The sequence below is a fragment of the Mizuhopecten yessoensis genome, unplaced genomic scaffold, assembly GCF_002113885.1.
Source record: "Mizuhopecten yessoensis strain PY_sf001 unplaced genomic scaffold, ASM211388v2 scaffold827, whole genome shotgun sequence".
Classification (NCBI taxonomy): domain Eukaryota; kingdom Metazoa; phylum Mollusca; class Bivalvia; order Pectinida; family Pectinidae; genus Mizuhopecten; species Mizuhopecten yessoensis.
In genome coordinates, this window is record NW_018403741.1 from 189,146 (window position 1) to 258,847 (window position 69,702).

Below are 69,702 nucleotides of genomic sequence, written 5' to 3' on the forward strand. Positions count from 1 at the left end.
GTGTAATGTTTTCTATTTAAATTCAAATCATGTTCGTATAACCCATTATACTTACGTCGGAGCGTACAATGGAAATATGTCTTTCTATTTGAATTTTAAATCATACGAATAATTACAATTCTATTCAGAATTGAATAATTACACGCGCTTTTCATATTGTAATTACGTTGTCAATATCTTTTATGACATCAAATCGAATGTTTACATTTGAATGACAAATACTCGATAATGAAGTGACGTTTATGTAGTAAGAGTGATTATATAATAACGACGTGCTCCAAGTCTATTTTGTTTAAATGTTTAGGTGATTATTGAAAAAAATATTTCTATAGCAACATATATATATATGACTTAGACCGACCATACAAACAGGCGATATTTTCGTAGAAACTTTCACATGTTACTTTCAACATACATGAAGATTATATTGCTCTGTTTCCTTCACTCCAGCTTATTTGCATATTCACATTTCATCAATATTAATATATAATAGCGTGCATAAATGTTAATATATGTATATGTATATTTATATCTCGAAATGAATTAGTATATTCACGAATACGAACAGTGCTTTTCACAACAATTTCATTAGTTTATACCATATTTTCTTTATTACGAAAGACAATTAATTATTTTATAATATCATTTGTGTTATGAAAATTAATATATGATTTATCAAGTATTTATACTGAACGATATGTAATCAGTTTTATGGTAATATAGATCATAATGTATAAGTTTGAGTCATGTAACAAAACCAGAACATAATACAAAACTTTGAAATGGATATTTTAATGGTAGCAATACGACCTGTTCCAATCTAACCTTTTCGGAAAACTTTGGTTAATCCTTTCAAGTTAAATTATAAAATTACTTTCATTATTCCTGGGTGAGCGGGTTTTAACGTTAAACAGTTTAGGAACGAATGAGTGATTGTTAATATCAAATACCGAGTCGTTTATCTGCTACATGATACAGCTACCTAAGCTGACCTCATTTGTCAACCTTTAACACAGTTTTTGGTGAAATTAAGGTTGAGATAAGGCAACGTTTTATTTTAATTATTGACAGAATAAACTTTAATATTAACAATGAAAATTAAAACTTTCCCTTGTTATTTAATACAGGTTATATACAGCTAATGCTTTCAATAGCGTTAGTGTTGTTTGGGTGTCCATTCATACTCGGTTTTCTTCTTTGTAGGGTTGCATGTTTCTTTTTAAGACTGGTCACATGACCTCCATACTTATCACACATTGCTAGACAGAAAACAGTTAATATGATATAGCCAGCCAGCATATGCAACATTCATTTAGTAAAACCTGATGATATAAATCAAAACTTGTTAAGAATAATTTATTCTCCTTTTCATCCGGGAAGATTAAGTAACTAAACGTATTAAATTCTAGAAAAAAACTTATATAAGAAATTAAAGTAAAAAAAAAATGAATTTTGAGATATAACAAACATGTTCTAGAACCGTAAAATCACCAATAAAAAACCCATTTAATAATAAACTTTGACCAAAATATTTGAAACTGTAGGATATTTTAAATGACCTTTGATTTTCAGAACACTGAACACACACACACACACACACACACACACACACACACACACACACACATACAAGCACGCGAAGTAAATACACTCTCTAATAAATAAATGAATATGTGTTTTCCATCAAACTGAATTGAATGACACGAAAACATATTTATTTTCAAATCGTATTATTTTTTTGATGGTATGTTGTAAAAAAGAGTCTACTAAAAAGCCACGATGGAACAAAACTGATATAAAACTTTTTTGGCTTATAGCATAAAATAATATAATTTTAAACGGATTGAGTTTATATTAAAGCTCGATATAGCTGATATAGTTAACTTTTTTATAAAGTATTGTCCTTCAGGCTAGAGTCTAACAGGCAGCATCAACGATGTAGAGTGTATGGTACACGGTTACCAACTGGATGTCAAGCATGAATAACCGAGTAGGATGCTGCATACACCTGTTATGTGCTATGTATGGCGCACCTTTAATTTGTTATTTTTTATAACACTTGGTCCACTCGACACTCTCCCATAGGAATGTCAATACGTCACATTAGTAGAAAAACACAGTCGTAATTTTAAGTATAGCAACATAAATAAAAAATATCTCTTTTGCCCTGTATTAATTTACGGTTGATGTCTGGCTAGATATATAACCCCAAGCTTGAAACAGTTTCCACACGTTACACACTCTCTCCCCTAGCTACGATAAGCTTAACTTTATGTTCTTTTGGTATGGTGACAAGCGTCACACATGGTTACGCACTAAAACAGAGAAATCTGTTGTAAATGACATACCTACCTCCCCTTTTATTACTCTTCTGTTACCTTACAACTTAACGTATTGGTATATACTGATAAATATCATAATAAATATGAAATTAGAAATAACTAGAATTGCTATAGAATTATAAATCAATACCACTGATGCTAGCAATCCTGTCACAGGTTGTAGCGAACATCGCTTGACTATTAACCGCTCCACAAACAGTTGTTCGTCAGTTGGATAATATGTCAGTATTAGATTTCAGTTCAACCTTGATATCGCAAAATGATCTGCAATCAACAGCTTCCCGTTTGATGTTTAATTAAACAAAGCGTGGTAACATACAACAGCTGTACATATCGCTATATGTTATCTCTTTTTCTTTTCACAAATTTTGATATCTAATGGTGATTAAAAAAATCTACCAACACACACACCAAATCTGTCAGAGATATCGCATAATGCACTAGCTTCAATCCTTTAATCGTTCCCGAAAGTATATATTTCTAATTACTTTTTAATGTGTTATTTATTTAATCTGGACCTCGTTATATTTACCTTCATGTAACCAAACGTCTGTTAATTTGGAGCGAAACATAATTCATCAACCCAAATCTGTACATCCTTCATTTCTGGGTGTATTTTTGTTTCAAGCTCATTTCAAAAATATTAACTTGAATTCATGAATATTGATAATTCCTAAAAAGACTAAAATTCGGTCATGTTTTTACGTATTCATTCTAACCGATTTTATTTCATTGACCCATTCTATATGGTGGCAGATCTGTATATTTGCCATGTGAAATATCTATGGGGTACAATATCATATTTGTCATGCGTTATGTATTCGATAGCGCAAAGGAAATAGGCACACTCATTAAAACTACTGACTACTACAGAATAGTATCGTACCTATTTTTGTCTTCAATGTGATGTGTCTTGTACAGAATACTTGTCGAGTGTTACTAGTCCAAGAGAGACAGAAGGCGAGGTATTCCTATGAATATACTTCAGCTACCTATTTATGACCACAGTCTATATATAGCGAAATCAGAATTGTGAATTATTTCAACTCACACAGCTTGTGTTATAGTACTCTCGAACATGTGTGAACACAGGAAATCTTTCCGTGGTGGTGTTTTTCCTTTTTGCTAATGTTGCATTTTTTATATAAGTCATACGTAGCATTGTAATACCCATTCCACATTTAAATCAATTTATAACCTCCTGTGTAAAGCAATAAAACAATACAAAACCAACGCAAATAGCCTATTAGGAGTAAATCGTCCGTGAACATTCATTTAGATCTCTAGAGGGTCTGATATTTGTTTTCTAAAGACAACATTGATAACACTACAGAGTTTCATTAGATCCCTGGAAACACATGCTAGACAAGAAATATTTCATTTTCGTGAGACATGGTACACAAAAATGTTTTCAGCGAAATTAGCAAAACCCAGGCTCGTAGTAGAAATGTGTTTACTGTATATAACCTTTAATCTTATTGCTAACGTATATATCGACGTTCAGGTTTGTATCAATACACTAAAATGTAAGCAAATACTAATAATGTATTAATCTATATAAGTATATCCATGTACAAGTATGAGGATTTCGATGAAGAAGAAGAAAAGCTGACAACAAAATACATAAAAAGGTTATAACAAACGTTTTATAGCCAATACTTGACATCGATCTGTACCATTATGTCAAAATAGAAATTGATTTTGTTAATTAATATTTTGAAATACAGAGAATTAGAAAACACAAATCGTGATACCAAATCAGAAAAAGAATTGCTTCATTTAATAAATTATATATTAGAACGCATACAATTTCATACTCTATGTATAAAATAATGTATTATTTTATAATATATTATAAAAACACGTGAAATCAGTTGCAATAACTCATATAATTATAACTCAGATAATTATATGTTTAAATTGTCTCAAACTTGTAGTATCTTCTTTTACATGATAACTGTATATATGCCACACACATAGATACACCATAGCTAACGTGACGAGATTTATCATCTACTAAAGCCCGTCATCTATAATTATCTTCATGCCGTCGACTGAAACCAACCACCCCAGCGTTTAGTCTGTTAGTCACAAACCTATGATTCTCTGCTGCAGCTACACATAGCTGAAGTTTCTGCTCTTACCGTTATATATAATTACCTATAATGTACGTGCAAACCCTCTGATTACGAGATGAACCTATATCGATCGGACGCGTCGGTGATGAGGCTGCAGGGCGCGATTCTGATTTCACAGTATCGTGGCACCTGATCGTCAAACCATGTCACATATGGTCTTCAGATGTTTTCGGACAGAACCTCACGGCGTGTAATTGATCATACTAAGTGTTAAAAAATGGCATTCCAAATACCATCTGTAAGAATATCAATGTACGTACGTTTTCAGTAGTACAATAAATTATGTATCTAAATTTGTGATATTTTTTCCAAATCTTGTTAACATCGATACATGTTCTGATTACATCTCATGGCAGCGTAACGTTTGCGACATGACTATTCAACACTATTCCTCATACATGTCTATTTCGTAAAATTGGAGTTTACTGTTGTTTATAATTGTAAGTAGATACATGTTGTGGTTAAGTAAAATATAATCCAAAAAATGCATCTTCAAAAATTTTGTATTACAAAAGATAACCACTTATATATGAAGGTTTTATAAATTCAGTTCAATTTGCGAGAGACACACTCCAAACTCTAGTCCTATTGTCTTTCCAGCAAATGAAACATTTACTCGGTGGCAGTATAATTACTAATTACTCTTTGGGGGACCTCTGATATTGGTGTGAAGAATAAATAAGTAAGTATGATGATAAAGTCGGAATGATTGTCCTTTTTAATGTTACTGAAATTGACATATCGACTGATTGTCCTAATTTAAAGAACCTATTCCATAAGGTGAGTTTCAGCTAAATATAAAAAAAATAACGTATGGGAAAATCGATCTGATCTGGCAGACTGGTAATGGCATTAGAATAAATAATGTGTTTTAAATAGCGTAATAGCCTGACAACTCTACATATTATTTAGTGTGGGTATTTCCACGGTTTGTCTTATAATCACCACTTACTGGAGACAGCGGATGGAATGCTCTTTCAGGAAGCGAAGGGCGAGTGGAAGGCAAGTTTGATTTCTGAGGCAATGGTGATGTGTTCGATTCCCAATGGAACATTTCTGACATGACAACACAATTCTTACTTGGACAATCCATGGGGGTAGGCTCATTATAGAATTGCAAATATATTGATATGTTTGAAAATGACAGTCTCATGTTCACAGTAACAATATAAATTCAATTGTATCTGGATCCCAAATAACACACAGATTCGTTTTTAATGTGATTTCTAAAGAACAAGTTCCAAAGTCCAAAACCAAAGGGCTAATATTTGTTCTTATCAAATTATTTTATTATGATTGTAAAACACAAATCACTATTTAGAGAATAACTTGTTAGCAATTATATTTTTAGAATCGGGCAGAAGGATTGTTATAGCGATGACACAGGCATTTTATTATAGTTTGTTTACCGAGTGATATTAAGAGTTTTGTAACATATAATGGTGTTTTCATATTATTGTTCCTACTGAAGGATATCGAAGGGCAGGGTCTGTCATTTTAAACTAAATGAAGCGTATTAAAGACAGATTTGTTGATCATTTGCAAAGTGATTTTCATTTCAATATCACAATATAAACGATGAGTACACAATATTTTTTAGCGATGCTGACACTTTTTATATTTAGTTCGAATCTTTAGACAACAATACTCATTCAAATGTAAACTCGATGTGTATTAAGCTTCTGAATATTCATAGCATAGATCATGTTTTAAAAAAAATCCATTAATATTAAGTATTAGAAGAAAAATATCCGTCTAAATCAAAGGACATGTTTATTTTGTTTTCAGTATCAATTGATTTGAAAATATCCCTTATTTAACTTTAAGGTTAGCTTTCAAGCATAACGAAGTTAAACCCAGAGTGCTGCCATTAGAATGCTAAGGTGCAAAGTAATATGAGTACGTGATATGTTATACGTAATATGTTACACGTTATCAATCAAAATTAAATGCAGATCTGTATCATGAGTAATTTCCATTGGTCGATATATGGGTACTTAAATGGGTATTTCTTATATTTTGATGCAAATGTCATACCACAAGACCTATATAAATCTGAAAATGTTAGATTTCTTGTTTCTGCGTATGATGGTGAACGCCTTAAAGCCTTTGACATACAGAAATCGTATTCGAGGTTTTTGTAAATAAACGGAGAACAAAAATGTCTGCAAGTAAATCGAAAAAAAGAAACTCCGTGCAGAAGGACATGGTCTTTGCAAATTAACATTAAGATGTTTGGATTAGGAATTACATCAAAGGATGAATTATATACTGTTGTAGTATATTTCCCAGCACTGTTGTAATAATGATATGTGTGTAACTCAAACCGTCAATGAAATCATATCCCAACAAAGAACGCTGTGTAATATTCGAACAAAGACAGGAAGACTAATTTGAAATAACTGTCAAAGCCAGACTAAACAATACAAAGAATTCATTATGAGATATCAGATCGTACATCAAATGAACCACACGTTATGTAACCAGCGTTATCAGACCAAATGTGACAAGAACCGTTGATGTATACAAATGTATCAATGTCACCACGATTCAGATAGAAGACCCAGGTGTTTGATTGGGCTTTCAGCAGGAAGATGTACAAATTAACATCGTGTTCTTCACTTAAAGCTTTTTATATATCCCGAACAACTAATGTATTTTGATAAATTGCATTACAAGACTATTTCAATATTTAATATTATTATACAACTACAAAGAATTTTACTTATCTCGGTTTTGAAGTTATGACAACGAAGACAAGTTATTCTTTTATTTTTAACACATATATGTTCAGTACGGCAAATTTGGTCACGAGTTTGTTGTGCAATGAATCAAAAATATTTTAATGTCTGAAATACATAATTAATTGGAAACGTATGAGCTTATTAATCTGTAAGTGTAACAGGTGGTGAGATAGATAGCATTTTGACTGTTTTATCATTCATTTACATAATGTTTTCAGCATCTGAGATAGGGATAGAACGTTCTCCTACACTTAATGTTTATGAAAAATAAATAAATGCTAACTGTTGTTCTTCTAGTGCTGTTTTTAATTCAGTATCATGTTGTACTCGGTTTTAGATGATGAGAGAACTATATCGTTTTTAAATGTTTACTATTTTAACAAATAACAGTATTATTAACATAATATATGGTTGAGTAGAATAAATATAAAGTATTTCTCTCCAAATATCTTTTTAATCTAAAAAAAAAAAATATATACTTCCCACAACATGAATGGAGTAAGACAAAGTTTGAACTCTTCAAGTCGAAATAAACAAGGACATTGCAAAATAAAACGTATCATTAAAACATTAAGAATTTGTTAATGCTTTCAAAAAGATACAGACGGTGGCACTGTTAAAAGTAGCTGGCCAAACATTCTGATTAAACCTGATTTGATGTTCTTTTGCTGTGAATCGGTTATAATTTGAGAGAACATATTCTCCCAAAAATGCCATATGATGCTAAATCGCTTGGAAAGTCACATGTCACATAAGGTTCCGTAGTTATTCTATTCAAGATAATATAATTAAAAAACAAATAGAAATTACGATGATAACATTGATATATCAACCACATTTGATACGAAAGTATGATAATTTAAAGAAATAAGAATTAAGCAATCATTTATAAAAAGTATAAAGTGTGCCGATGCAGAAGGACAATTATATTGCGCCATATTGCCGTTGCCTTCATTTAGGATCCGTCAGTAGTACTCAAGGTCAAAAGAATCCATTTCTAAAGAAGGATCAAAACGAGTTCAAAAATGGCAAGAAAATTGTGTTAACAAAACAATTTAAAACGTTATATAAACTTACAATTTTTGCTATAATTTTTTAGTGCCAGCATAAGTTCCAGCACCAAGGTTACGGCTAACCTCGGGGACTGATAATCCACCTGCAACATCAATAGCCATATTACACAGAGTTCAGATACAAATAAAGGAAGCAACTATTGAAAAATGTCGTGTAAAAATTCCTTCAGTAGAAATTTATTAGGAACCAATAGAAGAATAAAGTAAGACAGTATGAATGATGCTTGGTGAAACATTGATCAAGAAAACAAGTTGACTAGATGAATAACACATGAAACCGTCACCGAACAATGTCTAAATTGGGACTCAAAGACGACACGAAAAGGCAACTACAGAAACCGAACCAAAAGGGAAAACAACATAGTATTATAAAGAAGGACATGTTTCTTCTGCACAATCGAGTCTTTTAAGTATTGTCGTTCAACTGTTAAACTAATCCTTTTAACTGTAGGACACTATCCAGGAACAGACCTGATTTCATATGTGATACTTGTAAGCAATGTCTCCCGGCGAGAATGATAAAAATGCACGCCTTTTACGATAACCACGAGCTAACCACCTGTGTATACGCTTGAACAGAAAAAAGCATCGCCCCATTTAGCATGCAGTATGTCTACGATCTATGCAATAGAAGAGTCGAAAAAGTTATACACCTATCCCCTATCTAAACAAAAAGCAAAAGTTCATGAACAGTATGTAAGATTAAAAAATATCTTAAGAAAAATCTCAATACCAGGAAAATATATAACAGTTCTTCAAATGCTAACCAGGGGTTCAGAACATTAGCTTGAAGAAAAACATTCTAATAAACCTTGAGGTATAGCTTCTCGATTTTATTATCAACACAACGCTTATTTAAATCGCCGGATATCCGTTGTCTTCAACACATATTCAAATTAAAACGCTTTTGTTATTTGACAATTATTTCAGGGTGGAAGCTAAATGTTTTGGCAAAGCTGAAAACCCATGGTTTGAAACTTTCTTTCTTTTTTCTTTTTTCTTTTTTGAAAAGCATATCAGTAGTTAAACAATGCATATTGCGTTTAAATGAACACATGTACTGATTAAAACTATAATATTATGGTACCTTGTCACATTATACCTGTGATTATCTCCCTTACACAAACTTTAATAATTGTTACCTAGCATTATGGATGCTTGCATTATTGTGTTATTTTTTTTAACTGTATCGTCCATGTAATCAATAAATCTAACATTTTATATATTTTATTATAAATATAAAAAATAGTTTCTTTTTTAATTTTTAACTTTTTATTTTCCAAGCATCTAAGTAATAATTTCATTTGGAAGGGAAATGCATTTTGTACAAAGTTAGTATCTATCCTAAGTGTAATTTTCAAAACAGTGTAAGACATATTATAAAAATGACCATAATTAAAAATCGGTTGATATTCTATGTTACATATGTAGATGCATGTACATAATTGTTCCTTATATATGGATCGCCAACATATGATAGGACATGTGATAAAGACGGTTTTTTCATCTTTAAATTATGTCTCACTGGGAAGTGGCACGAAAGTTGAACCATTCAAACACAAAAAAAAGAATAGTGTGATGCTAAACATTATCATTTTAAGATAAGGAGAGAAATCAAATAAGCACACGTCGAAAGGAAAGAGCAATATGAAATGTGGTGAAACTAAGATATCTGGAAAAAAAGCACGTCTGGAACTTAAACATGACAACAAGCATGAGTCCTGTTAAATCAAGAGAAGCTTGAGGTATGTAATTATCTAAGACATACAGTACAAGAGTGTTATGTCAGGTCGGTCCATGGTTGCAGGTATGTATCTTTTATATATGTGTATATATATATGCAATTTATTAATATCCTAGCAAGATAAACATGATCTCCGAGTTATTTATCCCAACTCATTTTAACAAGAGATATAGATCTATGTTGTTTACTTTACATTTCACGCATTCAAATGAACGTTATATCTGCAGTCAATTATTGAAATAATTATTCGAAATCTAAGTGATTTCTAGGGTAAACGTGTACAAGCGGCCATCATTCACACACACAGAAATCTACACCTTTTCAAAGTTAGAAGCAGGTTCCTGGTGTCAATACGGAAACATGCACAATCTCGCTTGATAGTGTATGCTGCATATCCAAATTATAATTACAAGTTACGCCTATATAATGCTCTATGTATCAACTAGGAACATTCAGGAATCTCTCCTTTTACACGTAGTGAGCGATGTCCATTAACAACTTAGGTAAACAGGTGAATCAATTTTGATTGACGTATTGTTTAAATTCAAAGCCAATTGGAAAATTAATTGTATCATATGCTCTTCGTGACAACTAAAATTTTGAAACCAATGACGCATGTCATCCATAAATATATGCTAATATCAGTGATTCGTGCCATAAAGTGCCAATTATCCAGATAAGATTGATACAATATAAGTTTAGTATTAAATTTAAAAGGATAGACGTAGTTTGAGGTGATCATTTATATGCATGATGAAACATCTACAAAACCATGTATGTGCTCCTTTAGCATATAGTATGTCAATCGAAAAACAAAAACAAAATCATATATTTAGTTGTTTTGAGGAAATTTCAGAGAAATACCTTGACCATCATCGATTACTTTTGAACTGTAACTTACATATTGCTTTCTTAATAATCGGAATATCAATTAAGTAAATTAACGCAAAACATGAAGAAAAAAAGAAAAGAAAAAGTTCAATTTTGATAACATATCTTTGCTTTTAAATGAAGTGTTGATTGTTTATTGTGTATCGAAATGTCTTTTTCTTTGTTAGATAAATCTAACATAAGAGAATTGAAACGCCAGTTCAGCACAAGATGTGTCAGCCGAGTATCAGTATAAGGGTAATGGTATAATAAAGTGGTGATCCTGCATCCTTGAGTGATTACCTCATGTCAAACATTGATTTATAAAAATAATCTTTTGCTTTAATATTACATCAGTTCAAATGCTCTTTCTGATTAGTTTGTCAAAAACAATAGACATGCCGGTGAAACAAAAGATATCAATAGTAGATAATTTTAAGTTCAAGGTGCAATTTTTTAATAAACAGCCGACTAAACATCACTTAGTGACAGGCTTAGCCCTTGTTTGTTTTGATGTCTCAGGACACTTCTGTAGGCTAATTTGTTCAGCGGGCAAATAGAACAAAAACAATCCAATATCACATCGAAATGTCAAGGACACTTTTTGAAATGTCGGAATTTCTTAACATGATCCTGGATCAAACGCCTGCCTCGACCTCTTGTTAGCTATGCTTTTCCCCTTTTCTATTGATCTGCGTTTAGTTAAAGATTAATTGTCAATAAAAAAACGAGAGTGACATTTGAAGTTCTTACTGTAGTGTTGCATCATTAAATATATGCCACGACTCTTGAACTACTTTTAATTGTATTTGCTCACTTTTGCATTAATTCATTACAACAGAGTAGAACTAATGTTTAAAGGACATAGAGCATTATCATCAATAGTATAGCTGATTGTTGTTTGCTTAAAAGTACAAGAGAAAATAATTTTACTATAACGTTAAAACACGCAAGAAAAAAAATATACCACAACGTCAAAACACAAGGACAAAATATACCACAGCGGCTACACACAGACAAAATATACCACAGCGGCTACACACAGACAAAATATACCACAGCGGCTAAACACAGACAAAAAATACGACATCGGCAGCACACAAGGACAAAATATAGCACCATGTCAAAACATAAGGACAAAATATACCACCATGTCAAAACACACAGACAAAATATACCACAGCGGCTACACACAGACAAAATATACCACAGCGGCTACAAACAGACAAAATATACCACAGCGGCTACACACAGACAAAAAATACTACATCGGCAGCACACAAGGACAAAATATACCACCATGTCAAAACACACAGACAAAAAAATATCACAGCGGCTACACACAGACAAAAAATACCACAGCGGCTACACACAGAGACAAAATTGCAAGAGCGTTTAAACAAAGGTGCAAAATATACCATAACGTCAACACACAAGGGCAAAGTATACCTTATTGTCAAGAAACAAGGGCAATATATACCTTAACGTTAACACACAAGGGCAACATACACCTTAACGTCAACACACAAGGGCAAAATATACCGTAACGTCAACAGACAAAGGCAAAGTATACCTGAACGTCATTAGACAAAGGCAAAAAATACCTTAACATCATTAGACAAAGGCAAAAAATACCTTAACATCATTAGACAAAGGCAAAGTATACCTTAACGTCATTAGACAAGGCAAAAAATACCTTAACGTCATTAGACAAAGGCAAAATATACCTTAACGTCATTAGACAAAGGCAAAGTATACCTTAACGTCATTAAACAAGGCAAAAAATACCTTAACGTCATTAGACAAAGGCAAAGTATACCTTAACGTCATTAGACAAGGCAAAAAATACCTTAACGTCATTAGACAAAGGCAAAACATACCTTAACGTCATTAGACAAAGGCAAAGTATACCTTAACGTCATTAGACAAAGACAAAACATACCTTAACGTCATAAGACAAGGACAAAATATACCTTAACGTCAACACACAAGGGCAAAATATACCATAACGTCAACATCCAATGACAAAGTATACAACAACTACTCGCAAAAACAATATTAGAGCTCTTAGATGATGTAAATATAACTAAAAAAAACTCTGTTTTCAACCACGCTCGGCACTTATGAGAAATATGATAGGTTAGTTGACTTGAATAGTTATATTTCATATAATTTTATTATTAAATGAAGGGGGAAGATACCAAAGTTTATATGGGATGGATGGATAGACAGCTGGATGGATGGATGAATTGGTGGATGGACGGACGGAGGAGTAAACGCAATTATGATTAGCTGCAATAATTCATAACGGCCCAACGATTACAACAACACCACAACCTCTCACCCAAATAATCGCTAAACATTTATGTTGTCACGGATATCATAAAACCAACACACCTACTTGTAATCTAAAGCCCTATATCAATTACCACACACCTCCAAACACAGTGTGAACATTAGAATCATTCCAGGCCAAAAAACATGAAGCGGAAATAGCCTCCAATTAGAGTGTTTTACTAAGCCTATTATCTTTAGATAATTTTGATGTCAATTACGCTCCCACTAAAAATCGTCAATGTCAGAAATGGACACCACCGAACACCATTTCTCCTATTCTATCATGTTCGCCATTCTGTACCACACACCTTTCAGATATACCAACACAGGGGCCTCACAGAACCTGACAAACTTCAATTAGGAACTAAAGAAAATAATCCTTTTCCACGCTTCTTGTATAATAGCTGCGAAATAAACGTCGCCATTTGGAGAGCTGTAACCATCCTATATTGGGGTCTGGGGAAGGGTATTAAATACCCGATCAAAATAATACAAAAAGCACGCTACACGTTATATTTTAAATGACCAATAAATCCAACACCAAATAGGTCGGACCAGCGAAGGCATGTAATTAGGACTACCCAATCAGAGGGCTCATGGAGCTAGTCAAGTATTGTCAACTTCCAACAATATCAATATCATGTACTCGAGTCAAATATTCTTATAGAAAAAAATCTGACTCAAAGTATCGTCAGCTTCACACAATTAAATACATCTATGAAAATAACAACACAATGTCATAAACGAAATAAAAAAAGTGTAATTTTATTGTCATATTTGCTTTCTGAACTTCATATACAATCCGTACCTATGGTTAGCTCAATAAACATAATAAACTAGATTGGACCTGAACGAATGTTATTGAGGAAAATCAGCTAAATATTTGTGATGTTATCACATAGGTTTTACAGGAGTTTAGTACACTCAGTGTTTACAGTTTAAATTTCTATGTTTGGGGAAGCCATTAATCCGGGATAGGAAAATTTAGGTTTAAAAATTCTTACAGTAATGAATAGAGCAGAGATAGAAATATTAATTAAAGGTATTGATTAAGTTTGTTAATCTGGGAAAAACTTATAATGTAATCGTTCGATTACAACACTCCGTCTGAGGCACACCACGTAATAACCGTGCTCTCACCCTGTTCACGTAGCATCCCCTCCGCGATTTAATGGCAAATTTTAATTACCCAATGAACCAGCTAACTCGAACGTGTACCATACAATAGACACCCTCATAAGCGGTTAATTAGACGTTAAGGGCCTTAATTACTCATAACCAGAGATACATCCTGTCTCATTGACGAACAACACCTGATAAATGATTCAAAAAGTATTATTAATTTTAATTGTTCCGGTTTAATATGTTTTAGAAACACTTTTGAATTAATGTAGTTAATGGTGTGAAATGTGCTGAGCTCCAGATAATCGCTTTACTACCCTGTTTCCTCCTCTCAGGTTAATGAAAGTTTCGTGTACAACTTAAACGATGAGTGACTGAAATGTGATGTATTTGAAATATTATTAATGTGAAGAAGAGATTCATGACTTTCATGTAACATTTGAGTTAAACTTTATGGTATAGTTTAAAATACGTGTGCTCTGTATTTCTTCAAGTTCAATTGTTTTTTAGATTTTTAAATAGTAGGTTTGCTTTTTAAGTCTAAGAGGTTAATACCATTGAGTAACCAGAGTTATTCACCAAAGAAACTTCGAGTTTGTTTGCTAAGCAACCAGAGCTTATTATTCAACAGGTTCCGAGATAAGCATGGCTGCTCAGTTTCCCAAGTCGTTTGTTATATAATAGCTTTCGTTATAGTACAATCAAGTTTTGCGATAGCACGATTGCTAATTTCTATCACAGAAGCCGTGACTCCAAGATAACTAAAGAAAGCATGAGTGTACAGTTACTAAATGGTAATGGACACTTCATATTACTAGATCGCTGTAGTCCACTGTATACTATCTGAAAGACCAGTTACAGGACATTTAGAGGCAAGTGCTACCATAACATTCTGGTTACTAGAGGCTTTGGGAATAGTGACCGTTTTAAATACTTAATTGAGTGACCAGTACCAGAGTTTCGGGGATGTGGACCCGTGCTAGACTATCCTTAGCAACCACTTAGCAGAGACTTAGAGAAACAGACCGCTACAGACAGGTAAAGTGACTAGTTACCCGAAATTTAGCAGTAGGTTCCACTTTAGTAGCGACGTTTGTCCCCAGAATAGCCGCGTCCCAACTCGATCATACTAAAGCATTATATGGCACACGTGTGTCGGCATCAATCACACCGCTACAGCTACGCGGAGACGATTCATGAAAAATTATGGGATATTGGTTATGAATGATATCAATATAACGCATTCCATGATTGGTTGAACTCTGGGGGATATGTATAACTTGATCTGCCAGTCATAATTACTGTGACAAAACTCAGAGCCTACTGAAGGTGAAGGTCGTCCCGGGACGCTTTCAAGCAGGGATCTTTGTATGGTGTCTGAAGTCCTCAGTAAGCTGTAAAATAGAGATTCTGGTGTACTCCGTGTGACGTATTGGATAAATATATTCGATGCAAAAGAAATCATTATTCGTCAAATTAGATATGTCTTTTTTTTTTGAAACGTACCTTAAGCAAAGATAATGGTGCAACATATTAGGAGAGCTTCATGCAATATGGATGTGACCGATTTACGTTCATACCGGCATGAACGCCGTTCAATCCCTATATAAAGACATTTCTTATTTTCATGTTTGAATCATGGTTTGTATGCTATACATTTTGGCGAAGCGATATAATCAATTAGATACGTTGAGATTAACATAAGCAGAGGTTTTGCATAAATAAAATTGTTGGGCAAAACATCAAAAGCCGAGAAGGTGTTTTATTGTACCTTAACGAAATTGAAATTTTGTGTATTTTGGAATCAATACTCAGTAGTGGAAATCTCCTAGTAAAGAAGGTAAAATGTATCATATTAAGCAACCGGATCTCCCTATCCTTCATCTATCTATTAATATTTGCGGGGGTTTTGGTGGAAATTCTAAAATGAATAAAAAAAAAAAAAAAAAAAAAAAAAAAAAAATCTGAAATGTTTTCCAGTCCATATATCATTTGGTATCGTAACAATCTTACCGCTTGAACCAAAATATCAAAATCATTTTACAAATAGATAGTTGTCGTTGGTTACAGTAACTACGGTAGCTTTAATGCAAAGAAACGTGATGCAGCTTTTTGTTTGATAAAGCCATTAGACTCAACCAACGTAATATTTGGCAAAATGACTTCGGTATCATTGATATACATACAAATATGTTGCTACGTTAAGTAAGGTAAGACAGGTACCATTTATTTAAGGTTTTAGAACCATCTTTTTTCACATTTATTATGATATGCAAAAACAGTTCTGTTCAAACCTATTCTATGGTCCGCGGTAGTTCATTTTGGAAAATATGTTAGAACCATTCGAGAATTTCCGTCATAATTTGAATCTGACGTCACGGCATGATTGGTCCCCGATTACTCTATCAGTTAGACGGAGAGACCCGAACAGTTTCCAATCGGAAAGTGGTTTTATTTTTTTACATTTTGTGGTTGGTAGGTGATACAATTATATGTATATACAAACATACGTGATATTACATTTGGCATATAGTACTTAGTGTGGTATTAATATGATACAAATCTGATGTTGCATTTAGTTGGGTAAGTACTGTACCATGAATAAATATACAAATAAAATGTTACATTTAGCATAGTAAGTACGGTACTGTTAATTCACATACAAAGCCGAGGTGACATTTAACCGCGTCATTAGATATCCCGTGTCGACTGTGTGTGTTTGTGTGTATGTCGGTAAAACACAGCACCAGCAACAAATGGCTGTGTGGGAGGGACCAGCTTATGTTAACACACAACTTTATTCTTATGTTATTATGACGTCATTACAAAAGAAATATTTTTTATTTTCCTAAACTTTTCACAGCAGTACTCTTCTACTGAAAATCTCTTTCAATACTTACGTAAGTATACAGCATTAAGACTTTTTCAAATTTTAGTAAGCAATAATATGTTAACCTGTCGCAATATTGACCTGAAATTCAATGTTTAAAAGCTGCAGAAATGTATGCCCCAAGATATGACAGATGTTTTTGTAGTTTTAGTATTTGATTTGTATAGCTGTACATTGTGTTGACATCAACATGAAGAATCGACTTCTGACCAAATGCAGGTTCGTGGTTTTCGCTTTACGAGACATATATAGTATACCAGTATACAATTATTGATGTGTAGCACATATTTAGTCAAAAATCATACTATTGTCAGACGCACAGAACCCTAACATGAGGTTCCGACAAAATATCTGTCACATGGACACGACAGTCACAAACCGCATTGTTACATTGTTTAGCTTCAACTCAAGCCCGAGGGGTAACTTTGTGTTTTGATAAATAATATGTTGTGCTCAACTTCAGCAATAGTATTCTATTTTCTTCCTTTTTTTATTTTAAAGCTCCATGGTCTACTCACCATATACTACGTAATATAATACGTCATATACCAAGTCATATATGACATCAGGTAATACGTCATGTACCAAGTCATATATTACGTCATGTAATACGTCATACACCAAGTCATATATTACGTCATGTAATACGTCATACAACAAGTCATATATTACGTCATGTAATACGTCATACACTAAGTCATATATTACGTCATGTAATACGTCATACAGCAAGTCATGTATTACGTCATGTAATACGTCATACACCAAGTCATGTATTACGTCATGTAATACGTCATACACCAAGTCATATATTACGTCATGTAATACGTCATACAACAATGCATGTATTACGTCAGGTAATACGTCATACATCAAGTCATATATTACGTCATGTAATACGTCATACAATTCGTCATATACTAAATGTACAAGAACAACCCAAGAACATTTGTAATAATTTAGGCATCATGGCGTTTGTTCAATGACAACAAACGTCCTTCCTCCCAAATATAATGATATAGATAGATTTTTTAAGTTTCAGTAAAATTCACTTTCATATTTATATATATATATATGATTCGTCTTTGTTTTGTCTGAACTAACAACTTAATATATCCAATATATGATATGACAATAGACCGACAAGGTGCACTCGATAACGACCTAAATATACATGATAATAAAAGACAGTATAATATCTACATATAATTTGAACATTCAATTATTCCTTTTCGAAATACTCGGATTTGCCGCCCACCAACTAGTGCACAAATCACATTATTTATCATGGAGTATTGTCTACTACATATCTTAAGAACCATTTAGCTGTTATTTATCGCCCTAACATGCATAACTGGGTAATTAACACACATTTAACGTAGTCTACATCTGTAATCGATCTGACCAGCAGTAAAAAAACAAGAGGATTTAGAAATCATTCGGAGATAAACTGTCTCTGGTGTAACACTATCGATCGTTAGTCTTGCCGAGTGGAAACAAAAAAACAAAATATCAATAAATGAAAAAATTATCACTGCTTTTTTGCGTGTTTTGACATCGACATTTTCAGATAGAGAAAGATAGTGTCAGACAACTTGTGAAAATCTCTCCCTCTTCGGCCCCTTAGGACCACGATCACAAGGGACCACAGCCTCGTAATTTAATTATTTTATCTGGAGAACAATAACGGCAGATCAGTCACTTTGCCTTGGGCAAATTTGGCGTTAATTTGCCTGAATTGTCGTATTTGATAGCGAACACTTACAACACACCACCGATTGTGGGACACAGTAGCAGCCTCGCCATGATCACCAGCAGCCATTTTGAATGGGGTAGGAGGTTTGATGACAGGACGGGTTCAAGCCACCACAGGAAGTGTGGACGGTCGATCTGTAATGAAAACGGAAGGACGATAAAGTTCAATAAACTATATGATTGTGTTTAGTTAGAAAGCGTTTGAATCAATATGAGACACATTAATCGCCCTGTTTCTCCGTCGAGCTGTTTAAGCCTGTCATGTTCTATCTACGTAACAGGCCCTCCTCCCTCCTCCCTCCATCCCTCCACCCTCCCACTCCATAGTGGTGAACCAAGTGACACTTAAACGTGGAAGAGACTCGGAGGATGATCAGTGGCACTTAACAGGAAGACGAGTAAGTGAGACGGGACTGACAGTAATAGCATAGATATCACTTTTAAATGGTCCTAGTGGGCTTGACTTTCTAATTACTAAAATATATATATCCAAGCAGAAAATGTAGGAAAAAATCAAAAAGGGAAAGACACGGACAAAACAAAACCAACTGAACATATTTTACAGAGACGTTATCATATTGCATCTACCAACACCCACCTACCAACCTACACTCGATCTATCAGATGATTAACGAAATTCTCGTGAGATAACCATGTGTTATCCTATTCAAACGACCTACAGTGTTATTGATGTCTGAAATACCCATTACATTAATTTACATAGGATGTTTTGGTTTGGTTTGTTTGTGTTTTACGTCCTATTAACAGCTATGGTCATTTAAGGACGTGCCAGGTTTTGGTAGTGGAGGAAAGCCGAAGTTACCGGAGCAAAACCATCGGCCTACGGCCAATAATTGGCGACTGCCCCACGTAAGCCTCGAACCCGCGACCCAGTGGTGGAGGGCTAGTGGTAGCAGAATGTCCGACGCCTTAACCACTTGGCCACCACGGCCCCTTTTACATATGAAGGGTTGTTGATGAGATTCGTTTCAGCCAGAGTTAACACAAAGACAAAACTAGCGATCGAAGTAGAAACGAAAACACCAACACAGGGAACCGAGGAGACACGAAAATAACAGGAAGGACACTATAAATCACCAGATTTCCGGCACCACGTGTGGTACTTATCATGACACCCTCGGACAAATCAAGGAACCTAACCACATTTCGTTTGATTTATGTATTTCAATAATCTAGAACTGGTTGATTGTTGTTTTAGTATTGACCAAGTCTTTAAAACTTTTATTGAGTGTGGATTTAGATGCTCGAGGAAATTCAATATTTAGTTTATTATAAGTTTTTGATGGAAGCACACATTGCTGAAAAAAGTATTTACCTTTATTTTAATACTACAGTCGTCAAACATAACGATTAATTATATATAATGAGACTGCGAGAATTTCAACACGGAAACAAATACGAGTGCTCGCTCCATATCACACATATTGTTGTTTTGTAATTTTCAAAACAAAAGAGTTCTGCAGTATATATCGATTAGCCTTCCCGTTCATGATCAGACATGACGATTTTATTGTTGTTATACATTTTTTTTTAATTTATATTTTATAAATCAAAATCATGATATTGAATAAAATGATGACGACGCTGGCGTGAACATTTTGAAATCGTACAAAGGTGTATTAGACTCTTATCCCTGTAGTCATGTGGAATACCAAAGCGACCTGAAGACCGAGGAGGCAGCTTTCAAGAGTTACCGTGAACCAGACAAAGCGTTCATATAACCGTGAATGATAGATGGGAATAAAATATGATTAATGTCAGTAGAGCTATTTTCTCCCTCCGAGGAAAAAGATTTGAGAAAAGGCAGCGATGTAAAGATCTGATTTTCACACTTGTGATGTTAGGATCATGCAGGTGTAAAGAATACCATCTATATGGCATTGGCCACCTTTATCCCTACCCTACACGGATAGAGCCTCGTCAGCTTAATGGCAGCTTAACGATGAGTTATAATCTCAGTATTTAACAGGAATCTGCTGAATGCTAGAACGTAAACCTTTTATTTAGGTATTCGTAATGATCAGCTTTTAATGAAGACACAAACGAATTCCTGCTGTTGATGTTGAATTGAAGATATAGAGATATCTTTCCATCTTACTCATTTCCTTAATCTGTCATTACTTTCAATGGTCAAATTCTAAAGTGCTTTACGTGGCAAAGTATACGTCAATCTAAAATAATGTTTAAACCATGTTTTGAATATCATAACGACCTCATTCTTATCTACAGAATGCTGTTTAATTTAATTTTAAAATGTGTCGTTTTCGTTCTACTTTCAAGGTCAATAATCAAATTTTCTTTTCATAAATATTCTTTTCAAGCTGAAGAATCGTATTGAATAAGGTTTGTACAATCTTAGTTCTCATAGGCTCTTACGTTTTCTATAGTAAAGCAACATTTTCATTTTTTTAAACGCACATGAATCTTATCACATGCGTTTTTATTTTTTTTTATTTTTTTCTGAATTGAATTTTACTATTCATGTGTAATTATGAAATAAAAGGCATAAAGCATCGCCGGACATCGTAATCCTCTCGCTGAAATGTTTCCATACACTGTCAATATCAGTGCCCTAGCGTGAGGGACAGATCTAGAGAAAAGTACCCACGGTTAAAGGTAAATTAAGGTCCCCGCTTACGTCGTTTCTGGGCTGGTTTTCCTTTTTTTGATGAAATTAAACAATTTTGTTCGGAAAATTACTATTTCAGCACACTTTTCTGTTAACATCAGTCAAATACCTGACGGGAAGTGAGACTTGGACGCTACATTATTTAGTATTATTGTGACTATGGAGGTGAATAAAAATATCCTTCAGCAAGTTACAAAAGAAATGTTCTTTAACCTGTTTTAGGTCACAAAATAATTTTCCTAAAATCTATTTAAAGGGATAATCTCACCTTCTTATTGCAATATCACTTTACAACCAAGAAATGCATTCAAAACTTGACAATAGCTAACGAGAGTAACATGGTAAGATAATTAATACGAGAAATCCTGCTCTCTGTTTCAGTCAGTAGCACCAGACCGGACAAAATCGGGAAGAACTAATCAGTTTTCCATCACAGATAAATTAAAACCATTATAATGGAGTAACATACACATCTGTACAATTAGATATAACCAAGGATATATGTTGTTAGCCCAGAAATGAATATGATTCTGAAAAGAGAAAAAATTGTTTCATAGAACATGTAGAGACTTTCAAGTAGTTTGTAATTTTCTACGAACTGGCTGTCAAAGATCAGAATGTTGAAAAAGGCGCTTATGTAGATGTCGTGTGTGGATATTTTTCACTCAGAATTACACGGAACTGCAAAGCAGTTTATACTTTTAGTCTTTGAAGGGCCTATAGAAAACGGTTGTATTTGTCGAATCTCTAAAATGCAGCCCCAGTCTTAATCAGCTGGATAATGACAGTATTTAGAAATCTAGCATTCCCAGGGACCTTCACTCGACGAGCCCATTGGCGTCACTTTCAGATAGTCAGATCTTGTTTCCTTTTACCATTTGGCAAGATTCACGTATACGATCTCGGCGTTGTAGGATATAATTATTGATGGTTGTAATGTATTTCAGTTGATATCTGTTTGTCGCTGTAACGACCCCTAATCTCATGCCTCCATACCGATACCAATACTCTAAGAGATATCGGTGCACTGGGGATGGCAGCAATACTCAAAGACACTTTATGTTCCGTATACATCTAACACAAGTATCAGAACGACGAGGGTAATGCTGGCCAATTCTTGAATTAGGATTCCAGTCATGTACGCCGTCCCTCTCTCACTACAGAGGGGCGATGAAAGCAGACATAGCAGGATCGTCATTCATGTATAGGCTCATTCGAGTCGGAAGCCCTTGGCTGCGGATGGCCCCATTCACGCGAATCTGGTCAATAAACGGAGTAATTTCTTCGGGAAAAATGCCAGACTCTAGTCGCGATACAATGCTTTAATTTTTTCCCGTGTTTCTCGAAGATGTAACATCAATTGTAAGGACTGAAAGGCGAGGGATTACTCTACCCTCCCATTGTATTTTGTGCGTGTTCTGAACATGGGCATGCTTGAGGCAAACAAAGCTGATCGGCTAGCGTGACCTTTCACCTGCTGGGTCCAAACATGGCCTCTCTGCTCATTCAATTCGCCTTAGAATAAAAAATTGACATCAATCACACGGCTTTAATTGAAACATCTCGATATATTTCAACATAGTACACACAAAATAAAAAGATTTAAATGGCACGGAAAAAGAGCAAACCTTGATAGGGCAGTCGTCACGCAACTAATCCGGCCATACATTCAGAGAGATAGTTGGTATCACCAGGGACCTGTAACCTGCCTGCATGTTTCACATCGATACAGCCATCATGCATTTAACAGAAACCATAGAATAGAAAACGCGAGTCCTGTACTTATTCTTTTAACTTGTTGACGGCTGAATGATTGCGAAAAGAAACATCACATTCGTTTTTACTAAAATAACCGGTGATACTTCCTAATATGCAAATCAGTCAAATGATCAAATCTATATTACGTCATTAACAACATACACTGGAAAAAAAATTAACATACAGACATATCCAACATTATACAGTGTTTGTCATGATGTTTAAAAATTGAGAAAAACTTATGCAGTAACTAGCTTTATAAGATAATGTTAAAAAAAACTCATTTTACGATTTGTATATTACAAAAGATCACATACCTAAACAGCGCTTAACACCCGCTAGCGTTATCCAAACTGAATATTCATGTTTAAAAAAGAATAACAATAAATGAAAGTGTAAAATATACTGACACATAAAGTTACACATACCGTATCAATGTTTCGTTTAAGCGGACTGGGGTATGTTAATATACGTGTAAGTAGTCAATTGTCGTCTGAATTTGAAATGATTACTCCGGCAGGCTGTACAATAGCGTCAATAGATTCTGTTGTCATGAGGTCACACGAGTCGTATATACAAGCAATTCAATATTTTAATGAAGCTGAAAAGTGTTCTTTAAAACGTTGGCAATTCATCATAACATCTCTACTAGTTTACCGATCATTGGAGGATGTTGAACAAATTATCGTACGTCATGGCTGATAGGGTGCCCATTGAAATAGTGTCACGGCTCTTTATTTTGATGCTTCTCCTGTTCGGTTTACGTTTAATATGAAACATTGAAACGGAATTCTATGATTTAAAACGCTCAATGGACATTAAAGTCTCCTGGAAGTGTTTTAGTCGCCACTGATGCCTTGATATTGCCCTGACAAGGTTTCCGATTTCAGAGTCTTTGTCCAAGCTTGGAGGCTTGGTTGTAGACCATTCTTAGTAGACACGCTAATGGCTAGAAGCAATTTAGGTGAACGAAAAGAGGTGTCTTGCTGCAATTCGAACCAATGTTCAGCAAAATGAACTGTCAAGTACGCTATGATTTCGCTGGGATGGTGGCGAGAAAATGATATGTTTGTTACGAGCTGACTTCTACATTGGCAAATGCGGGACTTTAAAAGCCTGTATTTTGCAGCTGTTGGGAGAGCCAGCTCACGAAACATAGCTAAATCATCGGAGTTTTGTAGAAGTCTTAAGGCGAGTGGGGATAGTTTGTTGGCACAAAACGTTAAACACGGTGTCAGCAAAATAACTGGCGCCCTCCCAGTCCACTAGGCATCATCAATTTGGTCTACAGTCGGGGCTAAAATCTAAGCCCACCAAATTCAGATACGTAAATTTGTACGATAGGACTAGAATCAATTCAAATCTAAATAATATAGACCCGAGAAGTCAGTACATGTCTTGGCGTTTTCACCACTCTGGCCACTAGCCAATGGTTAGCCCCGACAGCTTGAGCGTATAATGAAATACTATGTCATTTATATAACAAATTTTAACTTTGCATATCATTTATCTTAACAGGGTTTTTGAAATGAAACTGTGTTTTGGTGAATAATTTAGTAGCAACAAGTTTCCTGTGATCATTTGGTTACAGGTTCTAACTTGGGAAAACTCCAAGTTTATGCCTTGTTCTGCATGCAACTTGCATGTACCCGATAGTGCCACAATCTATAGGAGTATACACGTAAAACAGAGATATATGTTATATAGGTACTTGTACTTCACCATGTCAAGTGCCTGACATTTCAAAAACTCCTGACATGCTCAATGTTGCAAATGTTTAAAAAATTCAATATATTTTATTTCAAAATTGCAGCCAAAAGGGTTGAAAAAATAAATATTTTGCGTTAGATGTTTTCTTTTTCTTGTCCTTATCAAAAATTTGCATATTGCATATGAAATTCAAAATGTTTAAATTGAATAGTTTTCTTAATTTATTTCATTTTATCATAATAAACATTTCAATTTGTATATATTGCACATGGTGTAATTAGAACTTTCATACTTAGTAGACTTGGTTGTATTTCGTATTATTTATCACCTAAAATGTCCTGTCTTTGTTTAATATAAACAAATCTATTGAACGCAATTTAGATCTAGAACTACAAGGAAACAGACATAAAATTATGGTTAAAATTGCAAAACCTAATTTCGGGGAAATTTACAGTCAGATCAGGACCAAGGCAATCGATGCTGACAGCGGTGCGTTCGACCTGACACTCTAATAATAACGGATACAGGATGATAATGAGTAGGCCCACCTCTGTACGATCAATATCTCCATTGTAAGTTTTACCATTACCTGGTCATTACAACGGGGACGTGCGGGCACAGCGTCAGCTTCAGCGGTGTTGTAACCTACTAACAACTAGTCCGGGAGCTGTAAAGTTGTTTATGGGGAAACGGTAAACTAAAGCCCTAACAAGGAAAAGAAATCACGACAGCAGATTATGGGAAATCGTGGACATACATGGTATTATCCTTTAGAAAGACCCATGGATATCCACCTATCCACAGAAGCCTCCTTCGTTTTGGATTATTTGTTTTTTTGAAAAAAATACCACCTTCCGGTAAATAAGAAACGGAAAAAACAAAATGAGAAAAAATGCTATTTCAGTATTATTTCGTCCGAATACGCATCTTGGAATTGGACAACTATATAACAAAATTCTCCCATACAATAAACAGGAAACTATGATGAAAGATATAACGCAAATCCAAATACGTTACGTACTGTTCTTTTACTGATCAATTTCTATTTATTTTTTAGTTATTCATTTATTTGTTCATTTGTTCAAAAAATTTCTGGGCATTGTTTTTTTTACAAATGAGGACAAAAAGGAAACCATTTAAATCTAACTGAACACCAATCAGGTTGGCCGATATACATACTGAGTCATTATAAAAACAAAGAAATCACTGTTACTGTTTGTAAGTAATCATATAATTAATGTAATGACGTACTTATACCTGGTCAATTAGGCGTTCTAATTGTTGTGTAATGATATCATCAGTAATTACAGAAACAAGCCATTCATAAAACGCTTGATTAAACCAATAAAATATAAAGGTCATGACCTTCATCTTTAAACTTTGACCTTAGTTTCTGTGCGTCTGTGTGTCAACTGGTCACATTGTTCCTTTCAGGGATCTGGATACGAGACAGCTTCCCAGCAACGGTCATACACCTGTCCAGACACAGTGACTTCAACAATATTATGAAATAAAAAAATTGATAGATCCCCGTTTGTAGGAGATCACTATAAATTGTTTAGTTATCTCTCCATATGTTGTTTTTAATGAAATATTGAGTTCCGATTTCGTTCTTGTGTTATGATGTTGTTGGGGTGTTTTTTTGTGGGTTTTTTAATAATTATTACAAGTTTACCTTATTGGTAAAGCACTTATACCAAATACTAATTCTTTCGGATTCAAGTACGCGTTTTTAACAGTAGAGTCCGAAAAAGAATTATCCGGTCAACTTGAATTAGAAGCAATTGAGCTCCGGGCATATCAAACGTATCACTGACTGCATTTCTTTAGACAAGTTCAAAGGTTTTGTTATGCTTTAGTTAAGGCCATTGCTGATAATGGGGATATGACTATGATTTGAAATTAATGCATTTGGCGGCAGTAATATATGTTGTAGTATCTGCGTAGGGCACGGTGACCCCAAGTACTACAGTCAATGTTCAGTAGAGTTACTAATTAGGAGGGGGGCCGTCCTGAGTAAAAACAGCTGCTTCCGATATAATGCATCAATAAACAGTATTGAGTAGATCGAATTTTATTCTGAAGGTTAAAATTTGGAGAAGAATCGCATGTATATTCAGACAATAAACAATATTCATCTGAGATATATAGAAATACATTTGGTTTTGTAAGAAGTAACAAATTAACCTAACAAAGAATCCTTGTGAATTTCCATCGAAAAATATGAATAAACTTCTCATTTCATTGCGTCTCTGTGAATGCTTTACAACAAGTTTATTTGAACAAACTTGTTTATGTTGTTTTACGTTGAAATGTGTTTGCTAAACAAAGTTACATCTGAAGATGCCTTTGTTTTACATTTTTGTATACCACATAGTCTGAATAAACTTTGTGAAGCCCTATTAGCTTTTTAGCAATAGGATATGCTTTCAACATCTCAATTTTTCTTAATTATTTACATCAAAATAATCCATAAACTTTCTGGATCTAAGATTCATGAGTGAAAGCTATCATTTGAAAATTTGCTTTATGATATTTTCAACCAAACAAAGCTTGATATAGATTGCTTACTCCACTGCTTATTATATTTGATTTTAAACTGAAGCTATATATTCCAAATAAAAATAAAAGATAATTAGTCAAGATTAGTTAAGATAATGTATACAAACATTTAGCAATCTTCATTAAACAAACTCTATTCAAACATAAGTACAATTTGTTGAATGATTGAGCCCCGTTATAAATTAAAGAAACTGGCGAAGATTCCACTTCTTTCTCATGCCTGTGTTGTTTACCCCAGTGCCATTGTTGATAGTAAATAGAAAATGATATAACATAAATTTTCGACCTCCAGAGCTGTCAGAGAACTTCATTATGATATAGTATAGATACTGGTACTTGCCAATGACCTATTCAAAGTTTGTTTTTTTCTCTTTGGCGTATTTTATAACCCATTTAAAACCCAATCATATTTTATTAAAGCTTGTAATCGCAAAAGTCCCCATGGTGTTTCTTTCTGAATAAAATGTACCTTTACTATCACAAAAAAACGGCCTATCAGACATGATGTATAAATCATTATTTATATGAAGGAAAATTTATCAGATAGCAATGACCTTGCTTAAAGGGGATGAGTTGTCGAAAAGTTTCCTTATTTGCTAATAAAGCAGAACATGCGGGGTATCTGTCTAGCCGCACTACGCCATTTAGTAAAGCCCTTTGCACTGTGACACCATGGCCGTTTCATATTTACATTGATAAATAACTCAAAACTTAAAAAAATATAAAATATTACCTACAACTTTCGTCTCCTATTATTTTCAAAGAGAGTATTGTTGCACAACTATAAATCATTGTGCACTGTTAGAGAAGAGAGACCTGGTGAGTTTAGTGAGTTAGTTACACACTGAAACATCCGAGCTGCATCATTGAATTCAGCACACTTAGGCCTTTGTAAGACAGTTATCGCATTTGTACAGAATATCTTATAAACCAACGTATTGGTTTACCTTATAGATATATTTCATAGATCTTTTATTTCCGTATTCAGTATCCGTAAAAATGATACTAATAAATTAAATATTTATCTATTTTTTCATAGAATCAACAATCAACAAAGTATATCCTTACGGTTGTATATTTAACTGAGAATAAATTAATCAAAGAATAAAAAAGATGCTTCTTAATGATAAAAACATAAACGGATTTCAAATGAATTATGTCATTAGCGGTTTCTTATCAGTGTCAGTCAGAGTAATTTATTTGATATATTTTTCGGGGAACGACTAACAAAGTATAAGTGTAAGGTTGTTCTCGAAAGGGTCTGACAAACTAGCAAAAAGGTATGCAGGAAAGGGTTAAAGTACACCGAACTGTTTGTGTGGAACACACTGTCACCATAGTTTCCACAAGCTAAGTTGGAGCTACGTTGAACTATGTAAGTGTTGTATCTCTTGGCCTCCAAAATTTCTTAGTACACAACAAAAAGTCAGCCCATGCTAGTCTGAGACTGTCTTTAACAGGTTCCTACTTATAATGTGATGTCAACTCCGAATGAAATATAATAAGTCATTTATGTCACCAATGGGTTTTTTGAAGGGGGATCCACAATAGCTGTCTTTATGTCGTGTTGTCTACATTGATCCTGCACTAAAGGGTCTCATGTTTGACCTATTGCATTTTCGCTGTGGTATATATTTTTCTACCTCACTTCATATAATCCATTACAAATAAACTTTCATGAATTCATCTCAGATTAAAACACAATGCAACAAATAAAATCACGTTGATATCATTCATTAAGATATATGATGAATCATTTACAGCAAAATATATACTCGTACACTAAACACCATTTCATATTAAATTATAACATATTGTGCATGCTAGAAAGCAACAGGGTTGCTTGAGGACATACTAGTTTAATACGGCAAGGTGTGACGTAATAAAGAGAGACATTATTAAATAAGTGGTATATGCTTTAGATGGATTATAAATTCAGAAACAGCAGAAATGTGTAACTTCCATTAAACGTCTGAGTTTGTGGTTTGTGGTGGTAAAAGCCTTGTATATATTGCTGAACTGGTTTGTTGTTTCCACCTGTGAGAGGATAGAGATGAACCAGGACAATTAACCAGAGGTAAGTGGTGTGTCTCTTGAGTGGTGCTTTAGTAAACATCTGCTGCATACGGGTCCCACCTGTACCCCAAAAACATGACGTCAGTACTTTCAGGCATTTTATAGCTTCTGGTTGCCCCGAAATAAAAGAAATTCTCCCTTAAGGTGCGAGGCTATGACCTCTGCTGGGATGCTTTCTTATGATTGACACCCAGCACTGTAGCCTGTCCTTGTCATTCTAGTCACGGCCCATCTTTCCCCATCCGTTCACTGTAGCCTGACACCACTGTTCGGCCTCAACAAATGTTAAAGGCCCTTGTTACGACCGTAAAACACATAACACGGTGGCGTTGTACGTTAAATAATTGAGTGTTGTTCACCAACTGTAACCAAGAACATCGACATGCGTTGCACGTGCCTGAACGTGCAATTATATGACATGTCATTACGTCAGTACCTGCCGTACTCTGTATCAGTCCATATCTCTATATATCTGAAGTACATATTTGGTATTTACATCGTGTTTGTACCTGCCTCGATTTGTACCTATCCAGAAAATTTAGTTCAGCTATACTCTCCAGGTGATTTCTTACTTGTTCGTCCGTCCCTATTACATATTGTGAATTCTTGTACAAATAATTACATGCTTGATAAAAGAATTTAAATATAGACATCGTTATATATATCTTGTATACTTACCTTTATCATTCAACCTTTTATCTAACTCCATGCTTTCTCTTATACACTTATACTCTTGATGCGAACTTCTATTTGTCTTTGTATTGTATGTACCTGTCTAGATTCGTTTACATTTTAACTTGCCTCACAACCGTTTATCACCAACGGGTAAAATATATATTTCGATCAAATGAAAGGATAAGATGATTTGTTATAAAAGGGATATATTTTAACTCAAGTAAAGTGTGTCCATATTATTAAGACAATACCTATAAAACACTACAGCTGATGAAACCTATTCAGGCAGTAAACATGGTCTACTGGGTAACGTTCCACAGATAGGTCATTAAGTCATTATAAAGCATTAAAACGGCTTATTGTTTAAAAAAAATTCTATTCCCAATTAATTTGCAAGTAATATAATGTAATTCAACTGAGGGGAATTTCTATGTATGTAACGTAGAAAAATACCTCAGATGTATACTGTACTTTAACATGGCGTGAACTGTTTTAATAGTGCCTATCTGTTAAAGATAGGCAAATCATATATATATTTAATTGATAGAAATCGATTTATGTTTACTCATAACAATGTCTCTTTCCACTAACAATTGCTAAGTTCTAATCAAAGCAATGATAAACACATTAACGTCTACGACTATAGAAAACTTAACCATATATATACTGTTAATTATTCAGATCTCGTGGTAGTATAGTTTCATGGAGACAGGTGTAATTCCTTGCACCAGTCGACATGTATGGTCAACGTCATCACATGACATCCGAATGAAATCTTAGTGTATGACATAGCTCATCCTCAAGGTGGAAGTTATAATCAATATGACATATTACAAAAAGATAAAAAAAAAATAAAAAAAATACAATAGGGTGATACACTAGCAAAGGTTGAAAATTGTTAAACGGTGGATATTAGTCCAAAGAGACAATTGGGATTATTATCACTTTGAAAAAGGTAAAAAAACACATGTTCCAGGTATTGCACTCAAATGAACTTGGTCTATTGTTCTGCAATATTCGCAGGGATACTTTCAAAATGTTCGAACCCACTGAAATAACCTTTAACCTTTAATTGTGTGTGTAATGACCTATAAGACAAGATATCTGTTTAACAGGAACATCGGTAAAACAACCTATCAAAAACAGTACCCAATGGAAAAGAGGAGGGGCACTCTACCTTACTGTACCTATAGTATCACGGCGTACTCGTGTTGCTGGGTGTAGCAATATAAAAATCATTTATTTTTAACATCACGGACACAACAAAACACATGTCATATTGTCGTCCTATAACTTTTATTATATATACCAACTGGTTTTTGTTTTTGTTTTCTTTTATTTAATATTTGGGGCAGCATGAATCTGACCCCCATCAACAATGTCAGATTTATGACAATTGTTACGTGTTTCAAAAAAGTAGTATCACCAATATTGTGTTAAATTGTCTAATATACCTGAGGCTTAAGTAAAGCGATATCTATCTCTCTTCCCCTCTGTATACTCAGATATATTAGCCAGAACACTCCCTGAGGGCACAAATAATAGGCGAAGTGCAACGTTTAACAAATATCATACAGAGAGATGGGTTTTATGACAGGCGGTAGGACACGGGACGGATAGGGCTGTATACTAGGAGATCTGTGACAGTAAATTAGCGAACTGATCGCCGCTGAGTGACGACTACCGAAATATCCACACCACACAAGTGTCTCTAGCACGTGTATAGCAGGATAAACAGCTAGGACGCGTTAGACATGTTATGTTAGCTAGGGAAAGTGTTATACACACACGTCAGGTAGTTGGGTGTTATATAAACAACACACAGACACGTTAGGTAGTGGGGTGTTAAATCAACAACAAACAGACGTGTTAGGTAGTGGATTGTTTTATAAACAACACACAGACGTGTTAGGTAGTAGAATTTTTTATAAACAACACATACACGTGTTAGGTAGTAGAATGTTTCATAAACAACACATACACGTGTTAGGTAGTGGGGTGTTATATAAACAACACACAGACATCTTAGATAGTGGAGCGTTATATAAACAACACACATACATGTTAGGTGGTGGGGTGTTAAATCAACAACAAACATACGTGTTAGGTAGTGGGGTGTTACATCAACAACACAAAGACATGTTAGGTAGTGGATTGTTTTATAAACAACACACAGACATGTTAGGTAGTAGAATGTTATACAGACAACACACAGACATGCTAAGTAGTGGGGTGTAATATAAACAACACACAAACATGTTAGGTAGTGGAGTGTTATATAAACAACACACATACATGTTAGGTAGTAGAATGTTATATAAAAGTGGGGTTTTACATCAACAACACAAAGACATGTTAGGTAGTGATTGTTTTATAAACAACACACAGGCATGTTAGGTAGTAGAATGTTATGTAAACAACACACAGACATGTTTGGTAGTGGATTGTTAAATAAACAACACATACACGTGTTAGGTAGTGGAGTGTTATATAAACAAGAATGTTGTATTAACAACACACAGAAGTGTTAGGTAGTAGAATGTTATATAAACAACACGCAGACATGTTAGGTAGTAGAATGTTATATAAATAACACACAGACATGTAAGGTAGTGTAGTGTTACATATAAACAACACACAGACATGTTAGGTAGTGGGATGTTAAATCAACAACACATACACGTGTTAGGTAGTGGGGTGTTACATCAACAACACACAGACATGTTAGGTAGTGGGATGTTAAATCAACAACACATACACGTGTTAGGTAGTGGGGTGTTACATCAACAACAAACAGACGTGTTAGGTAGTGGGGGGTTACATCAAGAACACAGAGACATGTTAGGTAGTGGATTGTTTTATAAACAACACACAGAGTAGAATGTTATATAAACAACACACATACATGTAAGGAAGTGTAGTGTTACATATAAACAACACACAGACGTGTTAGGTAGTGGGGTGTTACATCAACAACAAACAGACGTGTTAGGTAGTGGGGTGTTACATCAACAACACAAAGACATGTTAGGTAGTGGATTGTTTTATAAACAACACACAGACATATTAGGTAGTGGGATGTTAAATCAACAACACATACACGTGTTAGGTAGTGGGGCGTCACATCAACAACACACAGACATGTTAGGTAGTGGGATGTTAAATCAACAACACATACACGTGTTAGGTAGTGGGGTGTTACATCAACAACACACAGACATGTTAGGTAGTGGAGTGTTATATAAACAACACACAGACATGTTAGGTAGTGGGGTGTTAAATCAACAACAAACAGACGTGTTAGGTAGTGGGGTGTTACATCAAGAACACAGAGACATGTTAGGTAGTGGATTGTTTTATAAACAACACACAGACATGTTAGGTAGGGGGATGTTAAATCAACAACACATACACGTGTTAGGTAGTGGGGTGTTACATCAACAACACAGAGACATGTTTGGTAATGGATTGTTTAATAAACAACACACACACACATGTTAGGTAGTAGAATGTTATATAAACAACACACAGACACGCTAAGTAGTTGGGTGTAATATAAACAACACACAGACATGTTAGGTAGTGGAGTGTTACATAAACAACACACATACATGTTAGGTAGTAGAATGTTATATAAACAACACACAGACACGCTAAGTAGTTGGGGGTAATATAAACAACACACAGACATGTTAGGTAGTGGAGCGTTATATAAACAACACACAGACATGTTAGGTAGTGGTGTGTTATATAAACAACACACATACATGTTAGGTAGTGGAGTGTTATATAAACAACACAGAGGCATGTTAGGTAGAAGAATGTTATATAAACAACACACAGACATGTTAGGTAGTGGAGTGTAATATAAACAACACACAGACATGTTAGGTAGTGGAGTGTTATATAAACAACACACATACATGTTAGGTAGTAGAATGTTATATAAACAACACACAGACACGCTAAGTAGTTGGGTGTAATATAAACAACACACAGACATGTTAGGTAGTGGAAGAATGTTATATAAACAACACACAGACATGTAAGGTAGTGTAGTGTTATATAAACAACACACAGACGTGTTAGGTAGTGTAGTGTTACATATAAACAACACAGAGACACGTTAGGTAGTGCAGTGATATATAAACAACACACAGACATGTTAGGTAGTGGGGTGTTATATAAACAACACACATACATGTTAGGTAGTAGAATGTTATATAAACAACACACAGACATGTTAGGTGGTGGAGTGTTATATAAACAACACATTGACACGTTAGGTAGTAGAATGTTAGATAAACGACACACAGACACGTTAGGTAGTGCAATGATATATAAACAACACACAGACATGTTAGGTAGTAGAATGTTATATAAACAACACAGAGACACGTTAGGTAGTGCAGTGATATATAAACAACACACAGACTGTTAGGAAGAAGAATGTTATATAAACAACACACAGACATGTTAGGTAGTAGAATGTTATATAAACAACACACAGACATGTTTGGTGGTGGAGTGTTATATAAACAACACACATACATGTTAGGTAGTAGAATGTTATATAAACAACACACAGACATGTTAGGTAGTGGGTTGTTATATAAACAACACACAGACGTGTCAGGTAGTGGATTGTTTTATAAACAACACACAGACATGCTAAGTAGTGGAGTGTTATATAAACAACACAGAGCCATGTTAGGTAATAGACTGTAATATAAACAACACAGAGACATTTAAGGTAGTGAATTGTTATATAAACAACACAGATACATGTTATGTAGTGTAATGGTATAAAAAACAACACACAGACATGTTCGGTAGTAGAATGGTATAAAAAACAACACAGATACATGTTAGGTAGTGTAATGGTATAAAAAAAACAACACACAGACATGTTATGTAGTGGAGTGTTATATAAACAACACGCAGACATGTTATGTAGTGGAGTGTTATATAAACAACACATTGACACGTTAGGTAGTGGAGTGTTATATAAACAAAACATAGACATGTTAGGTAGTGTAGTCTTAAATTAACAACACATTGACACGTTAGGTAGCGGAGTGTTATATAAACAACACACAGACACGTTAGGTAGTGGAGTGTTATATAAACAACACATAGACATGTTAGGTAGTGTAGTCTTAAATTAACAACACACAGACATGTTAGGTAGTGCAGTGATATATAAACAACACACATCCATGTTAGGTAGTGGGGTCGTATATAAACAACACACAGACATGTTAGGTAGTGTAGTGTTATATTAACAACACACAGACGTGTAAGGTAGTGGATTGTTATATAAACAAAACACAGACACGTTAGGTAGTGGAGTGTTATATAAACAACACATAGACATGTTAGGTAGAGTAGTCTTAAATTAACAACACACAGACATGTTAGGTAGTGGAGTGTTATATAAATAACACACATAAATGTTAGGTAGTAGAATGTTATATAAACAACACACAGATATGTTAGGTAGCAGAATGTTATATAAACAACACACAGACATGTTAGGTAGAAGAATGTTATATAAACAACACACAGACATGTTAGGTAATAGAATGTTGTATAAACAACACACAGAAGTGTTAGGTAGTAGAATGTTATATAAAGAACACACAGACATGGTAGGTAGTAGAATGTTATATAAATAACACGCAGACATGTAAGGTAGTGTAGTGTTACATATAAACAACACACAGACAAGTTAGGTAGTGGGGTGTTTAATCAACAACAAACAGACGTGTTAGGTAGTGGGGTGTTATATAAACAACACACAGAAGTATAAGGTAGTAGAATGTTATATAAACAACGCACAGACATGTTAGGTAGTAGAATGTTATCTAAACAACACACATACATGTAAGGTAGTGTAGTGTTACATATAAACAACACACAGACATGTTAGGTAGTGGTGTGTTTAATCAACAACAAACAGACGTGTTAGGTAGTGGGGGGTTATATAAACAACACACAGACATGTTAGGCAGTGGAGTGTTATATAAACAACACACAGAGTGTTATATAAACAACACATTGACACGTTAGGTAGTGGAGTGTTATATAAACAACACACAGAAGTATAAGGTAGTAGAATGTTATATAAACAACACACAGACATGTTAGGTAGTAGAATGTTATATAAACAACACACCTACATGTTAGGTAGTAGAATGTTATATAAACAACACACAGACATGTTAGGTAGTAGAATGTTATATAAACAACACACATACATGTAAGGTAGTGTAGTGTTACATATAAACAACACACAGACATGTTAGGTAGTGAGGTGTTAAATCAACAACACACAGACATATTAGGTAGTGGGGTGTTAAATCAACAACAAACAGACGTGTTAGGTAGTGGGGTGTTACATCAACAACACAGAGACATGTTAGGTAGTGGATTGTTTTATAAACAACACACAGACATGTTAGGTAGTGGGATGTTAAATCAACAACAAACAGACGTGTTAGGTAGTGGGGTGTTACATCAACAACACACAGACATGTTAGGTAGTGGAGTGTTATATAAATAACACACAGACATGTTAGGTAGTAGAATGTTATATAAACAACACGCAGACATGTTGTGTAGTGGAGTGTGTTATATAAACAACACATAGACATGTTAGGTAGTGTAGTCTTATATTAACAACACACAGACATGTTAGGTAGTGCAGTGATATATAAACAACACACATACATGTTAGGTAGTGGGGTCGTATATAAACAACACACAGACATGTTAGGTAGTGTAGTGTTATATTAACAACACACAGACGTGTAAGGTAGTGGATTGTTATATAAACAACACACAGACACGTTAGGTAGTGGAGTGTTATATAAACAACACATTGACACGTTAGGTAGTGGAGTGTTATATAAACAACACACATACATGTTAGGTAGTGCAGTGTTATATAAACAACACAGACACGTTAGGTAGTGGAGTGTTATATAAACAACACAGAGGCATGTTAGGTAATAGACTGTAATATAACACAACACAGATACATGTTAGGTAGTGGGGTCGTATATAAACAACACAGAGACATGTAAGGTAGTGGAGTGTTATATACAACACACAGACATGTTAGGTAGTGGAGTTTTAGAATAAAACAGATATGTTATGTAGATATGTTATGTCTTTTAGAGATACCGGAGGAAAATATGCAGAGATAGTCGAAGAAGTTTCGTATTTGTACTTTAAGAAGCATTCAGACATGTGTGACTGAGGTTTGTGTACCCGTTGACCATGTAAACATGTTGGCTAGTGGTCAGCAAGGGTCATCCGCTAGATACAACGTCCTGAAATGACCTTGGATGTTAATAGGACATTAAACAAACAAAATCAACTCGCTAGAAATAGTAAAACGACATGTTAAGGACAATATAAGGATTGACACACAAGGATACGAACTTACATTATAAGGATAGACAACCAAGGATGCACACTTACAATATCAGGATAGACAACCAGGGATACACAATTACATCATCAGGATTGAGATAGAAATTTACAACCAAACATTGTTGGACAAACAGAGACAAACCAGGATGAGACAAGGACACAAAAGGGAACGAGAACGCCAATGATACCCAGTACTAGAATAAGGACATGACAGTAAATCAACCACACGAAGGCAGGAAAACAAGGGCAAGCAGTGGTACAACAAGGACAGAACAAGGCAACAATTCTAAGGGATACAATTGAGGATTCACAATGACAAAACAAAGACAACCAATAGATAACGGTCCATCAAGGTACGACAAAGCCGGGACGACATAGCATGCAGAGATGGAAATACAGATCGGGACATTCAAGTTCGATTCAATAACAAAAACAAATACACCCGAACAAACAAAGTTAAAGTGAAAACAATAAAAGATAAATAAGGTCACATACAAGAAGACCAAGATAAGAACGGTTAGTCCAGGACCACCAGCTAAGACATACCAGAGACATGTAATCCAAGATAATATAAAGTAAAACTATCAAAACGTAGGGTTCTAGTTCAAGGTACTGCGTCCGGCCGACTTTTAGTGACAGAAGTTGACCACAGCTATGTATTGATCTGTCGGATGATTGATTTATTAGGTGATCGCCTTATTGAACTTGTGATCTATAAGCGATGGGGCCACTCTATCAATGTGTAACAACGTACAGGCTGTAAAAGTCAACATTTTTTTTGGCCTTCCATACATCTTCCACTTAGATTGCGGCCTAATAGAAAATACGTGTTTGCTACTGGTTAATGGCTAAAACGCTAATTAATAACATAATAAAATGTGTTTTTGAATTGTGATTTTAATACAACTCGTTTTCAATAATAAACTAACGTCTGATTCAATTATATCTCACCAATGCGTATTATGAGAATATTTTCATGATGCAGGTTTGTGTTTTATTATTTTATAGTATATTACTGTTGAGCAAAGTAGAACAAAAGGTACAAACAGTGTGAACGCAAAAAAGACATCATTAGAACCCAAGATCGATATGGAAAGCCAGTAGCTAGAATCAAGGACAAAACAAAGCAAATCAAATACACTTAAAAATAGTGCTGGTGAAATCAGACGACTCACATACATATAAATCAAAGTTATAGCTATTCAATAATAATAAAATTAACTCGAGGTTCTTATACTCCGCTTTGTCACAACCTAGTTCGTAGGTCGTCTCAAAGTGGTTTACAAAACGTTATCCGTGGTTAAAGGGCCTTTGCAACCAGCCAATACCTTTCTCAACTCCCTGGGGTGCATACAGCCGGTGCTGCCATTTCGGCGCTCATGGCTAGCACTGCCCAACCACGTACTCATTTACAGCTGAGAAGACTGGAACAAGCGGAGTAAAGTATCTTGCTCAAAGATACAACACAGTGCCGTGCCGTGACTCGAACCCGCAACCCTTCGGTCACGAGCCTGGTGTTCTATCACTATGACTAAGAAGAATTAGCATTCGATTGTAGAGTAGATTCAAGATATTTCTTGACTATTGCATCCTTTAGAAATACGTTAACGAAATTGAACTTACTAATAGATACATACAATTCTTCAATACCACTGTAAGAAAACTGGATAAAACAAGTACAAATCTTGGTAACTCAATTGTTTTGCAATCAGAAGTGTATTTACTATCACACAGTATCAGTAGTGTATTTCGTACCATGCAAAATAATATCATGCAACTATCAAAAGTTTATATGCTTTTATATCAGATGATAGCATTTTTCCTTCGTCCTCATTGGTTGACTGTTAATCACGTGGAGGTCAATGACTTGTGATATTGATTCGGTGTTACAATTAAAAAAAAGAGATTAGGGCAATATTCACTTAATGACGTCACTACAAAAGTAACGTCACAATGCCCATAACATTTATCTTGGCATATCGCTTAGTTCTGTCGTGATTAGTGATTAAAGCATATAACAGTTTCATATCAGCTATAACAATTTAGGACTCTAATCTCGGTGAATATGTGTTATATGGACATGGAAAGTGATATTCGTCTAGGTCAATATCGCTTTCATTCACCTCATCCAAAGTCCATAATCCGATAAATATATTGCATCAGATGTTTAGCCATCATTCACTACATGGTTATACCATCTTATACAATATATTCAGCTTCCATACAACGATAGTATGCTATGATAGTTAAGACCTTTTGCAAAATAATTAAATTAGTAATAAGCGCGCAAGTCTAAAATAAAGTAAAAGGCCATTTGGGATTAGGTGACTTTAAAATGCTTCGGTTCATGAAATATACTGACATGAGGGTCTTTACAAACAAATCAAACGATGAAACTGGTTCGCATATAGCAGTTTGTTATCAATAAGTGATAGAACAAAATACAAAATAAGATGCCATCACCTTCAGCATAGCCTATCCTCATTAAAATGTAGTTAAAATAGTAAATGAGAACCATAAATCATATATCAATGCACTCTCTGACATAACAGATACCAAGGGCATACAGACCTATCACAGCAGTCGTAACATCGTAGCCCTGTAACTTCCCAAAAACATCACTTTTTGTGCATAGTGGCATTTTGAGCAATTCGTTATCTTTTGGTAAGTTTTGGTTAAAAGATTTGTTTGCTAACTAGAAGTTCAGTAGATTTTCTGTGTTTGTTTCAGTTTTGTATAATTTTGAGCCAGTTGATATAACTTTTGAATTTTTTTTATAAATATTTTTGATTATCTTACTTACATACGATACCATTCGGCATCTTTTATCATTTTTTATGATAAATTCTACTTAAAAAAATGTTTTCAAAAAATATTTCATTTGCTTGGCTCCCTGCATCGACAAAGGAAAATATTTAGACGGATACTTCCTTTTTCCTATTTCTAGTAATTATTTTACATCATTAGTCCCAGAGATTGGCAGTAACTTGTAGATGGAATTTATTCTAGAGCGGCTACATGGTCTACTAGTTAAAGTATAATATGTTTTTAATGAACACATTAGACATGGTATACACACTTTTGACAGGGTATACACACTTTAGACATGGTATGTACACTATAGACATGTAATGCTAATTTTAGACATTGGATACACACTTAGGATATGGTATGCATGGTATGCACACCTTAGACATGGTATACACACTTTAGACATGGTATACACACTTAAGACATGGTATGTACACTTTAGACATAGTATACACACTTTAGACATGGTATGTACACTTTGGACATGGTATGCACACTTTAGGCATGGTATGCACACTTTAGACATGGTATGCACACTTTAGACATGCTATACACACTTTAGACATGGTATATACACTATAGACATGGTATGTACACTTAAGACATGGTATACACACTTTAGGCATGGTATGTACACTTTAGACATGGTATGTACACTTTAGACATGGTATGTACACTTTAGACATGGTATGCACACTTAAGACGTGGTATGCACACTTTAGACATGGTATGTACACTTTAGACATGGTATGCACACATTATACATGGTATACACACTTTAGAGATGGTATGTACATTAAAGACATGGTATGTACACTATAGACATGGTATGTACACTTAAGACATGGTATACGTACTTTAGAAATGGTATGTACACTTTAGACATGGTATGTACACTTAAGACATGGTATACACAATTCAGACATGGTATATACACTATAGACATGGTATGTACACTTAAAACATGGTATGTATACTTTAGACATGGTATGCACACTTTAGACATGGTATATACACTTTAGACATGGTATACACACTTAAGACATGGTATGTACACTTTAGACATGGTATGCACATTTGAGACATGGTATACACACTTTAGACATGGTATGTACACTATAGACATGGTATGCACACTTTAGACATGGTATACACACTTTAGAGATGGTATGTACATTATAGACATGGTATGTACACTATAGACATGGTATGTACACTTTAGACATGGTATGTACACTTTAGACATGGTATGTACACTTTAGACATGGTATGTACACTTTAGACATGAAGTGTACACTATAGACATGGTATACACACTTTAGACATGGTATGTACACTTTAGACATGGTATGTACACTTTAGACATGGTATGTACACTTTAGACATGGTATGTACACTTTAGACATGGTATGTACACTTTAGACATGGTATGTACACTTTAGACATGGTATGTACACTTTAGACATGGTATGTACACTTTAGACATGAAGTGTACACTATAGACATGGTATACACACTTTAGACATGGTATGTACACTTTAGACATGGTATGTACACTTTAGACATGGTATGTACACTTTAGTCATGGTATGTACACTTTAGTCATGGTATGTACACTTTAGACATGATATGTACATTTTAGACATGGTATGTACACTTTAGACATGAAGTGTACACTATAGACATGGTATACACACTTTAGACATGGTATGTACACTTTAGACATTGTATACACACTATAGACATGGTATACACACTTTAGACATGGTATGTACACTTAAGACATGGTATACACACTTTAGACATGGTATGTACACTTTAGACATGGTATGTACACTTTAGACATGGTATGTACACTTTAGACATGGTATGTACACTTTAGACATGGTATGTACACTTTAGACATGGTATGTACACTTTAGACATGGTATGTACACTTTAGACATGGTATGTACACTTTAGACATGGTATGTACACTTTAGACATGGTATGTACACTTTAGACATGGTATGTACACTTTAGACATGGTATGTACACTTTAGACATGGTATGTACACTTTAGACATGGTATGTACACTTTAGACATGGTATGTACACTTTAGACATGGTATGTACACTTTAGACATGGTATGTACACTTTAGACATGGTATGTACACTTTAGACATGGTATGTACACTTTAGACATGAAGTGTACACTTTAGACATGGTATACACACTTTAGACATGGTATGTACACTTTAGACATGGTATGTACACTTTAGACATGGTATGTACACTTTAGACATGGTATGTACACTTTAGACATGAAGTGTACACTATAGACATGGTATACACACTTTAGACATGGTATGTACATTATAGACATGGTATGTACACTTTAGACATGGTATGTACACTTTAGTCATGGTATGTACACTTTAGTCATGGTATGTACACTTTAGACATGATATGTACATTTTAGACATGGTATGTACACTTTAGACATGAAGTGTACACTATAGACATGGTATACACACTTTAGACATGGTATGTACACTTTAGACATGGTATGTACACTTTAGACATGGTATGTACACTTTAGTCATGGTATGTACACTTTAGTCATGGTATGTACACTTTAGACATGATATGTACATTTTAGACATGGTATGTACACTTTAGACATGAAGTGTACACTATAGACATGGTATACACACTTTAGACATGGTATGTACACTTTAGACATTGTATACACACTATAGACATGGTATACACACCTTAGACATGGTATGTACACTTAAGACATGGTATACACACTTTAGACATGGTATGTACACTTAAGACATGGTATACACACTTTAAACATGGTATGTACACTTTAGACATGGTATGTACATTTTAGACATGGTATGTATACTTAAGACATGGTATACACACTTTAGACATGGTATGTACACTTAAGACATGGTATACACACTTTAAACATGGTATGTACACTTTAGACATGGTATGTACATTTTAGACATGGTATGTATACTTAAGACATGGTATACACACTTTAGACATGGTATGTACACTTAAGACATGGTATACACACTTTAAACATGGTATGTACACTTTAGACATGGTATGTACACTTTAGACATGGTATGTATACCTAAGACATGGTATACACACTTTAGACATGGTATGTACACTTTAGACATGGTATGCACACTTTAGACATGGTATACACACTTTAGACATGGTATATACCCTATAGACATGGTATGTATACTTAAGACATGGTATACACACTTTAGACATTGTATACACACTATTGACATGGTATACACACCTTAGACATGGTATGTACACTTAAGACATGGTATACACACTTTAGACATGATATGTACACTTAAGACATGGTATACACACTTTAAACATGGTATGTACACTTTAGACATGGTATGTACATTTTAGACATGGTATGTATACCTAAGACATGGTATACACACTTTAGACATGGTATGTACACTTAAGACATGGTATACACACTTTAGACATGGTATGTACACTTAAGACATGGTATACACACTTTAAACATGGTATGTACACTTTAGACATGGTATGTACACTTTAGACATGGTATGTATACCTAAGACATGGTATACACACTTTAGACATGGTATGTACACTTTAGACATGGTATGCACACTTTAGACATGGTATACACACTTTAGACATGGTATGTACACTTAAGACATGGTATACACACTTTAGACATGGTATGTACACTTAAGACATGGTATACACACTTTAAACATGGTATGTACACTTTAGACATGGTATGTACATTTTAGACATGGTATGTATACCTAAGACATGGTATACACACTTTAGACATGGTATGTACACTTAAGACATGGTATACACACTTTAAACATGGTATGTACACTTTAGACATGGTATGTACATTTTAGACATGGTATGTATACCTAAGACATGGTATACACACTTTAGACATGGTATGTACACTTAAGACATGGTATACACACTTTAAACATGGTATGTACACTTTAGACATGGTATGTACACTTTAGACATGGTATGTATACCTAAGACATGGTATACACACTTTAGACATGGTATGTACACTTTAGACATGGTATGCACACTTTAGACATGGTATACACACTTTAGACATGGTATATACCCTATAGACATGGTATGTATACTTAAGACATGGTATACACACTTTAGACATTGTATACACACTATTGACATGGTATACACACCTTAGACATGGTATGTACACTTAAGACATGGTATACACACTTTAGACATGATATGTACACTTAAGACATGGTATACACACTTTAAACATGGTATGTACACTTTAGACATGGTATGTACATTTTAGACATGGTATGTATACCTAAGACATGGTATACACACTTTAGACATGGTATGTACACTTAAGACATGGTATACACACTTTAAACATGGTATGTACACTTTAGACATGGTATGTACACTTTAGACATGGTATGTATACCTAAGACATGGTATACACACTTTAGACATGGTATGTACACTTTAGACATGGTATGCACACTTTAGACATGGTATACACACTTTAGACATGGTATATACACTATAGACATGGTATGTATACTTAAGACATGGTATACACACTTTAGGCATGGTATGTACACTTTAGACATGGTATGTACACTATAGACATGGTATACAAACTTTAGACATGGTATACACACTTTAGACATGGTATACACACTTTAGACATGGTATACACACTTTAGACATTTGACATGTTATGCGCACTTTATACAGTACCTTATGACAATCTGGCTATATGGCACAGTAAAAACTATACTTTGTTTAACTTTCTAAAACTACATCCTAAAATTTAAATACGTGCTTCCTTCTTCCTGTTTTAGTGATTACTTGACACTCTACACCGATATTTTGTCATTAATTATATGGCGAAGTGAACGCTTGGTGACTTGACAGATCTCAAATCAATTATAAGGTGCAGACATGTGTTTGTGTTATCTTTCATGGTTTTCTTATGTGGCAGCTGGAATCTGGTCGAAGGAAATACTTTTTGTTGATATAAACTGATATAAAGATTCATCGAAAGCTTGTCTTTGACGCTTGGTTGACTAAAACGACATACATATGATTGATAGCAATTGAAGCACTAAAACTGGTGACCGTATCAAACACTAGACGAAATCTCGAAACTCTCTTAAGTTGCCATTCAGTCACAATGAATGTCAACCGGACAAGTGCTGGAACTCAATGAAGAATTTGCTTCTTGTCCAAATAAAATACCATACCAACTTTCAAACGTTATATGTAAAAATTCTGCTATTTGTTAATTCAATTAATGTTTTTATTACATTTAAAGACGTAATCGAAGAGAAAGTCATGTGATGTAATAAACTACCAATGCTGGTCATAGACTCTACAAAGGATCCCCATTGTCATATAGGGCAGTCACAGAAGAAACGCTTTCTTCGTGCTGAATGACAAATACGTAGTTACAAAGTATCCAGCTATAGTTCACAACATTAAAGGAAGAAAACAAAGCAAATGCCGTCGAGCGGGGAAAAAACTCTTAAAACTAGGTTCGAAGTGTAGTCAATACATTTTAAAGGATTTGTATGTCGTACTCAACAGTACCACCATACCGATTCAGCAGCTAAGACAATGTAAATGATCTGTGTTCCATATATCCTTAGTTACTATCCGGCCTATAGAATCGGTTGTATTAATTGATGTCTGAACCTCCACACTAATGCAATCTGACTCGAGTTGGTTGATGTTTCATATCAAATGCAGTATCTTGAAAGAAGGATATTGATTAAGGTATAACGTGAACTCCGTTCGGTCGCTGAGGAATACTAGATCTCATTGATTCTGAATCAAGTCACTATCTTACGTAATACATAGATCTAGCTTTGTCGCGCGCATATCGATTTCTGGCAAACAGATCAAGAACGTATTCCGAACTAATTCTGGATTTTTTTATCAAAGTCAAATTTTGCATACTCCTGTATCGTTTCTATATGTTATACACAGAAAGATGATAGAAATTATAACAAATGCTTCTCATATAATAATCATAATGTTATGGACCATTGAAATTAAGGAAAGTGAAGAAGAGTGACTATGGTGCCTCAATGTTCGGGTATGTTTCTTGCTAAATTCCTTGAGGTACTCTCTAACAAAGGAAGCGATTTTTTTAAGAAAAAAAATAACAATAAACATGATCTTTTTGCAACAACTGTACTCTGGGGGAAAATCCGATGACAAGCTGGTTTTTTAAAACAACTGCCTCCTTACTTTGAATCGCTAGCTATTAATCAACGCCAATATAATGTTATGAATTATTATCCAATAGCAAGTCTGACGAATAAGATATTAAAACTTGCAACTAGAAAACTAGAAAAAAATAATCGTATATGATATTTTCTTCAATCGTTACACTGGAACGTCAGCCAGCAACAAATATTCAATCTGTAGAATTACAAAAGCAGGAAAAATGAAAATGCAACATGTCAGCGGGGGAGAGGGTGGTCAAAACACCACGAAAGTGTACCTTGCAATAGAAATCAATGGACCAGAAACGGATGTATTTATGCCCTAAAATCAGGTGCATATCCCATAAGTTAGATTGAAATAGGATACTCCTTACAACGTGGAGGTCTCGATAGCTACGTTGTGACTAACGAAACGGTTTCAGTTTAACTGCACCCCGAGTTATAGACGTGTATCGTCACAGGTAGGGCGCCTAATCAGCTGTGTAATACGAATACTCTAGGTATGAAACCTTCAAAGACACTTTATAGTTATACATTTCTATTGATGATAAATCGTATGTTAATGAAGTGTAAAATTCTGGCATTTTATCAAAGATTCGTGTGATTTTGAATGAAGATGGGTATTGCACCCTAGAATAGTATACAAAGTACGACATATAAATAAAGACTTTCCGAAAATTTACCTGTCATGCCAGTATGAACTACAGTTGCTAGGTATTGTATCGTATACCTGATTATTGATGTAATGAACTATGGTCTCAAATCTGATTAAAGAAGCAATTTATCGACAGAAGTGGCCAGTAATCTTAAACAATAATGTATAATCTGATTTGATAAAAGTTGCCATAGTCACTAGAAAAACGAAGTAATTAGACAGTAATTGAGAATATTTGTTCCGTTTTTTTACAATAGGGCTTCAAAAAGAGAGATATAAATATAGAATATATCTGTGTGTTTATGCATAAAGTGTCGTTTCTTCCTTTGAAGAGATGTTATATTTTACAACGTGTCTTGAAAACTTATAACCTGTTATTTTCAAATGTACAGCATGTTGTTCATATTCACCATACTATGTGATTTCTACGGAAATGCACTGCCTTAACATTTTCGTGGATATATTTATCAAAAGGATTTATAGGGATATATATATATAACATTTACTTAAGACGATTCGTACATCAGTGGTATTGGAAGGGAGACATGGAACCAACATTCAATTAATTGTAATATGCATGTCAAAATTATTTTGAAACAAATGCTGTTATATATTTTTTCAAAGAAAATATCCAAAGAAGATCTAGAGATTATATTAAATAATTTTAAACAAACGTCACACACACAGATAGCTGAACATCCAAGCACTAAATATGTTCTGTTAAATGATAAATCAGAAGGGTTCTTCGTTCGATCGGCGATTCCTTAAAAACGTTCATTGTGTGTTATCGAGTTTTATTACTTTCTTATTATTAAAGATAGCATTGAAAAAATACATGTATCTAAAAAATAATAGCTCATATACATAGTTTTTCATATATAAACCATTCGCCTGCCAAGATAAGGAGTTTTTAATTGTATATATCTAATGGTTCTTATGATTGATGCCCTTATGATAGGAGAAGTTTTCTTTTCTATCTCATGGAGATTTGTACAAAGACATGGTCGTTGCTCTCCTAAAGCCCACTTTTGTTTTCTCAGTGGACACTCCGCTCCTCTTCCAGAGAAAACATAAGTCATCTAAAGCGAAAAATAAATGACAGTCCATTTATTATAGGGTATTTTTTTTATTTAATTATGTTTTACGCCTGTTGCGCCATGTTGTGGAAAAGGGAGGGGAGATGAGATGTAATCTTACATATGGGATATAAACCGTTCAGTTTATCAACCACAAATGACAGACACTGAATACCTGATAAATGTATTTGGCCATAAACGCTTCCAAATCAAAAGCCCCGAGGCCGAAACTCGCGAACTCGCCAGACCATAGATCTGGATGTGTGTTTCGGTGTCACAGTCAAAGGTGGCGACACCGGATTGGTGTGGTACAGGTCATTTGGGGTGATGTCTCCTCAGTTGATCAGAGGCCATGATCGACGCACCGATACATGACGAGTCTTAAGCGTTCCTACTCCACTGTCCACTGGTCAGCATAAACATATCTTATCAAAGAAGATGGTGTCGAGGATTGTGGCGGGAAGTCGCCTGAAGAGCAGACGACACCTGAACGTGAGAGAGCAGACGACCGATAATGGGAGGGCTGGTGTAAACGTCAATCTCTCGCACCTCACCACTGACCTCGCGCGACCCCGACTCTACCGGGACATGGCCCCGTCCTTGTGGATACTATCATACTCCATCCTCAAGCATATTTAGCCGCAAAAACAAGGTTTCTGTGTGAGCCATCTTCGATAGTATTAAGCAGAAAACACAGAAACAAACTTGTGAACTTTATCATTAAGTTTTAAGCCAAACTGACGAAATCTTTAATACACTTCCCTTAAGATTTTTCACCACCACAACGTAGCTTGTAAATTAGCCGTATGCGCCACCCTTAAGAACGCTTTTAAGCAAAACATAGCTATTCTTCATAACCATTGAGGTTTTTGTCCCAGCCACAAATGTTTACCAGATGAAAAAGCAGAGAAAAGAAAAAGGAAAAAGAAGCATTAGGAAGAAGAGGAACAACAACATAAACAACACTATCATATGGAGGAAAACAACATAATAAATGAGGTATTCCTGGTCCTTACAATTAAACAAATTTCTCTTTTTTTTTCAGTTGAAGTATTGGGTAAAAAATTAAGTTCGGCTGCAGTAACCACTAAATTAGCTTGGCGACCTGTGACACCAGGAGAACATAGGCAAGAGGTGGTTGTGTATTCGTTAAATGAGCCATAAAGTGGTGAATAAATAAATAACATACGGAAATTGATACTAGTGCAGTTAATGGGATTCACTGTACTTTGTCATAACAATTAATTACTAGATCTCATTTCAGCGTTGCCATTGTGGTGGAGGGAACATGGATTTATATAATTATAGACAGTGAGTAGGAGTCCACACAATCTGTATAAAGGTGAAGTTATCACCACATTACTGGAAGCTGAAGTTACAACTGTGTCTGTATGTGCCTGTGTATACCTTATCAGTAAAGGATACTATTTTACATTCGAAACACAATATGGTGAGTCAAAACAGACTTTGTATATTCTGAAGCAGAGAACATACCAAAGTAAACATTCACAAATCACCACGGTATCAACCTTTCCACAAAATCACGTAAAAAATGGTATATCGAATTGTTATTATTCAGGAATATATTAGTTTTTAATTATATATGTAACAAAAAGCATGTCTTGTCTCAATTAGGGCTATCGTCAGTGGCTGTGAGGGATGTTTTGAGGGGGGGGGGGGGGGGTAAGATTTCGAAAAGGCAGTTAGGAAATATCATCGCCCTAACCATTTTGAAAGCATTAGTTTACACTGTCCAGGTAAGTATAATTTAACATTGTCTAGGTAAGTACAATGCAAAACTGTCCAGTTTAGTATAATTCAATACTGTCCAGATTAGTATAATTCAATACTGTCCAGTTTAGTATAATTCAACATTGTCTAGGTTAGTATTATAAGCAAACACTGTCCAGTTCAGTATAATTCAACATAGTCTAGGTAAGTATGCTTCAACAATGTCCATATTAATAAAATTCAAAATTGTCTAGTTAAGGATAATTCAACACAGTCCAGTTAGGTACAATTCAGCATTGTCTAGGTAAGTATTAAAATTGAACACTGTCCAGTTCAGTATAATTCAACATAGTCTAGGTAAGTATACTTCAACAATGTCCAGATTAAAATAATTTAACATTGTCTAGGTAAGGTTAATTCAACACTGTGCAGATAAGTATAACTCAACACTGTCCAGATAAGAATAATTCAACACCGTCGAGATTAGTATAATTCAACACTGTCCAGATAAGAATAATTCAACACTGTCCAGATAAGTATAATTCAACACTGTCGAGATTAGTATAATTCAACACTGTCCAGATAAGTATAATTCAACACTGTCGAGATTAGTATAATTCAACACTGTCGAGATTAGTATAATTCAACACTGTCCAGATAAGAATAATTCAACACCGTCCAGATACGTATAATTCAACACTGTCGAGATTAGTATAATTCAACACTGTCCAGATAAGTATAATTCAACACTGTCCAGATAAGAATAATTCAACACTGTCGAGATAAGTTACAATTCAACACTGTTGAGATTAGGATAACTCAAAACTATTCATGTAAGTGTATTTCTGAACATTCCCCTTACAATACGTAGACATAGATAACACATTAAAGGTTGAGACCACTGTAAATGCGATTTTGTATAAGCTTACATATATATAAGGATGAACATTTTTTTTGAAATGTTCAACATTTTCTCTGTGCTTTTAGATGTCGTAGTAAGAAACACTCTCGAAATCGATTGAATTAGGGCAAAATTTAAACAAAGGACAGATTTACACGGAGACCCTCAGAAAAGTACCAGGGAAGAAATGAGGACAGAGAGGGTAAGTATTTCTGCTTCATCTAAATATAGGTCAAATTTAAGTAATGTCAAAGAGAAAACGAGGTTAGTGACAAGTAAACCAGTAGGGGAAATATAAAGTAACTAAATATGCATATCTACAAATAATAGATAACGTTTTAATGGTTTAAGGTACAGAGTACCACTGCTTAAGTTAAAATCGTGAAGATTTCCCCTTCGGATAGTTATGATGCGACTTGCAGAATTTTCCTTTATACATAAAAGATAAAGCAACATCAAAAAAAAATCTGACTTAGGTACCTCCTTTTCCAATGTGTTCATCTTCTGTTTTGATACTGTCTTTGCAAAATCACTGGATACTAATATTAACAAACTATAGCAGTAGCGAGTTCGACACTTGAATTTCTGCTTTTCTTTATTTTTTAATTGATTTTATATGTATTCTTGTTTCCAAATACTCGAAATTCAAAAATAAACTGCAATACTTTACAATGCAAAGCAATACGTTTATTTTGTATATGGAAAACATTTGTTTAAAGTGATAAATAACAGATATTTCCTGATCGTACCAATGAGGATAATATGTTTTGACCTGGTTATAATCTTTACCTTAAACGCATTTTTCATTATTTACAAGAAGCTCGCTTGAAGTGTTTTTCTACCCATTGATCGCTAACGTTTTGAAACAAGTATTGTTAATTCTTAAGGCGTCAAGTCATAAATATAAATGTCCTGTTGTTATCCGTCCTTCCTCGACGTAGAATAGCCCTTCAGGAAAATATCGAATAATGATGAATTGCTTTGTATGTACTAGAGGACCTTACCACGCTCGCAACATGTAGTGTGACACAATATGTCCCTCGCCAGACCACAACACTGAGTTATCTGTAAGTACGCACAACAAATCATTCAAACCAAGCTTTGGCTATCTCACAGACCTTCAACAGTATATAATAAACTTCATTTGTTTTCTTTCCTTTTTTAAACGAAGAAAAATGTTGTACGCTAACATTGATAAATTAAATAACCACTTACTCTTACTTAGAAGCTTTATATTTACAACGAGTCCTCGGTAAGTCGAAATCAGACGAAACCACTTCGACATAAGATAGGTGGGTATACATAATGACATTCGTGTTAGATATTCAAAGAAAGTTATATAGCATATAGATATATAGATTGGAAACTGAACGAGTAATGCCAACATAACAAGTTTACAAATACATTTTTTTATCCTCACGAGATAAGATATCAAACATTATGATATCATCACGAGATGGATAACAGATGAGTCCCATGACCTTTATATTTGAAAGTGTAAGTAAGACGGTGTGTCGTAATAAAAGTGTGACGTCACAAAATATTGGAACGTCAAATTGCGTGAAATTATGCCACACAGTGGTAATATTAAAGAAGAGTCAAAATATTACAGTTATGAGATAAATTTACATGTATAATGTCTGTTAAAATGTCACAGTCCTAGTAACAAATTTAGTGGAATACGTACTTCCTTTAACCACCATTTCTATAATGATATGAGTGCGCTTCCCATTTCATTGCTGTCTGTTTGTGTGTGTTTAGTCTGTCGTTTTATTGAATAAAATCGATAAAAGAAACAATCCGACGAGTTCATCAGATGATGCTATTTATAATTAGGCAAATTAAATGAAAACATCATCAAAGTTGCTACTACAAAGTTTAATCAAGTATTGATTTTATTGCTTAACGGTTTATTCTCATGCAATGTACGTGTGTTTAGTGCTAAAACCTTTGCACCCAACCTGACTCAAAGGCTGAGGTTCCACTCCATAGTTATGTCGATAATGATGTCGCGATGTCATTGTATGTGTTTGGTGTAGGTAATGGGAGAAGTCAACACATTAGATAGGACTAGACACGCTTGTAGTGGCTGTATGTTTAAAAACAAAATTGACCACGTGCGTTCTGCTCGTCTGATTGGACAAGTTATTTGTCTAAAAGCCAGCAGATGCTTCGGACTGTGTCTCGTATATCTAGCAGGCAATTAATGGCGTAATAAGTAGCACTTATCATGGGTGTTTAAAAGCTGTGTGATGAATCACATAATCAAACCCACTCAGTGGATCTGATATAAAAAAAAAACTGTAGTAAAGTAACACGCAGATGTGATGTTATGACAAAATTTAAATTCAAAACATTTAAATATTTGAAAGTTACACTTCATTTCAGAGCTTCTTATCAACAAAAACAACAACAATGACAACCATTTTGATAAAACTGTCAGTATTAACAACAAACTAAAACAAATATCGATGGTAGAGTTATTTAGAAATAAAATCCAACAGGTGATGATAACGTCTTAAGTCATTTACCATTGACCCTTTGTAATCTAAAAGCTTATTTAAAACCACAATCAACCTAGCCTGATACAGCAGACATAATTCTACTCAGATTCGTATTTCTTAATTCGTGTTTCATCAAGCACAGACCAGTTCACATAGCCTTAAACATTAAACAGTTAATATAGAATCTCATATTACCGGTGATAGAGGGTCGCGTTGCCCGTGACGCAACTTGAGCATGTGACAGAATATATTGAGCGTGCATGTGCAAAACAATCATAACACATCCAGCAATAATATACGCACAATTGCTAGATACACGATACGGACGGTAAGACGAGCTTCGATTACTTCCGGATATAAGTATTATCGCCGTCCTTTTTTGCACGTGACCTACCGCGCCTCACCTGTCTAATTAGTACCTGGTGGTTATCACTCAGGTGTGTGGTACAGACACGTTCTCAGTTTTTTTTTAGGTTTTTTTTCAGTTTTTCTATAAAATTTAAAAGCGAATAAATCATGCATGTTGATATACTCCGAGGTGGGCATGGGTAATATTGCATTTGATATATATATACATTTAACTGAAAATATATTGTGAAACCGCATTTAATGTATTTAACACATTATGCATAGCCTGTGTATGTTAATGGTATTGACTTGTAATGATACTCTACGTATATGTTCAATTAATTCATAAATATGAATTATAACATATTCTTGCATATGATTCTAGTAGAATCTTGTAAAAACACAATTTAATATTGTAAACTTGAGATCTCCATTGATACCAAATATATATGATCTGCATATCAGAAATAGCAAAAATACAAAACAGGATTTTCTTTAACAGAAGCAGCATTTCTTTTAAATCTGAGTTGATATTCGAATCATATCTGGTAAGGCTGAACATTATATTTGCAAACTGGAACTTAGTCTTTACCGGTAAAACCATAAAGAATAAAGTTGACGTGACCTCGCTTCTTAATTATTACAGAAATGATACAATTATAAAACAATCTACAAGCTAGCTTTTTCTCGCGTTTAGTAAGATGAAGCTAACACATATACACACATTTGGTAATAGATACATCATGTAAAAAATAGAAAACGAATATACCTGTATTTCAACACATAGAAAGAAAAACCAGGAAATAAGGATAGACACAAACATATTGCAACAGGAACTAAGGAGATACCGAAACACAACAAAAGACATACTGACCTCCATCACCCTTTAAAAAGGATGCGAAACCAGTGTAGAAACAACCCATATTCTTCCCGGTAAGTATTACATCGTGTTTCGGTTCATTCAGTATTGCATTACATACAAAGGTATTTTAATCAAATTTAATAAAAACGAAATACTTCCGTATATATGAGGATCAATGCATAAAGCACTGCTACTGCCCCTATCAAACACACTGGATAACTCCTTATACTACATAAACGGAAGATTTAAGTCAAATCGTGATCTGCGACACCACTCATCTGTTATATAGTTACTTCCTCACTTTGTAGCGTAAGTAATAATTGTCTTTATCTTGACAAATCGAATATCATTATAAAGTTGTTTTTAAAAAGTTTAATAAAAGACACTAGTATGTGTCCAAAACGTTTGATATGATCAATAGATGTGAATTATGAATCAAGATACAGATATATAGATTATATATTTTTAGCAAAATTATATAAGATAAAAGCATGTTAGTACTTCAACTAAACGACTTAGAACTGAACATAAGAGGCAGTGTGAATTGGTTAGGTTATGTACGAATTTGGAATGTTCATACAGGGACGTATACTGTCCCTGGTTCATATCAGCTAAAATGTTTAATTATTTAAGAGAATGTTTATCAAACAATGCCAGTAAAAAGGGTCGAAACATTCATTTTGATTTGAAAAGCGATCAACATATTCAAATATAACTGTTGAAACAAGACACGACACATTTATCTGCTAAGAAGCTGCTGCTGTACAAGGCGTGAATTTGTATCGGTAGACGGGTTTGTTCTTACACAATTAAATATATATACGAATTTGCACATGTGTGTGTGTGTGAGAGAGAGTCTGGTAGATCCTTCTAGTCCCCGGTGGAAATCTCGATGCCTGGCCTCAATTTGTCACAAGGGTGTACGAATAGATACAACTGAGCTACAATTTCACACCACCCATTGTCCTCACTATGGCTAGGCTTTCATTAATGCACTACAAACTACTATGTTGACAAGACCTAGCTATCTAGCCCCCAAGCCACGGCATCACTGGTACGGCCACCCGGCAGCTGTCTGACAACGGGACAAACCAGCTTGGGCCGCTGAAAGTCTGTCGTGACCCAAAAAGGGGGTCATGCCCGGCCACGGATAAAGGGGGGTGACAAAAGACCTTAATAAGGATAAATTAATAATAGACAACTTAAAAATTTATAAAAGCTGATGACCCATAATAAAACACGATGTTTGGAAAGACCATTATTGATATGATGAATTCCGGTGGTGTTTCCTTTTGAGCCAACTGGTGGAAGGTAGGATGACCTTTGTCAGGTCAGGAGAAGGGGGCTGATGTGATGTCATTTGATATTTTAACACCTTGCTAACACAATGGGAAAGAACTAGTCCATCCGGGAGGCTTTTATAAAGATATTCCGCCTTTGATGATCTGACTTAAATCTCTCAGGTTAAAATGTTATACATCTTAAGCAAAATAGAAAACATATCACAGTTACTTATATTTTACCTGAGTGCCACGATATGTTTAACACGTCATGTTTTTAAAATCTATCTTTCGGACCTCTTATTTTTTATTTGCTGATTTCTTTAAAGTACTGACAATGAAGTTATCGTAATTACTTTAAGTAAGTGATGGACAGCCATTGTATCCCATGTATAGCATTTTAAGTTATATCTCCTGCAGGTGTTTAAATAAACGAAAGATATATATACCTACTAAACAAGAAACTCCAGCTATATAAAACGATGTTACGCCCCAGGATCGGATAGTATATATGTGAGTTTTTGTATCGAATGCAACCGGTAAACTTTCTTGAGGCGGTTTTTGCGTAAATTTTATTAAGCCTTCCGTAACATAAGCGAGCCCGTTGCCTTCGAGACCGAATACCCTTTTCAGCTATTTCGATTTTATAACTTTTTAATGTCCTCTTACTCGTAAAAGAGGGGTGAGTGTATGCCGGTATATTCTCTGCTTGGTTGCGCCCGTTCTTTCAGGACACAATGCAGCCAATTGAGGAAAGTTATTTGTGGGTGAGGTGCCTAAGCGATATCATTGATCAGTCCAACCATTAGACCCCGTAAAACTTCTAGTTCGGACTGTCAGGTTATTTCAGCTTTGTCCCAGCATGGTGTGTCAGATAAATTAGATGGGGAAAGCTTTTGCTATCTGTTTAAATGGACTCCGTGTACTTTTCGTCGTATCGGGTAAAAAGAAGGACTTGTTCGATACACATCACATGTCGGTACTCGCGAGGCGTGTTCGATACGACAGATCCCGTGAGCGTGCGTGTTTGACTGTGTGTCCTCGATCGCATGTTTTCTTTCTATCGCTACACACATATCTACAGTGGGTCATGATGCATATCACTTGCCTGACAGCCTTTATCTTGTAGATCTTAATTGAAATAAAACTGACAGCTTTTCATAAAAATATGTTCAAAGATTGTAATTTAAGAAAAAAAAAATCAAATATTTAATTTACCTTTTCAGGGAATCAGGTGCAAGATGTAATGATATGAACACAGAAAATGGTAAAACTTGTCAAATAGACCACTTTTGAAGAGCAAGCTATAGGTAAGTTATAGCAAATGACAACAATGACAACAATGACAACACTGACAACAATGACAACACTGACAACACTGACAACAATGACAACACTGACAACACTGACAGTGTATGATGTTTTTGAACCGAGGATCACTACAGCATCTTATAAACTGTATTGATAAAATCGTATAGTGAAATATAAAAAAGTCAATTAATCATCTTTATCAAAATAAACTTATTTATTACTGTTTTGTAAAATCAGTAGAGTACTCTTTTTTATAAAACAGAACAGCCATCCATACTCGTTATAAAAACAGAACAGCCATCCATACTCGTTATAAAAACAGAAGAGAATTCTCATTATAAAAGCACTAGAGCATTCCACACAATCAACTTAGTAAAGTATTCTTTATCATAAAAACTATAGAGAAATAGCATACTCTTTATACTGTGTAAAAAAACAGTAGAGTAGTCTTTATCATAAAGACTTTATAGAAATAGCATACTCTTTATACAGTGTAAAAAAACAGTAGAGTAGTCTTTATCATAAAGACTATAGAGAAATAACATACTCTTTATACAGTGTAAAAATACAGTAGAGTAGTCTTTATCATAAAGACTATAGAGAAATAACATACTCTTTATACAGTGTAAAAATACAGTAGAGTAGTCTTTATCATAAAGACTATAGAGAAATAGCATACTGTCTATACAGTGTAAAAAACAGTAAAGTATTCTTTATCATAAAGACTATAGAGAAATAACATACTCTTTATACAGTGTAAAAAAAACAGTAGAGTAGTCTTTATCATAAAGACTATAGAGAAATAACATACTCTTTATACAGTGTAAAAAACAGTAGAGTAGTCTTTATCATAAAGACCATAGAGAAATAGCATACTCTTTATACAGTGTAAAAAAACAGTAGAGTAGTCTTTATCATAAAGACTATAGAGAAATATCATACTCTCTATACAGTGTAAAAAACAGTAGAGGAGTCTTTATCATAAAGACTTTATAGCAATAGCATACTCTTTATTCAGTGTAAAAAAACAGTAAAGTATTCTTTATAATAAAGACTGTAGAGAAATAGCATACTCTTTATACAGTGTAAAAAAACAGTAAAGTATTCTTTATCATATGAACAAAAAAACTCTCTTCAAACTTTGAAAAAACGGTTAAGTAATCTTTATTATAAAGAACAGAAGAAAATGCTATTCGGTACTGTATAAACGGTTAAATATTCCATATTTTATTATAGAATTAAGAGTATTCTATTCTTTAGAACACTTCAACCCGTATCATATGAAAATGTAAGTATTCTACACTGTTCTTTTATAAAACAAAAGATTGTTATAAATTGTATTGTTAAACATAGATTATATTTCATATTGATTTATAGAAACAGACCGCTACGCTGTGTCATCTATATATAATATTCTGCAGTGTTTATCTAATATCATCGAAACATAAATTTATTTTCTGAGAGAAAGGCGTATATACAGATATATTCAAGGTAGAATCGGGAGTTGGGTAAGCTAGGCATTCAGCCCATCGTGTGACAGTAATACTGGCATGTCTTAAAAAATGAAAGTTGAAGATAGTCTCGCCTCAAACGATTAAAAACCACCGGATCTTTTATAACTGTCGAATAAAAACTTCATGATTGTAGCTCAAATTAACGAAGACGACTGTATTTTCTTCTGCGTAGGTTGAAGCATCTCTGGTAGACAACATGTATCACGCGTAAGTCAAAGAACAAGAGGACTCCACTATTTGGACTACCCTAATGATGCGATAAGGTATCGTTAGGCATGTTATTTCCGTAAGCAAGTAAAATGGTACTACAAGGAGAAGGAAAATGAACTATTGTGAGGTTACTATCTTCACTTTTTCCAGAAAAGTATTTTGCAGCATCTGGTTTAGTCTGCTCCCAGGTGATGAAAGGGCCAAAGTATACCACGGCGTCAACAAACATCGACAAAGTATACCACGGCGTCAACAAACATCGACAAAGTATACCACGGCGTCAACAAACATCGACAAAGTATACCACGGCGTCAACAAACATCGACAATGTATGCCACGGCGACAACTCACTCCGCCAAAATATTGTCAACACAGCAGGATAAATAGATTGAAACAAAAAACTCAAAGAAAGGAGACCAAACAAGATGATGACGAAACCAACTGATCCGAATAGTAAAGGTTTCCGGCACCATATTGGACATCCCTTGAAACTTATGTTCTACTTTCGTCTTAAAGCTTGAGATTGCTCTTCTTTAAACAAGTCACATTTTACCCTACCCAACACTTGTTTATCTATACCAAGTAATCTTCTACAAGGTATTTGTACATAGTTATCCATATGGCGTTGCTCCCCAAATTCGTGTCTGTGCAAGCTAGGAATACACCTACTGGTGTCCATTATGCTAAGATATAATCAAACTTGCCCAGCGGAGATTCAGATCGCTGTACATTAGCCTGGGTGCATTAAGATTTCGATCAGAACTGGGGTGCTGGGTACTTGTACAGGTACCGATTATACCAAGAACCAGCGATCTACAAGCAGCTCCGCCACTTTCCACACTATCTCTTAAACATCTTTAGCGTCATCACAAAATTATGGTTGTTATGAATACGTTTATAAAAACATAATTATTATTTTGCATATATGTTGCCCAAATCTTGAAAAAAATAGCCGTACCAAGGCACATTTTCCTAAGAACGCTTTAAAGGTAAAAAAAAAAAAAAAGTAAGATGCAGTCTGTTTCAAACATTGTTTATATATATATATTTCTTTCTTTGCAAGTAACCGGATATGTGGTACCTGTTTAGCAGACGTGCTTGGGCGGGTAGTTTTGGCGCCTTTCCGATCACAACCGCATGGGGTAAAAACTTGGCACATCTTGGCCAAAGTCATTGTCTTTTTCAGTGAGATGTTTCATCCTGTTAAAAAGAATCGGGATTACATCGACAGCTTGTCAGACTGGCTGACATATACTGCTACCCCCTCAACACCATATTGATATATTCACTACGACAATAAAAGTGCGATGGTCTATCTACTCCTCGCAGTTAACGGTAAAACATGTTATTATCATATGCAAATTTTTCTCTTCATTAACCGACAAGTTCTAAACTTTAATTATGCGTTATCGTACAGGTTTCGTCTTGATCTTTAACTCGTTCGATAAAGACGTAACGCAATCTTTTTAACGGAAATAATGCTAATTTTCTCCTGTCATATCATGTCTGCTAATATTTCCTGTAAATGTCGTTCATACGAACTGTTGTTCTTTTGTGTCTTCTAAACATTGCGTGTGCCATGTGGAATCTATTTATTACAGTTTAATTGACAACCATTTTTAAACGACTCTATGATATGAATTTTAGGGGCAACATCCTGATGCAGTTTCGATAATTATTTTTTGAAATACATTTTTTTCTTCACTACTCCAAAACCATTAAATTTTAGTTGAGCAACAACGATAAACATTTAAGATATTGAAATCAATCTTAAAACATATCTAAATCTAATATTGGATTAACTTACTTTATTATAAATGAAGATATACTATAACTTACCTTTCAAGTGAACTTTCGGATATTACGAAAATTCGATATACACCTGTTTCTACCATTCTGGGTGATCTAATATACTTAAGAAATGTCTTATTCTAAGGCAAGACAGTTATTTCTTGTATTCTATTTGTCATTAAATAAGAGAATGTAAACGGTTTTCTTCATACGGGAGCTTATTCCAGTTTAAGATGTAATTACAAATTACGTCGGTTATTTTACAAAAGAAATTACCCGCTCTGATTCAATAAGCAATGTGGGGTTTTTCATCGAAGTCAAACTAAAAGGATGGTTTTAGCCCAGTGGTGACGGCTTCTTACGTAATCCTCAGAAATCATTTCAAAAATAAGAAAATGTCATGAATGTAAACTAAATTGTTATATTCAGTAGAGAGATATACAATTTTACATAATTGTTAGTTATATACTAAAATCTACCAAGTTTCGTGACTACTAGCCTTATTTCAAATTAAGAATTGTCTCCTGGGGTTCAAACCCTTGCTTTGAATAATCCCAACGTTGGAAATAATGGCACAACCATAAGTTTTCATTAAAACCAAAGCAAAACTTAATTATGGGAACCAAAACGACGCAACTGTAAAATCATTAAGAATGTACGAGAAAATCACACGGCAAAACCCAGAATCTGTTATGTTCAACAAAGTAATTGTTGGGTATGAGGGTGATTTATATGACTTAACTACGCAGAATTAAGCGAGGAGAAATCCTACGCCCATATCCATTCTATTTGAGGCCGAACTATATTAGTAATGAGTGTTTACGAGAATTGTCGTACTCATAATATTGAGGGATACTTTAACTTGTATATGAATTCGTTAACAAGTACAAAGAAAACAACTTTCATCTGTTATACCTCACAGCAATCCCAATAGATTCTGAGAAATTTCAGAATGCATTCTTGTCTATCCTCCAAGAAGTGGTTTAATCATTTAAATAGTAATGGAAATCGTTTAGTTAAACCTTTAATCATTCTTCGATTAAGAAGCTGTGTCTAAATATAACATTTATTATAACGTCACAAGACACATCGTCATAACTGATGCACAGGTTGGGGATTCTACCATAATTTTCTGGTAACTGTTTTTGTAATTTCCCTGTTTTGACAGAAGCGTATTGCTAGCGGGATTGTCTTGTCTGTTCGCTTTCCTGGGAAAGACAGTGCCTTTTATAACTTGTATAACTTTCTACTTTTAGCAAGAGTAACCCTGCTTTATCCCACTGCATGTGTATCGTCAAATGCTACTAACGTGGGTGGGGCCCCCTAAAGAATGGGGGGGGGGGGGGGGGGGTGTTGTTCTGTGACTTCTTTGAAGGGAACATGGAGGTAACCAACATTGATTTCTTGACACTATTGCACCATTTGGTATCTTTTTTTCTTTTCCTGCCTTTCCTGTCTTCTTTCTTTTCTATCTACTTTCTACTTCAGGCGTTGTCTCCCTAGGCACCCGTTCTCATATTACACTGGCTGTTGTCTCCCTAGGCACCCGTTCTCATATGGCACTGGCTGTTGTCTCCCTAGGCACCCGTTCTCATACATATGACCCTGGCTGTTGTCTCCCTAGGTACCCGTCCTCATATGACACTGGCTGTTGTCTCCCTAGGCACCCGTCCTCATATTACACTGGCTGTTGTCCCCCTAGGCACCCGTCCTCATATTACACTGGCTGTTGTCTCCCTATGTACCCGTCCTCATATGACACTGGCTGTTGTCTCCCTAGGCACCCGTTCTCATATTACACTGGCTGTTGTCTCCCTCGGCACCCGTTCTCATATTACACTGGCTGTTGCGAGGGCGTTAAACCCCAAACAAACAAACCTAATAGCAAGATAGTTATTAAGAAAAATAGAAACTAGAAATGAAACATATGCGTAATTACCCCTAATAAAAATGAATAAATAAATATACAACATTTGATATAGTGCCCTATCTAGCTAACATAAGCCACTCTAAAGCGCTTTACAGTACATAGATATACAATTTTATACAGTCAGTGCAATAAGCATATATATATTAATCATTACAATATCGAGGAATTCGCATGAGCTGCCTTATCAGGCGCTAACTGCTAGTCCTATGCCACCTGGCTAATATCTCCCTATGTGTGTATGCCTGTGTGTGCTGGAGTTATATTGTGTTCTGTTTGTAGTGGGACCGTTCTTCCAACGGTATCATTTATAGTGTCACTTGAATGCTACAGCACAGATACCGCAACACCCACCCCAGACCATTTCATACTCCACCTGGGTTGTTGGAGTTGTATGGGCAGGAGAAAAACACTTTCTCTAATATTCCATGCGTTCGGCGACTTCGGGGATCGAACCCCGGCCGCCTGCTTAGAAGGACGGAGAGTTAACCACTGAACCAATCCGCCTATAATGGCGTCCATGCATTCAACATAATATGTATGAAACATGTTTTATAAAAAAAACACTGTGATACACATTTAATAAGATATGGTACAGGAAGTAGCTACTGTGGCAACAATGGCAGGACAAGAGGAACGTTTTTTTTTCAGACTGATGGTCCATTCTTATGATGACATAAAGCAACGTTACTAATACTACTATGGCGTCAAACCGAATGTAGCGCAGAATGTAATTAATACATTTTACATATCAAAAATTATAGTAATTAGGTCAATTACAGCAACAAATTGTTGTATAAATTACTTCATACGCATTTGCCAACAAATCTAATATCGATCCGAATTGTCGGGACATTACATCTTAGAAATTTAGTAATCAAAATGTTTTTATTCAACGCCATGAAAACGTGTTAACTGTCTTGCCCGGTCGGCATTTGTCTTCAATCGTGTTGGTTTGTGTTACTTGTTTTGGTTTTGTTTCATATGCCAAATCCAGAGTCTGTGTTTTCCTTTCCTAAACAATTGAATAACATTCTAATATGTTTGAGTTCGACAAGGAATTTCATATTCAATATTGAATTGTGGCATTTAGTGACGCTCAATTGACTTCTGTGAGACTATAAAGAAAGTAATTGCTAGTACACCATTTCGTTACATTTGAAAACAGACCGTTTTCGAATTCAATATTTTCCTGCAATACCAATTATAAGAACAAGAAAAGCATTTTAGAATATCAAAATTGACCCAATAACATTTCAATTAGCATCGAATAGTAATATACACGAGATATAATCTTTAAAAAAATATATTATTAATAATGTATGGATATATATATCTTTACACTAATTATCTAATGTTTATAGAGTTTGTAAGTTTCTAATAAACAAACTAACAATGAATAATTTGTGCATTTAATATTATCTTTTGCTATATACTCTATTCACTTATAGCGGCGGGTCCCTATACCGCAATACTATTTATAATTATGTCGTTATTGAATTATTGCACACACAGAATGTCAATGTCAAATTGTAACAGTTTATATCACATTACTAGTTCTTTAGAAATATGATAGCCATTGACTTGATTCGTGCAACAAAAAGAATTTCTATAGAATTTCAAACAGCCAGTTGATCAAATGTCTACTTTTCTAATCATACAATAGAAAACGGCTATTGGTTGAACACGCCAGGATCAATAGAAAAGAGATACAGCGTATATCCTACTTAAGTGTCCTTCATAGGGATGTTACAGGATCCCCACCTCGGGCAGTCAATCATAGAATAGCTGAAAATGTGACATGTGCGCAGCTTCCGGTTTGTAACACATCTAGTGGAATAAAAACTCAATAGAACCATAGTAGAGACAGCTGTACCGTTCAAAGCGTTTCATTGAAAGAGATTCAGTAATGAGAGGTCGTGCCCATTTTCACGCTTTGTTAAAGAACAAATTGTAATTGTGTTTTGTGGCAATTATATGTGATTCGTTTTCCAGTCTAGAGCTTGCGACGTTTTCGAGTAATAAATATATATATTTATAGTCGATAGGCCATGGCAAATGAACTCGCCATTTTATGAGATTATTTCACGGTCTTACACATGATAAGAGTACACTATTTATTAAGGTCCCACCACAGTAAAACTAACTTCTAACAATCAAAAGAAATACTTTGTATACCTTCAACAATTTGATACATTTCTCAAATTTATCGTAGCTACTGAAGGGTAAATAATTTCAATACGATTGTCAGTGATGTTAATACGGAAATTAAATCTTTTATCCCATCCAACATCATGAAATACGGATTTTTATTGTATGGATTCATGATGTCTTCCCTTTTGTTTTGATATAAAACTCCCCTTCTGTCTCAACAGTAGTTTAGACCTAATAAGATTTCTAACTTTTTGGCCCCTAACATCATCGATAATTTCTAGAAGGACGAAACAGCTGTAATGCGGAGGTATAAGATGCTTTGGGACAGATTTGTTTCCGTTCCTATTGCTTTCAAATATTTCAAGTTGAGATAAGGGCGTTATCACAAAATGAACGTTATGGTAAGTATACCACTCTATTTAAAGCTGCTACTGCAAACCGGTTAAATCAGAAACTATGAAATAAAGCTTTGCTAGGCAGGAATCCGAACGAATAACGAAGAAACGAAAGTTACCGAACGACAGATTAAATATAACGTAATAGACCAATTTGATATATATTAGCCAATGACCCAACTAATATCATCATCTACAATATTCGAAATCTTCGGGGAAATATTCTGTTCAGAAATAAACTTTTCAGCACATATAGTATGGAGCGTTTACCTGTATGACAAAATCGTTGTTATATCTTTATCAATTCTTCTACAAGGAAATCAGATTGGAAACTTCTTTAAACGTGCATTATGTACTGCGATAGTGAATATTTAAGGTAGAGAATCCCAGCGACTGTGTTGTATCTCCAATCGAAAAGAGTTCCAATCTGTTCGATTTTTTTTCCTTATTTATCTATGTACTTTAGCAGATGGTTATGTACAAAAGACATACATTAATTTTAAATTCCTTCTTCACAAAAAAATACATCTGCAAAGAGGTTTTGATTAACAAACCATTTATTTACAAAGCTGCCAGTTTATCTACTTTGTAACCATTCGCGATATTATTTATTTTAGCTCTTTCTTGGCAACATTGCTTTTGATAACATCAAACTCCCTAAAAGCAGTGATTCTATATACACTATATGTCTTTATAAATATAAAAAGAACCTAACATAAACTTGACAAGGAAAACAAGACTTTCTCCGACCTAAACCAAGTGTTTGGACTATATACCTGAAGCGTTTTAGTAATGCAAACACGATTAAATCTCTATGGAATTGTATGTTAACTTCATTAATAAGTGATATGTCGATAAACATGTTGTTTTTCGTTTAATTTGTTTCGTGTTTTCAGTGTTTTTGTTATTTTGCTGAAGTAGATATGTACATCAGATGTTAACACACCTAACCGTTTTCTGTTTTGAACTTTGTAAACACTTGAAACCTCAAAACAAAACACCCTTTAATCGAAAACTTGCATTGGGTTTAACGTAATAACACATCAGTAAAACAAAAAATATCAAATCTATTACCGAGAGGTAGTAACATCTCCTGCCCAACCTAACCCTGATCTCCACTTGCTCCCCTCCGACCCATCGCCAACGTCCCGGTACTTTAAGTACGTAACTAAGACATTTGTAAACGCAATATTTGATATTTTTTGCCAAACTATTCTGGAGTTAATGCAAGATCCTATCATTTATCGCGCTGTTGCATTTTGTAGCTTCCATTTAGTAAATTAAAGGTGTTTTTGTGCATCATGTTTTACCTAAAATACAAGCTGAAATGGCCTGAAGATCCTTGACTGATTATCTCTATCACGTAACCGGTATCTGATGATACTCGTGACGTCACCAAACATTATTTCCATTATCTGCACTAGCTCATATCTGGAATAACTTCATATCTTACATTTTACAGGCCATTTTGACGAAGATGATAAGAAGACGACCTGCCATAAGTTTAGACTTGCTTTTGAAGATATCAATTTTGAAATATATTTCTTTTAATAAATTATATATCTCTTACAGCTGAAATTCCTTTATTTCAATTCACACAGTAATGATACCTTTTACGAATGGCATAATTCTGCTAAATATGACTGCTTATAGTTATGAATTTTATTTCCCTATTCCCATAATTGAAAGAACGTATAACCCTATTGAATTGTTTATTAGATTTTTAAGTGTACATGTGATGAAAGGGAAACAGGCTTGTGATAAGGTTTTATAAAAAAGAAAACCAACAACAAAAATGTATCTTAAAGATAATAATTTTCAAGAGTATTCAATCGGATCGCTAGATCATTCACTTTTAATGTTTAAACGGAAAGTCCTTTCATAAGACAGTGTGTCGGTGAATACAGGTTTTTAACAAAAGGGGCAATAAAAGCAGATCAGATATTACACAATATCCCTCAGGTCCGATTTCAGTAAATCCATGTTGGTAGAATGTTGTTTGTGTGGCGAACTGAACGTGTTAAATTATCTAGTTTTATTTTTGGGTTTTTTACCATGTCATATTTAATACATAACCCATTACTTTGATATAAAAATCATGGCACCTTTAGTATATAAATTATGATACTTCCTTATATAAATTGTGTCACTTTTTATTAAGTCGTGGGTTTTTTTATATACACAATATGTCACTTTTACCATATACACAATGTGACTTTGAGGATATAAATCAAACAAGAAATGAAGTTGTTAATTAAATCATTGTGTCAAAGTGTCCAACCAAAACTGTCCTGTTGAAGAGGTTAAGGAGGTGACATATTTTGTAACTTTTCATTGATTGAATTAGTTCTAAAGAAAACAGACATTTATGATAAGATTTATAAAATTGAAGTAGTATAAAGTGTTGTAAAATAAATAAAATTTATTTAAAATCAATATATACAATGCTTAATAAACAAAAATGGTAGTTACTAATGAATCGACAATCTAGATAACTGCCAAAACGTATTAGAAATTCATACTTTAACCATACCAACAGCATGCCAAAAAAGTAGTTGAATTAACCCATGGAATCGCTGTGTATAATATCTTTCATTGTTTGATAAAGTAGTCAACTAAGTAAGACCCGTAATAACAGCAGTATAGAGTTTGATACCACAGTACATTTACCTAAGACCAGTAATACCAGCAGTATAGAGTTAGACTAAGAACAGTACTCTAACAGCACAGAACAGTACTACAACCAGTGGTTCCGACAGTGAAGATTGTGATACAACTGTAAAGTTAACTTAGACCAGTGGTTCCGACAGTGATATCTTTCATTGTTTGATAAAGTAGTCAACTAAGTAAGACCCGTAATAACAGCAGTATAGAGTTTGATACAACAGTACATTTACCTAAGACCAGTAATACCAGCAGTATAGAGTTAGACTAAGAACAGTACTCTAACAGTACAGAACAGTACTACAACCAGTGGTTCCGACAGTGAAGAGTGTGATACAACTGTAAAGTTAACTTAGATCAGTGGTTCCAACAGTGAGGAGTTTGAAACAAGTGTAAAGTTCACTTAGATAAGTGGTTCTAAAAGTGAGGAGTTTGATACAACTGTACGTTAACTTAGACCAGTGGTTCCGACAGTGAAGAGTGTGGTACAACTGTAAAGTTAACTTCGATCAGTGGTTCCAACAGTGAAGCGTTTGATACAACTGTACGTTAACTTAGACCAGTGGTTCCAACAGTGAAGCGTTTGATACAACTGTACGTTAACTTAGACCAGTGGTTCTAACAGTGAAGAGTGTGGTACAACTGTAAAGTTAACTTAGACCAGTGGTTCCAACAGTGAGGAGTTTGAAACAACTGTAAAGTTCACTTAGATCAGTGGTTCCAACAGTGAGGAGTTTGATACAACTGTACGTTAACTTAGACCAGTGGTTCCAACAGTGAAGAGTGTGATACAACTGTAAAGTTAACTTAGATCAGTGGTTCCAACAGTGAAGAGTTTGATACAACTGTAAAGTTAACTTAGACCAGTGGTTCCAACAGTGAGCAGTGTTAAACAACTGTAAAGTTAACTTAGACCAGTGGTTCCGACAGTGAAGAGTGAGATACAACAGTAAAGTTAGCTTAGATCAGTGGTTCCAACAGTGAGCAGTGTGATACAACTGTAAAGTTAAATTAGACCAGTGGTTCCAACAGTGGCGAGTTTGATACAACTGTAACGTTAACTTAGACCAGTGGTTCCAACAGTGAGCAGTGTGAAACAACTGTAAAGTTAACTTAGACCAGTGGTTCCGACAGTGAAGAGTGTGATACAACAGTAAAGTTAGCTTAGATCAGTGGTTCCAACAGTGAGCAGTGTGATACAACAGTAAAGTTAACTTAGACCAGTGGTTCCAACAGTGAAGAGTGTGATACAACTGTAAAGTTAACTTAGATCAGTGGTTCCGACAGTGAGGAGTGTGATACAACTGTATAGTTAACTTAGACCAGTGGTTCCGACAGTGAGGAGTGTGATACAACTGTATAGTTAACTTAGA

General features: G+C 34.6%; 1 long non-coding RNA gene across 1 annotated transcript; it reads left to right on the forward strand.

Annotated features, from left to right (window-relative positions):
* The first annotated feature begins 29,420 nt into the window (after positions 1-29,420).
* On the forward strand, positions 29,421-60,471 carry LOC110453158. Its single transcript, XR_002463261.1, has 3 exons — positions 29,421-29,772; positions 57,590-57,673; positions 59,361-60,471. It is a non-coding gene; the product is annotated as an uncharacterized LOC110453158 (long non-coding RNA).
* Positions 60,472-69,702: the final 9,231 nt, after the last annotated feature.